This window comes from Fundulus heteroclitus, chromosome 18 (genome assembly GCF_011125445.2).
Source record: "Fundulus heteroclitus isolate FHET01 chromosome 18, MU-UCD_Fhet_4.1, whole genome shotgun sequence".
Lineage (NCBI taxonomy): Eukaryota > Metazoa > Chordata > Actinopteri > Cyprinodontiformes > Fundulidae > Fundulus > Fundulus heteroclitus.
In genome coordinates this window covers 32315757-32386774 of record NC_046378.1, presented here as the reverse complement: position 1 = coordinate 32386774, position 71018 = coordinate 32315757, and the positions used below count along the sequence as shown (strand labels likewise).

The 71018-nt window shown below is 40.0% G+C and overlaps 4 protein-coding genes across 6 annotated transcripts in view; 2 read left to right on the top strand and 2 right to left on the bottom strand.

Annotated features, from left to right (window-relative positions):
- Window positions 1-10365: 10365 nt before the first annotated feature.
- On the bottom strand, window positions 10366-15834 carry rwdd2b (RWD domain containing 2B). Its single transcript, XM_012879567.3, has 4 exons — window positions 15479-15834; window positions 15199-15266; window positions 11095-11463; window positions 10366-11004 (listed from the first exon to the last, which is right to left on the bottom strand). Exons 1-4 carry the CDS (start codon window positions 15689-15691, stop codon window positions 10752-10754), a joined length of 903 nt encoding a protein of 300 aa, XP_012735021.2. The 5' UTR covers window positions 15692-15834; the 3' UTR covers window positions 10366-10751.
- A 661-nt stretch (window positions 15835-16495) lies between these two features.
- Window positions 16496-25273, top strand: usp16 (ubiquitin specific peptidase 16). 2 transcript variants are annotated; one of them, XM_012879598.3, is made up of 18 exons: window positions 16497-16763; window positions 16905-16972; window positions 17053-17249; window positions 17337-17440; window positions 17541-17653; window positions 20098-20330; window positions 20406-20501; window positions 20601-20731; window positions 20830-20917; window positions 21330-21411; window positions 21520-21611; window positions 22737-22790; window positions 22889-23053; window positions 23164-23830; window positions 23918-24012; window positions 24111-24197; window positions 24280-24421; window positions 24891-25273. In XM_012879598.3, the coding sequence occupies exons 2-18, from the start codon at window positions 16912-16914 to the stop codon at window positions 25010-25012; spliced, it is 2529 nt and encodes an 842-aa protein (XP_012735052.2). In that variant the 5' UTR covers window positions 16497-16763; window positions 16905-16911; the 3' UTR covers window positions 25013-25273. The 2 variants fall into 2 exon arrangements, with proteins under 2 accessions (XP_021180717.2, XP_012735052.2); XM_021325042.2 differs by lacking the exon at window positions 22737-22790 and having other exon boundaries at window positions 16496-16763.
- A 114-nt stretch (window positions 25274-25387) lies between these two features.
- LOC105938006 (transcription regulator protein BACH1) lies at window positions 25388-35298 on the top strand. The gene is made up of 5 exons (XM_012879601.3): window positions 25388-25492; window positions 29610-29867; window positions 30834-31973; window positions 32070-32276; window positions 34137-35298. Exons 2-5 carry the CDS (start codon window positions 29628-29630, stop codon window positions 34497-34499), a joined length of 1950 nt encoding a protein of 649 aa, XP_012735055.2. The 5' UTR covers window positions 25388-25492; window positions 29610-29627; the 3' UTR covers window positions 34500-35298.
- Window positions 35299-46307: 11009 nt separating this feature from the next.
- Window positions 46308-71018, bottom strand: part of LOC105937996 (glutamate receptor ionotropic, kainate 1) — a 33596-nt gene continuing 8885 nt past the window's right edge. Inside the window, exons 2-16 of one of the 2 annotated variants that reach the window (XM_012879587.3) lie at window positions 69497-69664; window positions 69146-69403; window positions 61027-61208; window positions 60604-60657; window positions 59877-60050; window positions 55768-55911; window positions 53672-53779; window positions 52183-52221; window positions 51047-51160; window positions 50743-50946; window positions 50430-50653; window positions 50108-50226; window positions 48750-48967; window positions 48362-48587; window positions 46308-47247 (exon numbers count right to left, since the gene is read on the bottom strand). In XM_012879587.3, the coding sequence (XP_012735041.1) occupies window positions 46958-47247; window positions 48362-48587; window positions 48750-48967; window positions 50108-50226; window positions 50430-50653; window positions 50743-50946; window positions 51047-51160; window positions 52183-52221; window positions 53672-53779; window positions 55768-55911; window positions 59877-60050; window positions 60604-60657; window positions 61027-61208; window positions 69146-69403; window positions 69497-69664 (2522 nt within the window). In that variant the 3' untranslated portion in view covers window positions 46308-46957. The remainder of the gene's footprint in view (window positions 47248-48361; window positions 48588-48749; window positions 48968-50107; window positions 50227-50429; window positions 50654-50742; window positions 50947-51046; window positions 51161-52182; window positions 52222-53671; window positions 53780-55767; window positions 55912-59876; window positions 60051-60603; window positions 60658-61026; window positions 61209-69145; window positions 69404-69496; window positions 69665-71018) is intronic. The other variant, XM_012879588.3, reaches the window with a different exon arrangement.

Sequence of the window (71018 nt, the reverse complement as noted above, 5' to 3'; positions counted from 1 at the left end):
AAAGGGACTTGAGGGATAATGAACAATATCTGCAGCCATTTTCAGCTGTTTTTTTTCTCTTCGTTGCCTAGGTCATTTTTAATAAGAATCAAAATTATTATAATTAATTGATGCTAAAGTGGTTATATTAGAGAAATTAAATGGTGTAGAGTGAAGTAGGGTGAAGAACACAAATTGCTCTTACCAGCAGAGTAAGATTTGGATTTAGCTTCTACATTCAGTCTGGACCGCTGTTACAGTCCCGAGCTTTCCCATACCATGTGGCTTTGATGGAAGAGAAAACTAAAACTAAACATGACCCTTTTTTTCTTTTTATACTATTACAATCTGTCTCGATAAAATTAAGGCTTCAAATTTAGATTCTAAATGACAGCTTACTGCATGAAACATGAAATGGAAATTCTCTCTGCATTTAGTATAAATCCAGAGCAGTTGATCCCAGTGGCTGAAGTTTATAGCTAGTCAGAGAGGGGCCAAAACCAAAGCAAATGCCATTAACTTCAACTAATTTTACTTGTACTGTCTACAAATCCAGTTTCAAATTTTTTTTGCAGTTTACGGGGTGTTATTTTATGATAAACCATCATCACGTTTGAATTTGGGGTTAGTAACACAGCAGCTGATGATTATATTCATGGGAAATGGATGTACTGTATAAGGTAATACCTTACCAATGGTCTTACTATGTGAAACCTACTGAGAATAGAATATGTAAAGCGTTCCTTTGGAGGGTGACCATGTGATATAAAAGTAGAGGTGTAAAAGGCAAACTTTGTAATGCTTTAGGGAAACACGATCTTTGGTTTGTTTTTATCAGGACTTTCTAGCTACTGTGATTGTTCTCTTTTACACGAGAAGATCCTTGGTGTGGCACTGCTTCCGATTTATTCCATTTTTAAGCAACCATTCAATTCAAATGAGAATGCCGTTAACAAGTGATTTAAAAATAGCATTCACGTAATCCACTATATCATTGTTAAGATTTCCAGTTGCTCAGGCTGGTAGGACTCCAGTGCGATCTGGCCCCTTTCTGATTAAAGCTGTTAGCTTCAACCCCCGGATTCAGATAATCTGGATCTGCTGCAGGGAAGATATGAACTGTTCACAATCTTTTATAAGAACCGTTCCATTAAAGACGAGAACATTCCACAGATAATGTTGGGTGGTATCGGTCTCAATACTAACTGATGCAATATGTTTTAGTGCTTGATTCATATCAAGTAAAGCTAAAAACATAGCTAACAATCAACTTGTGCTTTCTATTCACAATCCAGCTCCTGTTTCATATCAAAATATTAACATGTCATAGAACAATGGAATACAGTGCAGTGAATAAGGGGAGGGGAAATAAATGGCAAGCTTGCCCCAACTTTCACCTCCTGCACAGTCTCACTGCAGTTATGTGATAATGATGCTGAAGTCACGGAGGCCCATGAGAATGGAAAAAATGGCCCATAAATTTCCACATCTGCAGAGTCTTGATCTACTGAGCCATCTCATTGACATGGAGCCTAAATTCACAGTGTGTGTGTGATGCAGTATTGTGATCACTTGTTATCAAAGAAGGCTAACTGATACTTTAACTCACGGTAGACGACAGCAGCACAGTTATATATTTACATGCCAATTTCTGAGCATGGAGAAATGTAATTGAGGGTCCTTTGGGCTGCTCCTTATTCAGTGGTTGCCACAACAACAGTACAAATTGCAGACGCTTTCGATGGAGTTTCCCACAGGATTCCCTTCCTGACAACCAGGATTCGAACCCGGGACCCCCCAATAAACACGACGCAGAGTTTACCCGCTATACCATCAAAGAGGAACTAGTAATGACAGATCTAATTATGTGTTTTCGCTAAATAAAATAATATTATTCTTATTAGCAAGGGACATAATTTCAAATGAGCTCTGAAATAAAAAGCCCTAGAAAATATTCACCGACTTAAAATGTGTGCATCAGTTTAACTTAACTGAAGATATCCCCCCAGAGCGACAGTCCGTCCGTCCGTCTTCTTCCGCTTATCCGGGGTCGGGTCGCGGGGGTAGCAGCTTCAGTAGGGAGGCCCAGACGTCCCTCTCCCCAGCCACTTGGGCCAGCTCCTCAGGAGGAATCCCAAGGCGTTCCCAGGCCAGCCGGGAGACATAGTCCCTCCAGCGTGTCCTGGGTCTTCCCCTGGGTCTCCTCCCGGTGGGACGTGCCCGGAACACCTCTCCAGGGAGGCGTCCAGGAGGCATCCTGACCAGATGCCCGAGCCACCTCAACTGGCTCCTCTCGACGTGGAGGAGCAGCGGCTCTACTCTGAGTCCTCCCCGGATGACTGAGCTCCTCACCCTATCTCTAAGGGAGAGCCCAGACACACTACGGAGAAAACTCATTTCAGCCGCTTGTATCCGGGATCTCGTTCTTTCGGTCACGACCCAAAGCTCGTGACCATAGATGAGGGTAGGAACGTAGATCGACCGGTAAATCGAGAGCTTCGCCTTTTGGCTCAGCTCTCTCTTCACCACAACGGATCGGTACAGCGCCCGCTTCACAGCAGACGCTGCACCAATCCGCCTGTCGATCTCCCGCTCCATCTTCCCCTCATTCGTGAACAAGACCCCAAGATACTTGAACTCCTCCACTAGGGGCAGGACATCCTCCCCAACCCGGAGAAGGCACTCTACCCTTTTCCGGTTCAAGACCATGGTCTCGGATTTGGAGGCACTGATCTTCATCCCGGCCGCTTCGCACTCGGCTGCGAACCGCTCCAGTGAGAGCTGTAGATCACGCCCTGATGAAGCCAATAGGACCACGTCATCCGCGAATAGCAGAGACGCAATCCTAAGGCCACCAAAGCGGATCCCCTCAACACCTTGGCTGCGCCTAGAAATTCTGTCCATAAAAGTAATGAACAGAATCGGTGACAAAGGGCAGCCTTGGCGGAGTCCAACTCTCACCGGAAACGAGTCCGACTTACTGCCGGCAATGCGGACCAGACTCTGACACCGGTCGTACAGAGACCTGACAGCCCTTATTAAAGGGTCCGGTACTCCATACTCCCGGAGTACCCCCCACAGGATCCCCCGGGGGACACGGTCGAATGCCTTCTCCAGATCCACAAAGCACATGTAGACTGGTTGGGCAAACTCCCATGCCCCCTCAAGAATCCTGCTGAGGGTGTAGAGCTGGTCCAGTGTTCCACGGCCAGGACGAAAACCACACTGCTCTTCCTGAATCCGAGATTCGACTATCCGACGGACCCTCCTTTCCAGAACCCCTGAATAGACCTTACCAGGGAGGCTTAAGAGTGTGATTCCTCTGTAGTTGGAACACACCCTCCGGTCCCCCTTTTTAAATAGGGGGACCACCACCCCAGTCTGCCAATCCAGGGGAACTGCCCCCGATGTCCACGCAATGTTGCAGAGCCGCGTTAACCAACACAGCCCCACAACATCCAGAGCCTTAAGGTACTCAGGGCGAATCTCATCCACCCCCGGAGCCTTGCCACCGAGGAGCTTTTTAACAACCTCGGCAACCTCAGCACCAGAGATGGGAGAACCCGACCCAGAGTCCTCAGGCTCTGCTTCCTCAATGGAAGACGTGTTGGTGGGATTAAGGAGGTCTTCGAAGTATTCCGCCCACCGACGCACAACGTCCCGAGTCGAGGTCAGCAGCACACCACCCCCACTGTAAACAGTGTTGGTACTGCACTGCTTCCCCCTCCTGAGACGCCGGATGGTGGACCAGAATCGCTTCGAAGCCGTACGGAAGTCTTTCTCCATGGCCTCTCCGAACTCTTCCCACGCCCGAGTTTTTGCCTCAGAGCGACAGTTCTGTTGAATATATAGAACAGATAATGTTACCTTCTATGTTGTGAAGGTTTAGCTTCAATGTGAAAGACATCTGCTTGGAGTAATCTACTGATGTCTAAATGTGGTCAAAAGGTCAAGGTTGGAATTGCTCTACAGAACAAACCAAGCCTGAGTTTTAGTCTTTGTTGGGTGAAACACTGGATGTGGCCTGTGGACTAAAAAAAAAAAGAAAAAGTTAAGGGTTTGCTGTATTTTTCTGGACCAAAGACAGACAAGGACTGGCCAATCTTAATAAATCACAAAAAAAAAATGTCCATAGATGCCCAGTGCTTTGAAGGGTAATGTTTACTTAGTGAAAACTGTTATCTAAAATTGAGTGAGGAAATTAAAGAACATACAATGGGTAGTGAAGGGTTTGGTATCTGGTGGAGGGACCCTCTAATAAATGCTGCTCAAACTAGCAGCTGTACTTATGCTGCAACACCATCTAGTCCTCACAATTACAAATATATGCCTCTGACTGGAGCGAAGGGTTGAGAGCTTTATCAGGAAAAAAACGTTTGGACACAACAGCGTTAGGTTTAATATCATATTATTTAGAATAGTTTATTTTTATTTTTTACCGGTGTTCATAATCTAACAAGTTGATTGATTACTTTTTACATAAGGCCAGCTTGAACTAGATGGTATTTGTTTTTTAATAAAAATTAAAAATTTAGGTATGCTCTGGTCATCTTTGTTTAATATTAACATTTGTTGCATGATCTGAATAATTTAAGCGTGACCAATAAACAGAAATAGCCGAAATCTGTCTCTGTTATATCCACAGAGCCTAAGGTTTCATGGCAAAAAAAAAAAAAATCAGTTTAGGGGGAAAGCACTTCTTCACAGGACCTGTGTAATCTGACCAGCAGGTTCTCGGTCTGCCCTGGGGTCTGGACCCAGTCGGGCAGGCCTCTAAAACCTTGAGAGGGAGGTACACATCCTGATGAGAAGCCTTAATCGCCTCAACTGACTCCTTTCTCTGCTGAGAAACAGTCGCTCTACTTGAGCTCATCATTAGAAAGTGAGGGCTAATCCAAAGCTGAGTCCAATACAGCAAGCTTGTATTCAGGACCTCATTCTTTCCTTCATGAGCCAAATCCCATAATCACAGGTGCAGGTTTGATTATACAGATGGGCCGGTAAATCAAGAACTTCGGTTTTTGATGCTAGGAACAACTTCGAATTGATGCCAAGAATGCAGACTGAGTAAGACCAGACAGCCCTTAGTAACACCCCCAAAAAATACCAGGCAGCAGTCTAAGCATTCCTTGAAGTCTGTAAAGACCTGTGCCCATATTTATAAGCTCTTAGTGATGTCATTTTAGGAAAAATCTTAGAATCTCCTTAGAATTTTACTTTGGTAAGATAAATGTTATTCACAAAGCATCTGAGGCCTTAAGTGAGCTCCCAAAGTGAAAATGTTTTTAGGAATAGTGAGGCGCACCGTAAGCGAGCCTAAGAGTGTCTTAAGCAGGGAAGAGGGTGGAAACAGAGGCTCATCTGGCTCATCCAACACCTAAACAGTGACGGAAAGGAGCACAAAAAACGTCTGTAACAATCATGCAATTATCAATATGTAGATAAGATAAACTTTATCATCCCCATAGAGGGAATTGATTGGTTTCAGTGGCCCGACAGGTTAAAGGCGCGGCTCTAGTAACGTCATTTTATCGAGGATAAATTATAGAAGAAAATACTGAATAATCATGAAAACAAACGGGAGAAATGCACAAAGACGATATATTTTTTGTACATTATTTACAGAAATGCTCTCAATCACAAACATTTTAAAAGAAATGGAAAAAGTCGCAGAAAATTACATACAAAAATACACTCTAGACAAGATGAAAGAGGTGAGAAAGTATTCTCTGTATGTTACATGTCAGTAGCCTAAATCAGAGGTCTTCAACCCTGGTCCTCAGGACCCACCGTCCTGCATGTTTTAAATGTCTCTGCTCCACCACACCTGAATCAAATGACTGCATGGCCTTCTGATCAGCCAGCAAGGGCTACAGAGGTCTGTTAATCACCTTTATTTAAGTCAGGTGTATGGAGGCAGGGAAACACCCAAAACATGCAGAATAGTGGATATTGAGGACCAGGGTTGAAGATCTCTGGACTAAATGGTCATCATGTTACACATTTCTTAATCCAGTCTAATTGGTTAGTTTCTCTCTTTTGATCAATAGGAGCGCTATGTGTGTGTGTGTTTTTCTTGTACTATCAACCAAACCGCTCTTAAAAGACAGTGTCACACCTAACAACAAGGTCAACCACACCTCCTCATTGAGATAAAAGTTTGTGTTGTCTCCTTAGATTCGTTATCTGAATTGCTCTTAAGCTAAGACTCCTAGGCAGGAATTTTTATACTAAGATAGGAGCTCTCTGAGAATCTTTGTGAATATGGACACTGGATCACTATTCCATGACCAGGATGGAAGCCAAACTGCTCTTCCTCAATCGAAGATTCAACAATCAGATGGAGAACCCTTTCCCCCCTTACTTTCCTTAAGAGGCTGAGAAGAGCGATCATTCTGTAGTTGGAAGACAGCTATTATTGTCCCGTTCCCTATAATGTTGGTATATTTCTTGTGTAAATACTCAAGAAATTAATACAAATGGATTGCCAAGATGATTCTGCAACCAGGTTTGGAAATTCTAATTGGGAAACTCAGTTTTGGTGTGATCCACCCTTGCAGATGACACGGTATTATCCATCAGGTGAAAGAATAAGCGAAGAAACCAAAGCAGCTTCTGGTTAGTCACAATAGCAAACCCATTTCTCCCCATTGCTGTGAAATGATTAACACCTGAACTGCGGTGGCGTTATTGACTCTTTGAGACCAGAGGTTGTCTCAATAACGGCTGCAGCACAACTATAACGCATCTCTGCCAACTCTGATCTATACTGAAAACAATGAAGGTAAAGCATTTCAAAGAAAATGTTTACAATAATTACTTCTGGCAGGTATACATCAGCAATTAACCTTTATTCTGGAAAGCCAGAGGTTAGGAATGCTCTGTGCCACTTGGCTCCTCACAGTAATAGCTGATGGCAACACAATTTATCTTTGGCAATATCGCTAATATATAGTGAACATGCCGTCACCTTTCAGATATTCACAGTCTGCCGTTGTAAAGAAATAACACTAAATTCGCTCAAAGCTGTGTAAAAGTCAGGCATTCAATATAATTATTACTTTTGTGATTCTAAGTCTGTCTTTAGGACACGTAGTAATGCGTTAGGGAACTTTATAACACAATATACTTTAACTGCTACCCTTATAAAAGGAGCGATAATATTGAACAAATGAAGACTTTTGAAAGTCATCTGTGTAGGAAAACAATCGGAAGTTAAGAGCAAAAAAAATTTAACAAAAACAAACTCTACAAGACACAGATCAGGAAGGTTATCCCGATCTGTGTCTTGTAGAGTTTGGTTAAGCCTTACTATATTATTTCTATAGTTTTTTTTTGTTTGTTTGTTTTAAGTTGCAGCCATGACCTGATGTACATTCATGTGGCTCAAATCAGTTTGACTTTGTTCAGATTAGCAGGATTTAGGCATAACGAAGAAAAGCCTGTCCAAATTGGCAAAACTGAAGGGGCTATTAGAACAAACTCGTTGAATAAAATATTGGCGCTGATCCCCTATTTTGTCACGGCCACACAAGAACTTTGGACGCACGTGCAAAGCATCACATTAAACAAACAGGACATTTCGATTATTTCTTAAATCAGCAGAGCTTTTATAACACCCCTTAGAAGTCTGTCTGAGAAAGACTGCACACCCCAAATGTTTCAGAAAAAAAATATTATATGTAATCATGTGCTGGTGAAATATAAGAATGAATTTCTTGACAATTAATTTGACATATGATCTTCACTTGTGTTAATATCAAACTAGAATTTTACCGACCACATATTTAACTCCAGGCCTCGGTGTCCTGCAACTTCTAGGCGCTTCTCTGCTTCAGCACACCTGACTCCAATATGAGCTCATTAGCAGAGCTCTGCAGAGCTTGAGTGCATTTGATTCAGGTGTGTAGGCCAAGGGACACATCTAACACCTGCAGGACACCGGCCCTGGAGCATTTGAGGTTTAGACCACTTATAATCACAGTTTACACCTGAGAAGGGAACGTTTGCTCATTTTGATTACCTAATGGTGCCATCTGCTGGACATTTTAGTTTGAAAAGAAATTCAAATCTCAATTTGCATTGACATTGTAAATTTACTATATTATTATTGTTATTACACCCATTGATTAATTGGTTTTGTAGACATTTTTGTATACTCAAGCAATAGTTTGGGTCATGAATCCATTCTGGTACCATTTTGTTGAAAGGTTGAACCTCTGATCTAGCATATTAGTAGTCCCTTTGAATAATAAGTGTTAAAGTACATTTGCAGTGAGCTTGTAAAGATCGTAATAATGATGCATATGCGCAGTCCACTGACACTCCATCGAGGAGATAATTCTGTGCATAATTATTTAAAATCTCTGTAATGTCAATTGGATTTGACAAGCTGTGTAGGAAATTGGCAAATTTCCTACACATGAAAAGACATTTCATACAGAGGTACAACGTGAAATGATTATAGGAAGAACAGTTTGTATATAAAAAGAAGGAAATCGTGGATATGAATGACAAAAGATAGGGGAGATTTATGTTGAAGAACATGCTGGGGATTCGCCAAAGCAGAGAAATCCATTGTTTTTCTTTAGCTTCATATGCTCACAAAAGTGAGTACACCCCTTACAGTTTTGTAAATACAACAATGAAGATAAGAAAACTTTCACATAATGTAATCAGTGTACAGCTTGTGTAACAATGTAAATTTGTTTTCCGTCAAAATAACTCAACACATAGCGATTAACGTCTAAATGCTGGCAACAGAAATGACTTCAGCCCTAAGTGAAAATTCCAAATTGTGCCCAAAGTGTCAATATTTTGTGTGTCCAGCATTGTTCCCCAGCACTGCCTTGAGTCTCTCTGACATTAAGTTCACTAGAGCTTCACAGGTTCTCACAGGAATCCTCTTCCACTCCTCCATGATGAAATCACTGAGCTGCTGGATGCTAGAGACATTGCACTTCTCAGCCTTCTGTCTGAGGATGCCCCAGATGCTCAGCAGGCTTTAGGTCTGCAGATGTGCGGGGCTGGTCCAGCACCTTTACCCTCGGTTTCTTTAGCCAGGCAGGGGTTAGTTGTCTTGGAGGTGTATTTGGGATTGCTATCATGTTGTGGTTCTGCCCTGTGGCGCAGTTTCTGAAGAGAGGGGATCGTGCTCTGCTTTAGGATGTCAGAGTACGTGTTGGCATTAATGGTTCCCTAAATAAACTGTAGTCCCTCCACAGCCGGCAGCCCTCAAGCAGAACCGAAGACATGGCATACCCAACACCGTGCTTGATTGTAGGCAAGACACAACTATCTTTCGTCCTCTGCAGCAATGCTGGCAGCACTCATTGGTGCATTTTCAAAAGACAACCTCTGGATATGACGCTGAGCTGGAGCACTCGACCTCTCTGGTTAACAATGGCGAGGAGGCCTGTTCTGAGTGGAACCTGTCCTGTTCAGCCGCTGTAAGGTCTTGGCCACCGTGCTGCAGCTGCTTCAGGGTGTTGGCGATCTTCCTATAGCCTCAGCCGTTTTTATGTAGAGCAACAATTATAGATCCCAAACCTCAGTGTTCTTTGCCATGAGGCATCATGTTGCTCTTCCAGTGATCGGCTGGTATCCCTAGAAGTGAAGATTTTTTTATCCATATATCGCTCATTCTTTCTTAATTGTGTTCTATATTTCTTAACTATTTTACATAAGCTGATGTAATGGATTAATAAAGTCCTCTCTTGTCTTGTCTTATGTAGCAAGAGGGTACTTTGGTGATTCTTGTTGTTTACTTATAAATGAAATGTATTCTTTGACTAAATACACAAAGCTCAAGTGTACCTCAAGTATTTCCAGTGCATGTCAAGAAATTAGATCAAAGTTATTTTGAGTAATTGGATTTAATATAAATCAATATTTCAAGTTTATTTCTGTTGATTTTGATTCTAATGAAAAACAAGAAAATCAAATATTACATGAGTACAACAAAATGTGATTTTTAAGACAGAATACCTTGAATACAGACATTTCATGGCACGTATGGCGCAGTATGGGCTATGCTCCTGACAGTTGCTGAGAAGCCCAGATTTCTTTAGTGACGACCTTCAGATTGTTTCTATTGTTCAGTCTGGTGTCTCTTATTTTAACAAAGCTCTATAGATTCTGGCTTTTTGTTGAATGGTTGTTTTCATTGTGTTTAATATTGTCCCTTTTATCATTACTTTAATAGTTATTTTATTGGTTTTCTGTACAGCGCTTTGTGATGGTGTTGTCTGTGAAAAAGCACGTAAAAAAAAAGTTTACTTACTTAGAGATTCTCCATGGCTTTTAGGGCAGACCAGTTTGCTGGCCAATCAAGCACACCTTGGAACGGTACAGTTTAATCCAAGAAGCAATCAATGAAAGAAGAAGAACGGCTGCTGTAATTTTAATTCTTTGTGAAGAAAAGCGATTCCAAAGAACACAGACGTCCCATAAACAGTTCTTGATTATTTTGTATTACAATTAAAAACTCCATAATAGAAACACTTATGCCTTTTGAAGACAAAAGCACATAGGGCAAAGTGTGACTTGAAGAAGTGAAATAAAAAAATAAAATAAAACTCACCAAACCTTAGAGGAAACATCATCCTAAAGTTTCTTTTAGGGAGAGAACTAAATTATTATAAAATAAGTACACAACCTTTATAATTTAAGAATGATTCCTTGTGTATTTTTATCATTGAAGATTCTTTAAGAAACAAAAATCTGGTCAATTTATACGACTTTAATCACAAGCTGTGCTCTGACATTGACTGCTACCTGCCTTCAATGCCAAAATAAATCTGAAAGACATCACAGCAGCCTTTCTCGTTTAAGAACTGGTAGAGCTGTCCAAGGTCCATGTGATTGCCTCTGTTCCCATGAGGGTCAAACATTGCCTCTTCAAAGCCTGTGAATTTGCGCAGGGAGTCCATACTCTCAACTCTCTCGCCGTCCTCGCCTGGGCGATTAAGGGTAACATCCTCTCTGTGTCGAATCATGATCTTCTTCCATGTCAGAACCTTCACTCTGAAATGAGAAATGAGATAAACAAAATAATCTTTGCTCTATTACAGAGTTGGCAAACATAGCAACGGAAAAAAATAAAGAAAAAGCTACCTGGACCAAAACTCCTCACAGGCTGATTGAGGACCTTCAACACACACAATGCCAGGCTTGCCGGGCATGCTGAATCCTGAGAGGCCCAACTCCTTTGACCACTCCAGAATGTTCTTCCTCTTTGACTTGTTGTAGATGTGGTGACTGTAGATCCACAGTCGGCTAAACACCTCTTGTGAGGCTGGAGAAGCAGACTCCACCTTGGGAGCCGGTGCCGCTAATGAGCTCTTCTTAATGAAATGCTCCAGGTTTTCTTTCACCCAGTCCACGGCAGCGAGCACGCACAGTTCTCCCAGGCAGTGTCCCATGAGGTATTTATTAAGATCTGTCTGGATCTCTGTTTGCTGGGCCCTGCTAAGGGCTGAACACCTAGATCATCAAGAAAGCATTTTATCAATTAAGAAATAAACATACTGGAAAACAAAACCAAATAAAAAGAATACAATATGGCCTAGAGGGGTACAAACCTTTTGCTATATAGGCCAAGATCATCAAGTCGAACGTGCCCGAGGGTCATCAATTGTTTTTGTTTTTTTAATGACAAACTAAACATTTTTAGATAAATTTTTTTAACCTTCTCAACAACAAACTGGGCATGCAATATGTTATTTTTTTGTTTTATGAAAAAAATAGATATGTTTATGGTAAAGTGATCTGCAATCATAGATCCAAACATAAAAAAGACTTTTGTAGGTTTGCCTTAATGAGTAAAGAAAAAATGGTCAGTTTATTGGAGCTTTATGAGACAGACTAACACAAAGTAGGGTGTAATCATGAGAGGAAGGAATATAATGCATGTTTTTTTAAATGCTTTTACAAACAGAAATCCTAAAAGTGTGGTGTGAAGCCCCCCCAGTCAATACTTGAATCTAAGGTTGCTGCAAAGTTTTTTTTGTTTTTTTTTCTTCATATAAGGTACACCTGGTCTGGCGTTGTTAGCTGCGACATCATCCAGGGAAGACAGTTCACCCGCTATTACCATCTAATATAGAACAAATTACATGATCAATGTGTGCTTCTGTGCTTTTTTGTCTCTCTTGTTGTGTCTCTGCTCTGTCTTCTGTAACCCCCAGTCGGTCGAGGCAGATGACAGTTCATACCGAGTCTGGTTCTGCTGGAGGTTTTGCCTTCCTGTTAATAGGCAGTTTTTCTTTCCACTGTCGCTTCATGCTTGCTCAGTATGAGGGATTGCAGCAAAGCCATGTACAATGCAGATGACTCTCCCTGTGGCTCTACGCTTCTCCAGGAGTGAATGCTGCTTGTCAAGACTTTAATGCAATCAACTGGGTTCCCTTATATAGGAAATGTTTGACCAATCTGTATAATCTGACCCAATCTGTATAATCTGATTGAATTTGACTTTGGAAAGTGCCTTGAGATGGCATGTTTCATGAATTGGCGCTATATAAATAACATTGAATTGAATTGAAAATGCAGCTGCAAACCTTTTAGAGTGAGTCTCTGCTAACTTTGCACACCTAAGGACTGATATTTCCTATGCTTCTTTGCAAAAAAGCTTAAATACAGTCAGAGCAGATTGATACTGGGAGAGGGCAATCAATACAGCTTCTCTTTACTATGAAGTCAATTATTGCTAGTAAATGTGTTATTTATTGAAAATGCTAAGCTCTGATCAAAGATGTTTGCCAATCCCCAAAACTGACAGTTAGATATGTTACTTTTGATATTTTTAAGGCGACTGCTTTTTAATGCCTTCCTTTTCGCATCAAAATCATTGAGCTGTGGTCGATATCCAGTGGAACTGGGGTCCGTTCTTCGTACGTCGCTAACTCAGTTAGCCGGATTTGATTGTTGACGATTTGGCATGATCTTGGATCGTTTGGTTCTTCGAAAGACTTCCTGCACTTGTTGTCATAGTAACATGTGCGCAAGCTTAAACCTGCTCGCGAGCAGGCTTATTTAATGTAAACAGGATTAGATCGCAGCTTTATAAGCGGAGGAGATGGGAAGTCTGTCGTATCCATGTCCATTTTTACGACAGCAACCTGTTGCGGAAGGTGCAAGAATAATTTGCAGAGTTTTTCGAATTAATCGCGTATTGCACAATAAACAGGATCCTTTAGCGCAGCGCGACAGTGTAATTGTAGAAAGATTTTTCTTGGTGGCTGTTATAAACAGACAAACACATCATTTAACAGTGGCTTTTAAAGAGGAAAAAGTGGTGTTAGAGCCATAAATAAAAAATGTTTACGTCATTTGTATGATGGTTTGCTTTTTATTTTTATCATATTCAGTAAGAAAATTTGTTCGTGCCATTTTATTGTGAAGTTTAGTTTTACTTTGAAAGGCTTGCTTCCTGTCGAGGAAAAAACTATGGATGGATTATCTAGATACGGAACAATACAGTTTTTGACCGTGCAAGCTGTGCATGACTTGGAAAAAGAAGAACTTTTTTATAGATAAATAATTTTTTGTTAAAAATCCCAGTTTGCACGTGTTCTTTACTTTCAGTGCCTAAGAAATGACACCGAAATTTGGATCTCTTAACATAACAAATGGCTTTTTAAAATACAGTTTAATAATTAAAGGCTACCATTTTGTAGAATATTCTTGTATTTCACTTTTACTTGTCCCCATGTTCTAGTGGCTCCCGTGGAGGCTCTGATATAAAAGAACAAAGTAAATATGAAATTATTAAAATGCAAAAATTCATACTGTAGAAAGTGATAGAAACATCTAACATGGACAGTATTTAAGCATTAATTTGTCTGCTACTTTTTGCCAGCCTTCTCTCCTGGCTTTAACATATTTTGAGGTGTTTTAATTAATGACTCAAATTCGGCATAACCTTCCATTAAAAGCTCTTGTTCTGCTTGAGAGAAAAATTGTGGGCATTCTTTGGCCATGCTGAACAGCCAATAGCAGCGCTGCTGATCATTGTTTCTACTATCGATACATTTCCCTTTTCAACAAACGCAGGAACGCGCAGTTGTCTCAGATAACTCAATCCAGCTACACTAATCATAAACAACAGGTGTGTTGGAAGAACCCAGTTAGCCGGATCAGGATTAGCCGGATGAAATCATCTTGGATGTCTCATTTGATCTTGGATGTTTTAAGCAACGTACGAAGAACGAACCCCTGGTCTGAATTCCTCGTTCCTGTTGCCCCACAGGCCCTCTTTTACAACTGTTCTGAGGTTCATCTGAAAGCAACTTGTTTTGGTCTCTTTAAATACAAAGGAGGCACTTTGCTACACGCTTCCTTTTCTAAGTCGCTGAATGTTCCACTCCACCCAGTTTGGCCATTTGTGTAGTATGCTGGGGGGTGGTCGAATGAATTGTGTAAGTTAATACACCCAAAAACCCAACATTTTCACTTATCCACTTGTAGCTTCAGCATCCTTCAGCTTAGACAACAGAAATCACTGTGAAAAACACCAAAAATGGGGGATTTACAAAATTAGTAAATGCCCCATATTAGTAAATGTTCCACAGCACATACTGTAACTTAATTGTTCATAAAACGTAATAGAGAATAGAAAAAACTAAATGGCTTGAAAAATATGAGCCAAACAGAATATAAAGATGTCTACGTAGCACCTAGACTGACTGCATTCAGATTGTCTGCATTCCAAGAGACCTTGTGTACACAACAAAATGCATATAATGGCTAATAAAAGTGAATATAGCAAGATATGCCCCCTTTAAACATTTCCATGAGAACCAATGAATTGATCAAGTAGAGTATTATTATCAATATATTTGAAAAACGCAAATTTTGGATGCAATTTAGTGGTACAAATCCACTACTTATGGGTATGTTTTGTTCTTAGAGCAGTATTTGGACTTCTGACTGTCAGTATCCAAAGCTTTTTTGTACCCTACTTTAAGCTTTTCCGCTCAGCTTTTACCGTGATCTTTTTGAAGTGTTTAAGTCTGTTTGCTCAGACGTTTTTTTTACCACCTTCATAGAACAGCTGCATCTGTAGTGGCATTAAACAACACGGTCACATAGTTCACGGTGAAATACGGTCAGGTTTGCGGTTGTGAAGGCAGAATGAAGGTATTGCACATCAAATATGTTGTCACAAATCTGCGTGCTTTGTAATTACACGTTTAAACAAAAACAAGATAGGCTTACCTTATTGTTACATCAGGTAACATGCTGGGGTATTCAGACGGATAGGCGCAGGACAGAATAAACTCTGTCTAAGAAAAAGATGAAATAGAAGACTAAATAATTGTCAAATTAACAGCCTTTTTATACATGACTTTTTATACATCACTAACTGCAGATAGTGAGTATCTGAATGAGGTGACAGAATGTTCACTGTACACTAGAGACATATTACCAAAGATACATTGTGCGCCATTATCAGATATTACTGTTAAAAGCCAAGTGGCAAAGAGGAGCTTGTTACCCCATTCATGCCTGATGAGTCCAGCCTCTGTTTGATGAAAAACTGGGGCCTGGAGGGAGGAGGCTTGTCACCAGATACCGACTTTTCCACGTAGCTCCTGAGGTCAGCCAGAGCCAGCTGGTCGGTGAGCTCCAGCTCGTCCGGACCGGGAAACATGCTGGTTAGCAGCTCTACCTCAGCGAGCTGCGACTCAGCCCACTCTATGTACGACATGCTCTAAGGGTTAATTTAATTTTAACGTCGACATACAGTTGAATAAACCCGACGTCGAATCGTCAAAACACTTTCTAGTTAACTTGCGGAGCTTCTGAAGTCGGACTCTTCCAAAGGGTGCACACCGGAAGTAGCCGAACTGACTTCGTTGCTCATTGAAAACGAGCCGTCAGGTCAGCGCTGCCGCCATGCTGTGAGTGGCAGGAAAGACCAATGCAGGTTGGCCTGTATCTGGAAAAGAGGTTCTCCAAATTAAACACAGAAGTTATTGTTCTTCTAATAATAAAAAACTTTGATAAAGAAAGCAATACTTTAATTTAGTAGTAGTCTTAGTAGTACTGGTGAGATACAATCTAACAATATTTCCAAATCAAAATTAAATAATACAACCTGTATGAACAGTTGACCTCTAAAAGTCACCGCCAACCCTGACTAAAAGTCAGGTTTAATATTTTCAAAGATGTATAATAATAATAATAATAATAATAATAATAATAATAATAATAATAATAATAATTATTATTATTATTATTATTATTATTAGTAGTAGTAGTAGTAGTAGTAGTAGTAGTATTGTTGTTGTTGCCTGTAAGTGCCTGATTATCCATTCTTCTTTTCGCATATAGAACATATTTCAGATATCAAGACTCTTTTTTTAATGATATCAGGTCAGTTTCAAAAACCAGTGTGACTTTTCCTGTGTGTCGATTAAAAAAAAAAAAAAAAAAAAAAAAAAAAGGGTAATAATGCCACTCGCAATATGTTCGTACATTCACGTACGATCCAGGACGTTCATGTGGTGGTTCATGCGCCTTCCATTCTTCTATCAAAAGCGTCACTTTTCTGTTCCCCTCCTGGCCGCATGTGTGTGATCCGGACGTTTTTTGAGCCAAATCAGCCCGTGCGGCGGCCAGATTTGTACAAACTGCAAACGGTTACATGGATTTTGATCGGCGTAATCTCTCCTGGCTCTGTTCGTGAATGGAAGTTAATGATGTCCGGATTTAGGAGCTCATCTGAACCAAGTAAACGAAACTGAAAACGGCTAAGGTTTTAGACTCCGTCTGTCACAGTAAGTTAACTTTAAGGAGTTTTACCGTCACATACTTTTTTTTTTCCTGAATGGACTTCACAGCGTGTCGTGATTAACAGTTAAGACTTGCCTGATCTTTATGAAAACGTGTCTTTGACATGCATCACTAAATTGGCTCAGGTAAAGAATGGGAAAGAAGAGGGGGAAAGACAGGAGCTTCCGAGAGGATGAGGACATTGAGCTCACGGGTAAATATATCTCACATTCATATACATTTTAGGTTATTTATCAACCTGGCGAAAACTATTTATTTTTAATTATTTTATAGGTCCATCCTGCCGGCATATTAGGAAAGGCACTGACCAAACTCAGATAAAGAAACTGTCTGCAGTTTCTGATTGGCTGAATTGTCAAGACTGTAAACCTGAGGAGAATAAAGAAAACATCAGCTCAACTGAGCAAGAGGAATCCAAAGAGGAAAATGAAACGGTCGCAATATGGATGTGCTTGAAATGTGGGCATAGGGTGAGTTTGTAGGAACCCATTATTGCGTTGATTTTTGACTGTATTTTCCATATTTTTGATTTGACCCATTCCTGCGTTTTCCAAAAGGGATGTGGCAGGCATTCTGAGAACCAGCATGCCATTAAGCATTATGAGATTCCTCGGTCAGATCCCCATTGCCTGGTGGTCAGTTTGGACAACTGGAGTGTGTGGTGAGCATGTTGTTTTGTGTGCGATTAAACACAGAGGCAGAAATAATGTCTTTAATATCATCAAAACTGTCTATTTGTTTTGCCTTGTCTTTTCTTTAAGGTGCTACATATGCGATGATGAGGTCCAGTACTCGAGCACAGGGAAACTGGCACAGCTGGTGAACAATCTGAAAAAGCAAATTTCCACAGAGCCCATGAAGAGACCACAGAAAAGTAAGCTGTAGTTGGGTGTATTGTAGAAATATATATTCCTTTTTGTCTGATTTTATCGTTTGCACATCCAGGATTACGTCATCTAAGAATTGGGGGTACAGTTGCTGGTATAGTGGCTTAAAAAGTCAGTTTAAAAACCTCCCAAAAAAAATTGGTTCATAGCATTCCTACATGTTCCTTCCAATCAGGTGACAGGAAATAACACTGTGGTGGAAATAATACATTCAGTGGTATGAAGCATGAGCACAGTGCTGACCCTCCCACATCCCTTGCTGCACACTAACAGTCAGTCAGCTGGCTGAAACTAATGCAGTCACACTCTTTCATCGCTTACATTAAAGAGAAGTTTGGCTGTTTGAAAATTTGGCTCCTTGCGAAAACACAAAGGGTACTTGTGCATAAACCTAAAGGAGCGCCAATCATCGCTCTAATCATGGTAACTGTTTTAAAATTATAGCCGGCAAATTACAGTCAGGTGTCTGTAAAGCACCCGACTGCAAGCCAGCTACCCAAACAGATGGACCAGCCGAGCAGAAAGAAAATAAATAAATATTTGCTTTTAGAGTCCCATAGAAGGGAAATGTATATCTGAGTTTTACCTTAGGGAACAGTGTGCCAACAACAGGTTGCGTGTGGGGAGCAATCTGTGGTCGAGGATCTTGCTCAGGACAGAGTGACAGACTGGGTTTCGAACCACTGACCTTCGGGGCCTCTCCAAGACACAAATGCCCAGCTCTATAACTACTAGGCCATAACACTTGCGTATATATTCTTCGCAATAGTCCTTTGAAAAGTTGGGCGAAATATATTGGGTGTTTTATTTTTATATTTATATATTATCATACTAATTTTTTTATTTATCTGTTTATTTATCTATCTAATATATACGTATATATACGTGTATATATATATATATATATATATGTATATATATGTGTGTGTGTATATGTATATATATATATATATATATATATATATGTATATATATGTGTGTGTGTATATGTATGTATGTATATATATATATATATATATATATATATATATATATATATATATATGTATATATATGTGTGTGTATATGTATATATATATATATATATGTATGTATATATATGTATATGTATATATATGTATGTATATATATATATGTATATGTATATATATATATATATATATATATATATATATATATATATATATATATATATAAGGAACAGTATATTAGTAGCAGGAAATAATAAGGTTTACTGTTTACAAACACAATTGTTTGTTTATTCAGAGTTTTGTGCAAATACTGTGATGCAATAAAATTGTGGTAATTGTTCATTAGTTCGAACACCATGAGAATCTCATTCCAGCCCAAGTATTTTTTTTCATCACCTGGTCGTTAGAGGAGATAATGAGGGAAATTAGATGGCTTCAAAATTCCTAGTTTGAAGGTGTAAGTGAATGATAAATTACACAGCTGCATTGTTGTTTTTAGCAGTTATTTATTACATTAGTCGGTTTAGGGGACTTATAAACTACATTCTCTCTAACAGGGTCACAAGAGCTAGGGGTTTGTCTTGTATGCAGTGGGTTGCTGGTTCAAACCCCAGCTCCGACCGTTTTAGTCGTTGTGTCCTTGGGCAAGACACGTCACCCACTTTGCCTGCTGCCGGTGGTCAGAAGGCTCGGCGGCCCAGATTGTAGGGCAGCCTCGCCTCGGTCAGTCTGACCCAGGGCAGCTGTTGCTACAGCGTAGCTCACCACCGTCAGGGTGTGAATGTGTGAGCAAATGGGCGAATGTAGAGAGAAGTGCTTCAGGGTCCTCAGGACTAGATAAAGCGCTATGCAAGCACAGGTCATTTACCATTTAACCGAAATGATAAATTCAGGATTTAAGCCACCACCAAACCAAAAATCGTTTCTGAATCATATTGGTAACCAAAGAGTCATGTCAAACAACACAAACATTGCAGAATACAGGTAAAGAGCAGAGACTTGTTACTACACCACCTAAAATTGTCTTTAAAGGAAAGAGCTGTAAAGCCAAGGGCCAGAGTGGTTCTACAGTAATTATCCTCTTATATTCTGAACATGGCATAGAGCTGTCGTTCCATTTGAATCCGTTCATGGTTGTGCAAAAGCAGTTCTTAATGTTCCCTTTGAAAGTTTTTTTTATTTACAAGTGATGTTTTTTTTTTTTTAAATTTAATGTTTGATTAACATATCGTACGGGGTAGATGTCAGAATGCTGCAAAGTCTACATCTTTGCTTACGCGTCTTTCCATAAGCCCATGTGTCTTTTTTACCTATTACGTTAAGGGAGGCTTCAAAAAAAATTGTTGAGGCAATTCTGTTGTTCACTGAGAGAATGACAGAGAAGATAAGACATTTTGTAGCCAAATAGAATTAATGAGATGCACTTTTTATTACCAGTGTTTGGTTGTGTTTTTATTTAGGAGTGAAAGAAGACGTGGATCCGTTGGAAGTCAAGCAGGAGACCAAAACTGTAAACACAGAAGAAAATGAGGGCAAGGAGAACAACGATGGCAGGAACAAGCAAAAGAAAAACGTCAAGAAGGAGAACGTTGGAAAATCCCCAAATCACAACCCAGCTGAGGAAAGTTGCAGCGTTCCAGTGAAGGGGCTGAGCAACCTCGGAAACACGTGTTTCTTCAACGCAGTCCTGCAGGTGAGGTCGGGCCCTTAGCTGATCCCAGTCTGGACCGAGCTCGGCGTTAATCATCTTTGTCACTGTCCTTCGCAGAATCTCTCTCAAACTCAGCTCCTGAGACAAACTCTCAACAAAGTAGCACAAGAGAAAATGAATCTCGACATTAAACCCGACGCATCTTTGGAGTTGGTGTGTTTTTACCATGCTTATCCACTTTATACATCACATAGCCCTCTCCCCATTTGGACACCGTCTTTAATAAAATGTATTTATTTATTCTGAGTGCAGGAACCTATAATAGTGCAGCTAGACCAGCCTGGATCTCTTACATTGGCTATGTGTAAGCTACTCAATGAGATCCAGGACTGCAACAGGAGTGTGGTGACGCCCCGTGAGTTGTTCGCACAAGTTTGTAAAAAGTACGTGCAGTTTCTGTTTCAGTTGGAAGTGCTGTGCTTTTCTTGTATTGCTGTCCTTGGGTGCATTAGAAGTTGTCCATTTCCTGTAATCTCTGCAGGGCTGCCAGGTTTAAAGGATTTCAACAGCAGGACAGCCAGGAGCTGCTGCGATACCTGCTGGATGGGATGAGGGCTGAGGAACTCAAAGTATGCATTCAGTTTTCAGCAAATTTCTCTTTGTACGGGACACCAGAAGCAACATTTCCACTGAAAACCGTGTTACATCAGACACAGTAGTTATGAAATTACTAAAAGTCCATTAAATTTGGGCTACCAGTGATGCTCAAGATTTCTATAAAAATGCTGGCAAACATTTAGTACAAGTATAGAAAATAATTGTACTTAATATGCAAAAAGATATGCATAAGTATGTTTTCTCAGTTAAAGAGATTAAAGAATGTGCAGCTTGAAAGTCCTGTTAATCTTCATAGAGTAAAGTTTTTGTACCATCTGTGTGGTACAAAAGAGATACCAAGTCAGACCATAAGGCTCACATCTACATTGTGTTCTCTTTATGATTTATTTTTTTCATGATTCGCAATCAAAACATGTTCTGCAGAGAGTAAGCACTGGAATAATGGAGACTTTAAAACAATCAAGTAAAGACACAGATGAAGACAAGCTGAAAGCTGTAGTCAAAGGTAAGTCGATTAAACCTTGTGCGGTCTGTCTCATATGCATCAAAAAGAGTGTTTTCACCGGTCGTCGGCATTTTTAGGAAACTCTTGACAGTGATGTTCTATTTTCAGAGTACGAGAAAAACGGAGTTCCTAAAAACTTTGTGGACCAGGTTTTTGGTGGCGAGTTGACCAGCACCATAATGTGCCAGCAGTGCAAAACAGTGCGTACCGTCGCGCAGACCTCGTCCACATTTCTTCCACACTCTGTCACAGTACGATTGCAAGCCTGCATGTGTTTTATTTGGATTTCATATGATTTAGCTAACACAAAGTAAATTGGAAGTCACAGGAATATTATACATGGTTTTCGATGTTTTTATGAATCAAAATATGAGTCAATGGATCCTAGAACCCCCCTTTTACTGCAGCTACGGCTACAAGTCTTTTCTATGTCTCCGTCAGCTTTGCACATCCCATTATAAGAAGAGTATCTCTGAACACTAGTTCTCAAATCTGGCCTAAATGTAGCTCCACCCATCTTCTAATCAACTCCGACTAGCTTCCCTCCAGCTGCATAAGAAAAGTATCCTCACAGCTAACCTCTGCCACCACCATGTTTTAGAGTGGGGACAGCATCTTTGGGATAATCTACTGTCCACATTCCCTGCCAGACATGTTTTGGCAGAATAGGCCAAGAAGTTGAATTGTGGTCTCATTTGACTTTTCTCAATCTGATCTTCTTTAACATGATTGCTCTTATTTCCTACATGGCTTTTGACAATCTCGTAGCAGAACTTCTTAAAATTTTTGATTAACAATAGCTCTTTTTTGCCCTTTTTCTGTAGAGATGTGGAGTGCATAAATCTTCCTTGTCCTGTCAACAGATTCTCCCGTATAAACTGTGTTACCACAGCTTCTCCAGAGCTGTCGTTAGATCTTGGCTGCTTGTCTGACTAACGCTCTCCTTGTCTGCCTTTGTTCACTTTAGATGAACAGCCATTTCTTAGTAGGCTTGAAGTTGTGCCATACTCTTCCCATTTTTTTGGATGGTGGATAAAACATTGGTCCTTGAGGAGTTCATAGCTTGAGATTTGGTTTTATAGCTTCAGACCTCTCCACAACGTTACCCCTGACTTTTCTGGCATGTTCCTTAGTCTTAATGACGCTGCTAGTATGGCTATGTTCTCCAACAAACCCGTTTTCACACATAAGGAATATTCATTAATTATATAATGTCTGAAGTCAAAATCTGAAGAAAGCAGACTCAAGCTTGTGATTGTAATGTGACAAAATATACTTTTCCATGTACTTGTACACAGTAACAGCCACCGCTCTCGTTTCTTTAGGTGTCCGTTGTCACAGAGGTGTTTCTGGATCTTTCTCTTCCTGTCTCTGACGAGGTGAAGCAGGTGTTCTCTTTTGACTGTGTGCTGATAGTTATCTTGGTAAAGGTTTCCGTTGAAACACGCTTCGGCCTCTTTGTGGCATCCTCTTACAGGCGTACAGAAAGAAAATTCCCAAAAAAGGAGTTCCTAAGACCAGTGAATCAAGCCAGGACGGCAGAAACAGCCCTGGTCTGACCAGCGGGAACGATGACACCCCGACTGGGGCCAGCAAGTACCAGCAGAAAAAGGCTAAAAAGCAGGCAAAGAAGCAAGCAAAGGTATGTCATTGAGTACAAATGTGGATTTCTTTCTTATTTTTTGGGATATTGAATCTTTCTGGTGTGTGAAGACTAAGCTGAAATATCTTATTGTGTTTCTTGTCTCTTAGTATCAGAAGCGGCAGCAGAAGCTTGAAACTAGACCGACTTTAGAGAGTTTGACATCTCCAAGCGACGTAAACGGTGACCAAACCGATGTTACCGAAGATGCAAAAGGCACGGGGGACGCTGACAGCGTGCCGCCCGAGGACGCCTCATCGCACGAGCAGGATCCCGAACCGCTCTGTGGGTCTGAACAGGATCAGAATGGCGAGCAGGGGAAAGAGGAGGACAAAGATTCAGCGACTGACAACGATTCGTTGGCCGACTCGTCAGCCAGCAACCGTTTCACCGTCTTGTCAGAGGAGCAGTACTCGCATGGCAGCACTTCGTGTAACGAAATGTCCAGCGCGGATCTGGAGGGAGAACTGGAGCCACAGTTGGTCAATAAACTGGAACAAGTGACGCTGGATGATGCATTCGTAGATTCTCCGGATGACATGGAGCAAGCCTCGGGGACCGAAGACGAAGCTCTGGAGGACAAGGAATATACAGTGATAAGCCAAGACCCAGAGCTGGCCTTCGACACCCTCTCCACCAGGGCAACCCCAGAGAAACAGGAGTGTTCAGTGCAGTCATGTCTGTTTCAGTTCACAGAAGTCGAAACACTCACACTGAACAACAGCTTGCTGTGTGTCACTTGCACCAAGCGACACAGGAAGAACGACAAAGCAGGCGGTACAAAGCAGCACATTAATAATTAATGATTTTAAATTGACCAAATTGTGTATATCCAAAAATGATTGTTGTTTTCGATGGGTACAGGATCCAAAAAGAACATCTACACTGATGCTTTGAAGCAAATGTTGATCTCCTCCCCACCATCTGTACTTACTCTTCATTTGAAAAGATTTCAGCAGGTATGGCAGCTTAAAATGTTTGTTTAAGCTTTCATTTTGTGTGTGTGTGTGTTTTTTTAAGGCAATTAATAACAGCTTTTGTCTTTTTTTCCCTCTAGAATGGGTACAGTATTTGTAAAGTGAACAGGCATGTTCAATTTCCTCTGATTCTGGATCTTGCTCCTTATAGTGCAGCCAAATGCAAGGTTAGTGTGGGAAATATTTCATTGTTTATGCTGTAGAAACAAGCAGCCTTTAAATGACTAACAAACGTGTTCTTCCGCACAGAATATCTCCGAAGGAGACACTCAGATTTTGTACAGCCTGTATGGTATCGTAGAGCACAGTGGAACTATGAGGTCAGGTCATTACACAGCCTATGTAAAAGTCCGACCCGACTCTTCAAAATATTCATCGAATGATAAACAAGGTAGGTGCAGTTGAATGTGGTAATCAATACAACAATAATATAGTTTTGTGATAATATCACAGCACCTTGTAACAGTTTTCATTCAGTGTTTGGGTTTTATTTGATGGAACGAAACAAAACGGGGTGCTGTTGTGAAGTGGAAGGAAATAATTATTTTGATACCCCTAAATAAAATCCAGAACTTCCAGTTTCATTCAGAAACTGACAAAAGAAGACAAGCCCACACACCTTTTAACAGACACAGCAACTGTGTGATTCTAGAAAGGATTGACTCAACACTGGGGCCTAAATACAAATGCCTCCCACACTTTTCAGATTTTTATTTATAAAATATCCTTAAACCATGTATCGTTCCCTTTCCACTTCACAATGATGCGCTACTTTGTGTTGGTCATGCACATAAAATCCCTATAAAATCCATACTTTTGTAAGCAGTTTTACATTTGGTAACAAGCGATTTCCCTTTTAGGAGATGCTGAGCGTCCTAGAGGATCCTGGTTCCATATCAGTGATACGAGCGTTCAGCCTGTCAGCGAAAGTAAAGTTCAGAGCTGCCAAGCCTACCTCCTCTTCTACGAAAGAATCCTCTAACTTAAATGTGCTTATGTACTCAGGAAAGACCAACCAACACGCTGCTCCAACTCCAGTGCACAGGAGATTTTATCCAGGACTTTGAAATGATATCGATTTTTGCATAAAGGATATTTGACATCATATACTTTTTCATTTGACTAACTCAATATTTTAGGTATTCTGCTGAATATGTGAGCAGTTCTGCTCATGATTCACTAAACCAACAGGGGATGAAAAATCTGTAAATGTCGGCGTTTATTTTTATGATTTTTTTTTTTTTTTTTTTTTTTTTTCATGTAATTAAAAGCATTAAAACCTGAGAAGATGTTCTGTGTGGGGTCTTTGCTGTGTGTTTTTTTGCCGAGCATGCGCAGTGAGCGCCGTTGGGTTTTTCTTCCTGGTTCCGATGTCACATGACAGGAGAAAAGTCTAGCTTCGGTCGGCCACAATCTCCATCCTAAATGTCCTTATGTCAGTGTCAGTCATCTAACATGGCAGGTCAGTGAATGTTTAACCCTTTTGCTAATAAACCGAACTTGCGGGAAGTTAGCGACGAAAGGCCATTTTTTTGATCCAGTAACTAAAGGGAAGATGTGTTTACTCAACTCAGCAGTTAAAGCTAACGGTCTGGCGTGTCGTAGGGAAAAAATAAACTGTCCGTTTCGTTAACATTTATGACACTATACAATCCCGAGGAGTGTTTTTTTTTCATCTGAAGTACGAAAGAGTTAGACGAATATGTAGATATTCGGCGATTTCCGCTGCTTACCCAACTTGGCGAAACATGAGTCAGCACTTTTTTTCAGCGTCGACCTTGTTTTAAGACGAAGCGCTGAACTTTAATCTGTCAGCAGGCGGCTCCGCGTTGTTTATAACGCCGCAAGTAATGTCACACTGGCGTGTTCCCAAAGGCTGGCTGGCATGTGCAGATATTAGCGGCTGTGTTGCGCAAAAACGACGATACAACTTTCGCTTAGTTCAATCTGAACAGCTGTGCGTGTTGTTGTCTTGATCCCTCAAAGAGAGCGTCAGCTGTGCGCCACCATATTACCGCGACGTGCTTTCGGTTATTATTACGATCCGGAAAGCTGTCCCAGCGTCGTTCAGAACCGGACCTTTTGACTCGATTGTTACGTAATACGCATGTCATAATAAAAACAAACGATAAACACATACACATGGAAACCTTAAAATGATTGTTCAAATTATAGAAATGTTTGAAATATTGTTTTAACCGCTTAGTAATGTTATTCTAAACACAGGGTTTTTTTAGGCCTGGGAATGACCGGTTTCTCTGCATACACACTTACTCACACGTGTTGTTATATACTAAGGAAGGATGCAGCAGAAAGTATCAAAATGTTAAAATTAATAATGCTGTGCATGTAAACACATACATATACGCCAGTCTATGCGTTTTGACCGTGTGTTGGGCTGTTATATTGTTTTAAATTCTGCAAAGCACTTTGTGTTGTATTTTAAATAGATTTAGAGACCTTTTAAAAAAAGCTAAAACTACAACTACACCTATGAAGTGAATACTTACATACATATTTGATTTGAAAGGGGACAATGCAGTTTAATAAAAACACATGACATGACAACTCGTGATTTAAAAACAAAAGCCAGAATTAGCAAAAGGCTATTTTTCATATGTAGTCCACTGGCCATGATGTTAAAAAAAGCAATAAAGTACAGGAATAAGGAATATATAAGTACAACACCGACACACAGTAAGGAGATGAGATTGAAGTAGACTGATCCTGACACGAAGACAACAAAACTGCAGCTGCGTGTTATGTTACCGGTGTCTTACCTGTGCTGTGACAACAGTGTTGGTGCATCTTTCTGGTTGAAATGAATATAAATCCTGCACCCAACCATTTGTAAAAAATAAATAAATAAAATAAAAATGAAGTGCATGAATCGCCAAGGATTCATTGCCATGAAATTCTTCAAATGTAGAGGCACTGAAACCATTAACAGGATAGCAAATTACGTCCATATTTGTTGTTGGTGGAAATAATGCGGGGTCGGTTGTCCATGCCTTAGCTCAGGGGTCACCTACCTTTTTGAAACTGAGAGCTAGTTTATCGGTACTGTGTCACACGAAGGGCTACCAGTACTGACCTTTTGAAATAGAAGAGTCAGCGCTCACCAAAAAAAAATTTTTTTTTAGATATTGTCATGTTTAAATCCATATAAATGCAAGTGTGATTACAAAAGTAGAGTGACATACTAAAATAACATTTGAGGGCTGTGCTAGCTTTAGAACAGGCTTGAGGGCGCCACATGTGGTCCTTGGGGGCTACCATGTTGGTGAGCCCTGCCTTAGCTGCTGATTGATCTACGTTGCTAATTGAGATCAGCTTTGCCAAATACCGGTCTCCAGCGTCCTTGTTGAGTTTCTCTCTATAAGGCTTCTTCTCGTTTTTATTCTGGATGTCCATCTTGTTTGTATAGGATAATAACCACACGGTCATCGCTGAGTGGTTGCCAGGTTCGCCTGCTACCTGGTCTTAAGAGGTTATACATATTTTTGGATAACACTTTTCATAACTATTTAAAATATAAAAACCTTCTTTCATCCATCCATTCATCCTATTTATACCTTGTAGGGGTGTGGGGCTTATCTAAAGCCTCTGCCGGTAACAGAATCCAATATTTGCAGGTCAGTAAATATCACCGTCTTTTTATTCCGCTATTGTTTTCTGCGATAAAAAGAGAATTGTTATGCAGCAAAATAAATTTACGAAATTATAATTAAAAAGATACACGTCATCTCCCAGGTAAGTGCTCTTGCCCAATAAAACCCAGTTCATAAAGCTCGGTGGAAACGGTGATGAGTAAGCAGTGGGTAGAAAATGTCATAGACATATACAAAGGCAGATCATTTAAAAAAAAAAAAAACACTGCAAAAAAGACTCTTCATAATCCTTTTTTCTCACTGTGTAACATTAAATCCGACTAAACAACGTTAACCGTGTTGGCCACCAAAAATCATTTATTTCTGCTCAATGCCAAAATAAAATTCTTTCAAAATTCACAAGTTTGCATGCACCAAGAATGCAAAAGCTTCAAAAGCCTGGATGAAGATGTCATAGTTTGCAAACCTGTGGAGAAATCATGCTGTTCAAGGAGAGGGGTTCTGTGCCCCAGAGATGAACCTGCATAAAGGCTGAAAAGCCCTTTTTAATAATATGTCCGTGGTCTCGTTAAACTCAAATGTGACTGTTTGGCCATGATGGCCATTGTTGCATTGGAAAGAAAAAGGAGGAAGCCTGAGAAAAAACGTCTGAACTGTGAACCATGAGGCGGCAACATCATCTTTTATGGGCGTTTTGCTGCAGAAGGGAATGGTGCACTTCACAAAATACATGGCTTCATGATGCCATGATTAGGGATGTGCATAAAAATCGATACAAAGATTGATATCGATGTTTTTAAAAACGATTTAATATAGATATTCTGGCTTTCAATAGCGATATACCTCCCAACCCCTAGAGGGCGTTATTACAGCGCACCATTACTGTTCACAGCGAGGAAGTGCAAGTGAGACGAATTCGCGGAATGGCCGACAGGATTCTAGAAGCGCCTTCATCCCTAAAATCAGATGTTTGGTCACATTTTTGGTTTCTGTGATACGTTAAACGCATTGAACCAAATTTTATTTTCCTGTCAATAGTGTTCAATAAATTGAACATTAATGTAATATTTGGCTGGTTTTGGTGATTGAATGACTTTGAACATTAATTTGAGAGTAATAAATATCAATATTAGATTCAAATCAAATCAAGCTGAGCTATATCGAGAATCGTATCGAGTCGGCTCATCCTAGATGATACCCAGCCTTAGCCATAATGAACGGCATGTGGAAATATTATAGCAACACCTCAGGCCATTACCCAGGAAGTTAAACCTTGGGCAAAGGTACGTCTTCTAAATAGAAAATAGGCCTAAAAACGTTTGCGAAAAAGTGGCTTTTGGACGACAAGGTGAACGTTCTGGAGCGACCGCCCCACAGCGCTAATCTCAGTCCCCTGTTGTAGGCCAGACATTGTAGGCCAGCTGATGAGGTGTGTGCGAGCAAGGCAGCCTACAAACCTGACAGTTCCACTATTTCTATCAAAGGAAGGACGTTTTTTAAAAACAAAAACAAAAAAGTTTATCTCTCCTTATCCTGGAATTTAAAAAGATCAATTTGGTCATTTTAACTAAACTGAAACAAGAACGATTGCCATTGATTTAAGGCTGGGACGGTGAGAAATAAAAGGTGGGGTTGTGTCTTTTTATACGTGGTTTTTATAAAAGTTTGTGAGCACACGGCTTAGACTGTAGCTAATATGATCATCTCTCTGCTTTCTCTGCAAATTCTCGACAAGTCCTGCATGATCTGATACGTCATGTCGCCCACGTCTAATATTGAATAACGACATTTTGCGCACAGACAGCCTGTTGTTTTCTTGTGGTGCTGCTCTAAAGAGCAGCTAACAGAATTTGTGGTCCATTTCATCATGTATGAGTTACCAGATAAGACACTGAGCAAGTTTTTAACGAACATTGTAGCATGACTGGAAAGCTTCTTCTTCTTCTTCTTTTTTTTTTTACTCCCTAGGCTGAGCTTCGGACAACCATGACTCTACAAGCTCCTCGCACGTCAGTGTTCACCTTTCAGTCGGCGCTGCACAGCGCCCATGTTCTCCAGTGCCTGAATGAGCAGCGGCTGCAGGACATCTTGTGCGATGTGACGCTGGTGGTGGAGGGCAGGAGCTTTCGGGCCCATTACTCGGTGCTGGCCTCGTGCAGCGAGTACTTTCACAGTAGGGTCACTGGTGTCACCAGACAGAATCCCATTATCGCCTTACCTGAGGAGGTTAGTGCCCCAGCATTCACCTAAAGGATTTTTTTTTTTTTTATAAAACTGCAAATGATGTTCTATAGGTGATGTTACAGCATCTTGTAAAAGAATTCACACACCTTGAACTTTTTCTCAATTTACCCTGTCACAACGATAAAGTTCTGTGGCTTAAAAAAACAAAATCCTAAATCTTAAGCTTCTTATGGCAGACTATTCGGTATTTTATTTGAAAATGGAAAGATTATGGTGCGACTGCAAACTACCAAGACGTTGAAGTGTCCACCTAAACTGACTCGCTGAGGAATGAGTGCATTTATTGGAGAAGCAGCCATCTCTGGGGGAGCTAACAGACTAAACATTTTAGGGCTGTGCTAGCTTAACGGGCTTGAGGGCGTCACATTGGGGGCTACCATGTTGGTGAGCCCTGCCTTAAAAAAAACAAAATCCTAAATTTTGAGCTTCCTTTGGCAGACTATTCGGTATTTTATTTGAAAATGGAAAGATTATGGTGCGACTGCAAACTACCAAGACGTTGAAGTGTCCACCTAAACTGACTCGCTGAGGAATGAGTGCATCTATTGGAGAAGCAGCCATCTCTGGGGGAGCTGCAAGGATGTGGGAGAATCTGTTGACTGGACAAATATTAGTAGTTTGCTCATAAAATCCCAGTGAAAGGCATGAAGGTTTGTTATTTGTAACGTGAGAAAATGGATAAAAGTTCAAGGGGTATGAATGCTTTTCCGAGGAACTGTACTGTCAAACAAAGTGTGCTGTTGGAAGTTTCTTTTTAAATGATCACATTTAAAGCATCCATTTAAAAACATGCTGCGTTTAAGTTGATAAAAAGGGAATACAACCGCTTCATGTAAGACCCCTGCTGACACTGAAAAGCTTCGCGTCTTCCCGAGCTCAGCCAAGTTTCATTTCAGCTTTTTTTACGGCGGCGTTAGCCCCGGTTTAACAAACGTCCGTTCTCCACAGGTGACCGCGGAGGGGTTCGAGCCCTTGCTGCAATTCGCCTACACATCAAAGCTGCTTTTCACCAAAGAAAACATCCACGCCGTTCACACCAGCGCTGAGATTTTGGGATTTCACAACTTGGAGGCGGCTTGCTTTGATTTCCTCATCCCCAAGTTTTCGCAGAGTCGGAAAAACTCACAGGAGGTCAGGAGTAAGAGCTGCTGTCAAAGCTCGGAGCCCGGCGCCAGTTTGGACGCCGGCGCGGAAAGTAGCCACGCGGAATCGCTGGAGCCCAACGGCTCAGCGCCTCCAGGAGGAGATGAGCAAAGCGACTTCCCGTCGCTGTGCCCTCAGAGCGCACGGGGTCAGACAAACAGTGGGGAGGAGCACTTCTGTTTTGAAAACTGTGGGCCGCAGATTCCTCCCTTACCTCTGGAGCTGGCGACCGGCGTGTGCCCCCTGCTGTCTCCGCCACGCCCGGGCTCTGACGAAGCGGACCGCTCCGCTCGTTTTTGCCAAAGAGATGTTTTGCAGACGGGAGACGGGGGGGATGGCGGCGAGCTGAGCGCGGCAGCGTGTGACACAGCGCCGCGGGGCGAGACCCCCACAGAAATCACCGAGCCAACGAGCGCAGATAACGAGCCAACTGTTGAGACGCTCGGTGCCGAAAGCAGCTGCACCCCTGGTCCGTGTCCGCTGAAGGATTGTACTTCACTATTACAGCAGAGTGAAGTGTGTCCGGAACAGGCAGCTGCTGGAGAAGTATCGGAACCCGCCTTAATTCCCCAGAGCTTCGAGGCGGGCGGCGGAGAGCGGAGCCGCGTGGAGAGGGAAGTGGCCGAACATTTAGCCAAAGGGTTTTGGCCTGATCTGTGCGCAGGTCAGGCGCCGTCGCCGTCGCCGTCCCTTGATCCAGTGAGCCAAAACAATTTGGCAAAGGCCTCGGACTTTCACTGGCTCAAGCACCTGGATCTGACGTCCAGCGTGGGCGATTGTCCGTTCCTACGGGACCTCGACGCAGACGACGAGCCGGTTACGCACGCCGACGGCTTTTCCCAAGCAGAGGAGAGTCCCTGCGTGTCGTCCTCACTCAATTCTGGGGAGGAAACGGAACTGGAAACAGACGGGGACACCGAGGCCAATCACAAAAGAGCTGCCGAGGTCATCGTCGTAGATTTATTCTCCTATCTATTTTTCAACTTGATGGATAAAATTGGCTGTGTAACACCTAAACTTGTTTTTTTTTATTATTTATAGATTCATCTGCCGTTCCCGGTGGAGCGGATCTCTGAAGTGAGCAGAAGCGCCTTCCAGCAGCTCGTCAGAGACCACAGCCTGACAAAAGAACAGCTTGAGTTCGTCCATGACGTCCGCCGGCGAAGCAAAAACCGCGTGGCGGCGCAGCGCTGTCGAAAGAGGAAGCTCGACAGCATACACCAGCTGGAATGTGAAATAAAAAAATTAGTAAGTTCACCTGATCTGGTCAGAATTCTTAACATGTCAACTTTAATATACATCAGTGTCTTTAGTTTGTTGGTACTTTACAGGACCCACCGTTATTCCCTTAAAGAGATAGATTCAGGCTCTTTTAGGTGAATTTCTGTTAAAGTCTTATAAGCAGTTATATTACCTGTGGTTGATAATCCTCTGGGAATCTTCTTTTGGTGTAAATCTAAAACCAAAGCAGACTTCTGCCATCCAAAAAAAAAACTAAAATTTTAAAACCATCATAGTGATTTATGCAAATGCTATTTTATTAACCTTTTAAACCATTACCCTTCATTGAGTTATTTACACAGCACTTGTGATTACTTCATAAATGAAGGTGGGAGGCTGAGCACCAGCAGTGCTCTTCTTGTCTAAAACACCTACTAGGACCTGAGCATATAAAACAAGTCCACCCCTGGTAATCCTCTGATGTGCTAAAGCGCTGTGGGGATGCTTTTCTTCACCAAAGACAGGGGGAAACCCCAGAGTTGATAGGAAGATGGATGCAGCTAAATACGGGCCAATCCTGCAAGTAAACCAAGCACAGGCTGCAGAAAGAGTTGACATCGTGTTGGAGGTTCCCCTTCTAACGGCTTCACGACCCTAAACATGAAACCAGAGCCGCACTGATTCCAGATCAACGCCTTCGCAGGTGATAGATTGGTGCTGTCCAGGCCTGAAGTCGATCGAGAATCTGCGGCATTGTGTGAAAAATCGGCGTTCACAGAAGATCTGCATCCGGTCTGAGCATGAGCAATTTTAAAAGGGGAATCGTCAAATAGTGTTGAGGTTAGGGCTGCATCACATTAGAAAAAAAAACATTAAACTGGGGTATATATTATAATGAACCGCCATTGTCCTGATACTTTTCATTATTTACCATTAAGCATTGTCTCCACTACTCTCCATGAGTCTTAGCATCTCAACCACTGACAATATACTAAAGATCAGGTGTGGACATTAAGGCCACAATTAGTCCCTCCACCTGGCCAAATATATAATTAATATGTAAGATGACCTGAAATATAGGATTCTACCAAATATTGTGGCAAAGCAGTCTTTTGCTATTGCAGTTAAGTTTTACATGTTTGGTTCTCAGTATCCTTCCCAAAGGAAGATCATTGGAGGTGCATCATTTTCTGCCTCAACATCCAGTGTGAATAATCACCGGCATCTGTGTAAATAAAACAACCTCCCAGTGCAAACAATAGAATGGTTTAAAGAAATGAAAACAGTTTGCATGAACTTTGCCGTTTTTGAAAACAGACAGTGGGAGATCCTGGACCCCATTGGACTAGCCATTAGCGTCAGCCTCTAAAAACAACTAATCTGGAGTTTCTCTTTAAGTGCGGGCTATAACAGTTTTAAGTTTTAGTATCTCAAGAAAATCTTCCGTCCAATCTGTTGTCTCCACCCGCTCATCCGTGCAGGGCGAAGGTGATGCTGTCGCCAGCTGTCATTGGCCAAGAGGCAGTGTTTGTGGAGTTTGCTATTGCATCACAGAGCTTTACAGGTCAAACAACCATGCAGACGCTCACCCACGGGTGATTTGGAGACCAATTAAGCTACGTAACTGTGGGAGGAAGCCAGAGTACCTCTGCATGCAAGATCCATGCAGAAAGATGCCAGGCTGGGATTTGAACCCAGAACCTTCTTGTTGCGAGGCCATGGTGATACCAACAGCACCTCATTGGAACAAGAAATAAACAAACTCCCAGAATAATCGCGAGCGATAAGGCCAGGTCATGATTGGACATTTTAGCTATAGTCAAATAAAATTAAAAAAAAGATACGATGTTTAAAAAGTGTCTGATTTTACTGTTGGTCTCTTCACAGAAAAACGAGAAAGAGCAGCTGCTTCAGGAGCAAAAAGATCTGAAGAAAAACCTCGCAGAGATCAAGCGGAACGTGTGTGGCCTCTGTAAGAGCATCAACATCGAGCCCAACTCAGATCAAGACCACTCGCAGCTCCTTGCTAGCCTCTCTTCGCCCGACTTTTCCATCTCATCACCCGGCGTTGTAGGAAGCAACGAGGAGTCGCAGCCTCCCGTAGAAACGGCGAGTTCCTCGTTAGAGTGCGTCCAGGCTGGGCCTCCTTTACTTCAAACCGCGGGGCCGCAGTCCTGCACAGAGGACACAGGCTGTCCTGTCTCCGCTCCTTTGCCTGGTGTCTGTTTGGACGTGACCGACGGCTTGTAACTTGGGCCGCAGCCTCAGGGTTATTCTAAAATCTGCAGGACTAAAGAGCAAACGGTTAACCGTCGTTTTAGATCGCAGTCCTCCTTTTTTCCCCAGACGTCCTTTTTGTTGCATTGGCTGATGTCCTGTTTAAAAGAGGGGAGGGAATTCAAAGACAAACAACTATCATTTCATTTGCTCCAAAGGTAAACACGGATTTCAGGATTTCTGCTTTTTTAATGTGCAAGTCATATTTCTGGCAGGTCCAAAAACGTCCTGTTCCCAGATTAGGACTTTAGGATGCTTCCTCAGCTGATGTTGAGTTCTCTCAGGGAAGATAATAACCTGACTGAGTTTTAAATCCCTCTGCATAGCCACATTCCACACACAATGATTCTTCATTGTTTACAATGATGCACACGTTGAACTTTGTTATTTTTTATTATTGAATGTGCACAAAATCAACTGTTCCGTAGCTTCTATGAGCATTTTACAGCTAATCTAACTCCTCAGCAGCATTATGTGATTCCACACGTTTGCCATTGCGTAATCTGAGAAACGGTTCTATATTTTGTTACGTAACATAACAGGTTATGTTATTTGAATTGAAATGTGCCTTATACTTTAGTATGCTATTAACTCAATGATGATGTTGTTTAATGAAACAAAAATTGTTTATTGTCTTAAGCACTGTCGCACATTAACCCAATGCTAACATTGATGGCATTACCCTTAAAATGTTAGTCCCTCTGCTTTTTGACTATTGTTTTTATAAAATGGTTTTAATAATTACAAATTTAAATAAACATTTTGTTAACAATCCGTTCTTTTATTCCAACTCCCAAAGGTTGAAGCTTTTTTTTTTCTGTTCATTTTCGGTACATTTGCAAACCTTGGCCTGTAGATGGCAGTGTAGCTCTGCCTGGAAAGCTTGACTTCTTTTCCACTGATTGAATACGAAAATATGTTCTTCACATTTAACATTTTTCGAGGTATTCTTCATGCAAATTAGCATTAGTGGTCTTTTCTTCCAGGCAATCAAAAACATTTTGGTTATAAAAAAAATATATTTAGAAGATTTCAAACAACAATTATTATTGTTATCCTACCAGTAATTACCCAGAAGTACCGATTGAGGTTTAAAATCTCATTTGCAAGGGTAACCTGGACAAAAATGTCATGAAAGGATATGATTACAGTGATTACTGTGCCTTGCTAAAGTGTTCAAGGCTTTTTGCCTTTTTTGATACATTCCAACCTGGAACTTACATGTTTTTTTAATCTTATTTTATGTAATGAGTCTGCACAAAATAGTCTGAGTTGGTGAAAAGACCGGTACAACCAATTACCTTCAAAGGTAACATAATTAATGAAATGAAGTCCTCCTGTGTAATCTAAGTGTCACATCATGATTGGTCGGCATAAAGACACTTTTTCTGAAACGCCCCAGAGGATGCAACGCCACTAAGCACGAAGCATCACCCCATAAAGATCAAGGAGCTCTCCAAACAAGTCAGGGACAAAGTTGTTAAGAAGTACAAGTCAGGGTGAGGTTATAAAAAGTATCAAGATCTTCGATGTTCTCCCAGAGCACCATCAAATCCATCATCTTTAGATGGAAAGCACATGGTACCACAACAAACCTGCCAAGAGAGTCCCACCCACCAGAGCCCACAGACTGAGCCAGGAGGGAAACAGAGAGGCAACACGGAGACCAAAGGTAACCCTGAAGGAGTACAGAGCTCCACAGCAGAGACTGGAGGATCTGCCCAGAGGACCACAATAAGCCCTCCACTACATGGAGCTGAGGTTTATGGGAGTGGGGCCAGAAAAAAGTCATAACTTGGTTTTAAAAATAAGAAGGCACATTTTCAAATTGTCAACAGGCATGTGGGCGACTACCCAAATGTATGGAGGAAGGCGCTGTGGTCAGATGAGACTAAAATGTGACATTTCGGATGCCAATTAAAACCCTATGTCTGATGGAAACCCATCACATCCCATCACCCCAAGAACACCACCCCTACAGTCAAAGGTGGTGGCAGTGTCATGCTCTGGTGACTATTTCTCAGCATCAGGGACTGGGAAACGTGTCTGAGTCAAGGGAAAGATGGGTGGTGCTAAGTGCAGGGATATTCTTGAGCAGAACCTGTGTCAGTCTGCCTGCGAATGGAGCCTGGGACGAAGGATCACCTCCAGCAGGACGATGACCCGAAGTATAAAGCTAAAGCAACACTCGAGTGATTTAAGGAAGAAGCGTTCATACGGGCTGGAATGGCCTAGTCAAAGTCCAGACCTCACAGACCAATTGAGAATATGTGGTGCAACTTGAAGATCGCTGTTCATAAACGAAAACCTTCCAACAAGCAGGAGCTGAAGCAGTTTTGTCCTGAGGAATGGACTAAAATCCCAGTGGTAAGATGTGCTGAACTTATAGAGACTGATCCAAAGCCACCTACAGCGAGAACTGCTAAAGAAAAAACAAGGTACAAAGTACTGATGCTGAACATTTCAGTTATATTTTTCCTGTTTGTTTTTTTTTTTATTTCTCAAAAATAAAAATAAATCTTACAAGTTGCAAACATGTTCTGTAAATTAAATGGTGCAAACTCTCAAACAGTCATTTTTAAATTCAGGCTGAACATGAAAAATGCCAAGGGGGATGAATACGTTAGCAAACCGCTGAGGGTTTGACTGTAGAACCAACATATCATGAGCTAACAAGCTTGACCAAATGAGCATCATATGACCTTGATTCAAAACTATTTGTTAAATCAAAAGGTAACTGATAAGTTTCTTGTTTGGTGGATTACCGAGGCATTAGGCATTAGAGAAGAATAAATCAAATTTGAATTAAACAAAGATTAAAGAAGCTATAACTGAATTAATTTTTGTCTGGTTATGAAAATGTGTTTTTACGCAATGTATTATGAGTTAAAAGACGTAATTTGATAATAAAAAAAAAACAATTTACTAGCTGATTGCGTGATCAAGCAATTCCGGGCCTTTTTTAGTAGAAAGAAGCGGCGAAATGGGTACAACCTGGGACGACTTTTCTCTGCCAATGGCGCCACGATGGGCAGAGCTGTTGCTAGGAAGCAGCTCTTCCATCATGTGCACAACAGGGTAAGTAAAGAGAACAGCTTGGTACACTATTATTCACATAAGAAAATATAATTTACTTGAGACATAGATGTTTATGTCAAACAACACGGAAAAAAAAGTCCCTTGATAAAGCCTTGTTCCCTCATGAGGATTGTGTTTAGTCTCTGCATGTTGACTGGGAGGAGACCGGGAGGGAGAGAAGGAGGGTTTCTCATGGGGAAAAAATTGTTGCCGGCTTACAGTTCAAACTACACTGTTCCCCTCACTCATGGTTGAAATTTTTGCAGGATCGGGGATATTTCCTTTAAGATGAACCTATCAAATGATCATAGATATTGAAATTACTGGGATAACTTGTGCAACATATCCAACAACACCAGCTCTGTTACCTTGTAGTTTATTCACAGTAGTTCTTAGTGCTTTCTTTTTACTTCTTGGACATGTGGCTTCTTTTTGTAACTCAAATAAAAGCGGAAAAGTAGACCACTGTTACTGAAATATACAGGCACTGGCACTAAACTCTTCTGTCATCGGTAGATAGCAAAATAAACTCTCTGCAGTGATGCTATTTGGGTGTTTTACAACCCTTAGAATGGGATTCAATCTTCAGGTTTTAACATGGCTTATAGGCTCTTGGAAGACGAATGTGTTGGTTAGACAGGCAGTAGCTTACTTTAAAGGGGACATATCATGCTTTTTAATGCCTTTTCCCATTTAAATCATTCAGTTATGGTCTAAATCAACTGGAACTGCAATGCTTTGGTCTGAATTCCTTTTTTTTGCCCCTCTTTTTTTTTTACCTCTTTTCTGGAGTTCGTCTGAGAGCAATTCCTTTTGGTGTGGTCTCTTTAAATACAAAGGAAGCACTTCCCACCACGCCCTCGTCCGGGTCGCAGAGCATTGCACTCCACCCCAATCAGACATTTTTGTAGTGGGCTGGGGGACGGCGTAATCAATTGTGTGGGTTTATACACCCAACAACCAAACAGTTTCACTTATACACTTGCAGCTTTGGCATCTTTGAGCTTGGATTACAAAATTGTGGTGAAAAAAAATGGGATTCATGAAATTGGTTAGCTGGTCGCCTATGACCTTGTTCAGCAGTTCTGCAGCAAATACTGTGATGTAATTGTTCAAAAAACTTGATAGATAATAGAGAAAACTGAGCGGTCTGAATAATATGACCTAGACAGCAAATAAAGATATCTATGCATCACCAGGACAGAGTAAATTCAAATTTTCTGCCCTCTTAGAGACTTCAAGTACGCAGCAAAATGTGGATTATGCACGATATGTCCCCCTTAATGAAAAATCCTCAGATACAATCAGCAAAACCTTTTCATGGTCACACAGTACTACCAAATGCTTTTGCTCTTTTTATCATTATCATTTATCATTCATGGAGTGTTTTTGCATATTAGTCAATGTGAAAGTAATTTCAAATTAAAGACAGGAGTCTTTTAAACAAGAACCAGATCTCCACACAGATGTATGCCTCGAATCTAGTTGCTGTTTTCAAGTTAAACAGGGTCACATGGTTTGAGCTGAGGCATTAAATTAAGACATAATTTTTCAGTTGTGGCCATAAGTGTGTGTGTGTGTGTGTGTGTGTGGGGGGGGGGGGGGGGGGGGGGGTTCTGCCATGTTGATTTTTTTTTATTTATTTATTTATTTTTTGTGGTTCAGAAGGACATTTAAAGGACTATTGTAACCAACTTACTTCAAGATGCTCGTGAGACATCATGTTCTCAAGATTGAACTATGTAGACACCTGACCGTGAAAAATAAAAATCTGGCAATTTCTTTTCTAGTATAGTTTCAATATATATCACATACATCGAATCACATTATACAATAAATATTGCCATATCACAATTGCAGGGGATGACATGGATATAAGCTTGGATACAATATCAGGCTGTATTGCATTGTCCCTGTACTGAATTGTGCTATATAAATAAATTTGCCTTTGCCTTGCCTTTCAAGTGCCTTCAGGCTCTGCTTGCAATTGCTACATATCTGGTCTGTAGGGTGAACTTTTCCTGCCCTTGATGCAACCACCTGATCTCCAATGTAGTTACACAGATCCTACAACTGTGTTTGAGATATCCAGCTGATAGAAAATAAAGAGAGGAGGAGGACATGTGAGTCAATCAGTACTGATATAGTCAGCATTGCCATTAAACACGTGTAAAAAACATTCCTTATGAGACTTTTCGCCCATACGGGCATGGCAGCATCACACGGTTGCGGAAGATTTGTCAGCTGCACACCTATGATTTGAATCTCCTGGAGACTCGAATCATGGGCGATCGCCTCAGTTGGAGATCAGTTGAGCTGTGTGACATCAGAAGATGGCAACAACGCAGGTAGGCTGCAGTATTTAAACAATCCTCAATCCATGCTGAATGCGTTAAGATCCTCCTGTGCGATTGGTGGATTCCCAATCGATGGGCCTCCGATTCAGTAGGTGTATCTTATACTCTTTTGCTAATCATCTGATATGATTGGCTTGAAATGCAAAAAAATAAAATAAAAACCAGCATTGACCGTGCCATACTTTCACCTCCTGTGCAGAGAGGCATTATTTTTTCAACACATTGAATGTAAAATCTGTAACAGTGACTTGCTGTCTGCTTTATGGCTGTGGTTGTAACTCTTAGTGTGTTTCCACACAGTTTTGTTAAAGTAGCATTCTTCAGACTCCACAAAGCGATGAACTGATACAAGGCGGAGCTCCGAGCCATTGCAAATTTTTCAATGTCTTTTTTTCTGCTGATATAATTTGATATTTGAAATCAATGGAAATGTATCGGCAATGATTTTGGGATACCAAAATGTCTTTAAAAAGTTTTTTTGTGTGTTATTACCAAGTCTCTAAAGTGAATATTGCATTTAGAACCAGAGAGAAAAACTATTTCCCATTAGAAAATTTTGATCTCCACCTTCAAAAGCAGAGCTTTACGGATTTGATGTATTTTCAAAATTTCCTTCACATACAAAAAAAGGAGTTGCAATGCCCAGTGTTTGTGTGTTTTATATACTGTTTAGATCTGGAAGCATTGTAGTGCAAAAGTAAGATTATCCTGTTTTTCAAGCTAAACGGGACGAGAGACTTGATTCTAGGCGGAAGCAGCTGCGCGGCATGGCAAGGTCAGAGGCCCATAATCCGCGGCCTCATTCATGCAAGATTAAAAACCTGCTCTGAGTTCTGATTAAGAACGCAGGGTTAGAAGATTAAAGACCAGCAAACAAAATGAAAGCAGTTAAAGCCCAATCCTGGAATTCATCAGAATACCAGAACCTTAAACAGTCATATCGTGAGATTAATGCAAAGCCTGCTGTGTCTGTCTTGATGAATCTTCTGTGTCAAAGCCTATAAATTTCAATTTTACCCTAAAATCCAAAAGATCTATCTCTCTGTTGGCATTGTTTGCTGTTTTTTTTCTTTCCTCACACCACTTTCAGTTGCAGTATTCACACATTATGATAATTTGAACAATTTATCACTGGAGTACTGTTTTACATATATTCTTTGTTTAACATTTATGAAGTTCTTATTACTTAGTTATTTCTGTAATTTAAGAAAGTCTAGACCTTAAGCTCTGTAAGAATTCAAACAGGGGTTGGAAGTGATGTGATTGAAAACATCTCGAAGATAGTTTCAATGAAATATTCTTAAAGGTTATAACAATAATAATTGGATACCTTTCAATGTTTCACTGTTCAATTGGTCTGTCAAGAAGATTTTCTGATGCCACCAATAGAAATATTATCTGAAACATCTTAAACTGTGACAATGTCACTCAAAGATTTCAGCTCAAAGATATTATTTTGGTTCTATGCCGAGTTTCACTTTTAGGCAAAGATAAAATGACAGGGGTAAAAAATGCAAAGAAAACTTTAAATACAAAAACACAATGCATTGACAGTAGATCAACATGGTGATGTAGGAAAATACTGGAAACAGCAGGTTAGTCACAAGCATTATTATCGTTTTCTACACATTTTTCCTTTCTAGTTTTTGTTTTTGTTGTTTGTTTCTCTTCCTTTGGTTGATAAAGCCTTTGGACTAAACATGGGCTAGTCACCATTATCAAGATATATCAGGTTTTTAAAAAGTAAAGTTTTCAAAACCACTCAAATTCTCCTTCGCACCATTTCTACCTTATAAAGTCCTGAAGATGCTATAGTGACTAAAAGTTTAATCAAGGAAATGTAAGAGTAGCATGTCATTGCCCCACCCTTACCTCTTTCTGCACACTGCTGGTCAGCCAGTAAAAATAAGGCTGACACACTTTTCCTTTATTCACAATAAGGACACATTTGGCTCTGACGCACCAGAATGGAGTCTTAAGTGTCCTTTGTGTTGTCAGAGAACCACACTTGATGTCAAACTGCAATCAAAGATATCTTTTCAAATGCGCAGGTGCCACAAGTGCATGCAGTGCAAAAACAGATGCTTGGGTTGCCATGTCTGAATTAACACTATTTAAACAACGCTGGGTTTTTTATTCTGCAAAATCATAGATAGATTATAACAGATTCAGTTTGGTTATAAAATGTTTCACTCATTAAAAGTTGGTGTGTTCATTTTCTCAGTCTATTGTCAATACAATCAAGGCTGGGGGATAATTCACAAAGCTGTGCAATCTGTCATTTTTTTTTTTTGTTTTTGTTGCAACTTTTGGATCATTATACTCTATTTTTGCACAGGATTCACAAAGCAGATTCTATTCAATACAGCTGAAACCAGATGTTAAATACACTTTATAAAAATACCTTTTTATGCTCACTAAGTTGTGGTGTGAAATGTGTGTTTACATCTAAATATAAAGCAATAGACTCTGTGAAGATGCTGGTCAAAGCTGTTAAGCGAGTATTATTATCCACAGTCCTGTACATACATTAGCTTAAAGGCCACTCAGATAGAAAAAAGCCATTACTCCAAAGACTTGGAAATGTGCTCAGGGACAAAGACCCTATTGGAAACATGTCCTCTGGCTGTTGGGAAATGCTTCTGGTCCCAATAATTACAGACAGTCGGGGTGTGTAAACACAAGAAGAGTCACCCATCAGGTTTAAAGACGAAGTTGGCAAGAGCTAAGCAGCTGACTATCCGAGCAAATAGCCCAACTAATATCCGGCTAAAATCAGCTTATACTTGCAGTAATATCTTTTTAGCCACTCAAAATAGTGCCTATAACATTATTACAACTGTTATAATGCAAATGTGAGAGTATACATGCAGCAGGAGGAATAATTGTTGCTGTTCTGTTTTAAATGAAAGCATCATTATTTTTCTGGACCCATGATGACAAAACATTTACCTTGAAAAATTATTTTGCGTTACCTGCATGTTCCTCAAATCATGAAACAAGACTGAAGTTAGCTTTTGATCTGGCGCAGTGGTAGAGGACCATTTCTCTGCTATCTAGGCACCCGGACCAAGTTGGGTCAGCTCTTTTTCAAACTCGTTATTTGGCTGATCGACTCGGGACCGGACTGTCCAGAACAAAATATAAGTCCAGTAAAAAATTCTGTCCATCGCGTTTTAATATTTGTAACAACTGGAAAAAGTTGTTGTTGTATTGTTTCAGCATTTACTCAAATGCCGATGAAGAACCACTTGTCTAATTTAAAACTTATAAAATTATTAGAGAATTGAAATAAAGAATGCATTCCAAAAACTCAAATATTTTTTGCTTAATAAGTAATTGTCTTTTTTTCCTTTTATTTATCCTGTCCTACAAAAAACAAACAAACAAAAAAACACTAAGCTAATTCTGCATTTTCTCAGACTTTTCAAGACTGCATAGGAACCCATCAATTTATGTTGACTTAAATAATGAATATTACATAAACAGGAATGGAAGCGCAGAATTCTTGCTAATCCTCACAATAGAAGAATTAAAGATTGGGTTTTGCATATTTATAATGTGGACGTATCTCCAGCATGGGTCAAAATACTAGGGAATGACACAATACCTCAATCAATCCTGGTTTAAGATCCATGACCTCCTCACAAAGTCTTAAGCTGCTGAACTACCGCATGCTCACTGATTACATACCGAAGTGACTGCTGTGAACTTAAATTTGAGGGTAGCGCTGTGCCCCATTGACAAGATTATATAAATGAGGTCCATAATACTGTAATCTCCAAGAGAAATGAGAGAAAGCAGGGGACATGCTGACCCTAGTTAGCTGAAACCCTGATATGCAACAGATTAACAGCTGCTTCAACAGTGACAAATTACACGCACACACACACGCACACACACACTTGTTGGTGTTAAGGCTCGACAATCAACCCCGTGTTGCCCTGCAGCCACAGATGAACAAGTTAAAGGGAACATATAGATGAAAAGTTTCATGGAAGTCTTTGTAGGAGTTAAGATTGTTCAACAAGACAAATTAAATTTGTCAATTTCGGAAGCTTTTGGCAAAATCTGTTGATGAACAAAAAGTTTGTTTTCATTTTTTTTTTAACTGTTATTCAATTCAATTCAATTCAATTCAATTTTACTTATATACCACCAATTCACAAAACATGTCATTTCAAAGTGCTTTAAAAAGTCAAATTCAGTCAAATCTCACAGTTTGGTCAAAAAAGTTTCCTCTCTAAGGAAGCCCAGCAGGTTACATTGAATCTTGACAAGCAGCATTCACTCCTCCTGAAAGAGTGTAGAGCCACAGTGGATAGTCGTCTGCATTGACCATGGCTTTGCAGCAATCCCTCATGCTGTGCATGCATGAGATTATGAGATTCAGGATTTAGACATTGTTGTTTCATGTTACCACAGAAGAAGAAAAATCCACCACATATAAAAGGTCTTCTTTCCCAGAGTCAAGGTGTTTGCTGTCGATTCTTGTCATTGAACTATTTGTAGAGTTCAATCATCAGGGAAAGTTTAATCTGTGCCACGTTGCAAAAGCAAAGAAAAGCTTGGACACACTGGTTGGTCACCATTAATATTTCAGGTATTATGAATTCATTTAATTTCTGCTAGCCTTTTGGATGAGGTTTCACTGCTCTTTACGCCCACACCTTATCTTAATAATCCTGGCAGTCTGAGGGAGTAGCAGGGACATTGTGATGATGGAAATGAAAGAGAGGAGTGAGGAAACACCAGGTTAATCACAATCAATGATCATCTCTTTGTGAGCTCAACAGCTGAGCAAGACAGATATTCCAAAGTGGGCCTGAACAAAATCGAGTGATGCCGACAGATCTTCTTTAAGGAGGAAAGTTACTAGAGCTCTGTTGATGAACCTGCATGTGAAGCATCTGTTAAAATAAAGATCCCCAGGTCTGTCTTCTGTAGTTTTAAAAGTGGCATCATTCTGTTAAACACAATTTAGGCACGTTGTTTGAGTAGAGAAATTATTTGCATAGATCTCCAGCAAACTTTACTGGAAAACAGGGTTCATTTCTTTTTTTCTCTGATAACCCCAAGGTTTGCTTTTTTGCCCTTTTTCTTCTCCTAATCGGCACTAACTTTCAGCTGTCTGTAAGACCAAGCAATGTATCTATATTTGTGGATATTTGATGAATATACATAACATTTTTGGCAGATTTATCCATTAATGCATGGACAATATCTCAAACGATACAATTCTACTCATTAACTCTATACTGGGAGCAGATCTGTCTATGCATCTTGTCTCTAAATTAGGACCTGCAGACTCGGACCTGCTCACATTTAGCTCTTGTAAATGCCTTTGTGACTGTTAATCTCAGTTGTTCCTGTAAAATAATCTTATTCTGTTTGCAGATTTTTCTGATCTGCCTACATGATCTCCTAATTCACTACCTTATGAGGGTGTAAGACTAAGCCTGTATGTGGTCACTGCAGGCTGATTCAGGTTGAGAGCAAAGACAAAAGATGGGTTTAAGATATAAGAAGCTATCAAATTAAACAGCAATGCAAGCAACGTGTAAAAATAAGGCGCTGGCTAAATATATCGTTACCCATGGTAAAGAAGTGTAAAGATCCTTCTTTTTTTTTTGCTTTTTTTTAATCATACTTTTAGACAAAAATTTTAATTTGAATGTTTCAGAGCATGAATACAATGGGGAGACAATCCTTTTAAAATAAATGTAACTGAAGTATATTTCCATTTTTGTACTTTTTAAGTTGATCAGCGTTTTTCTAGGCTTCTAATTAGTATTCCATAACTTCTTATTTACTCATAAGGTAAAAATATGGTAACATAAAAGCACATTTCTTTTAGTCACTCTCCACTAGGCTGGATAAGGACCTAATTGTATCTCACTCCTGCACATTTAGCTGGATTGTAACGAGGGAACAAGTCTATATGCAAACTGGTTGTTTGGGAGTGATGCCAGCCAAAAAGACATTTTTTGACCTACCATCACAAACGTATACACATGAAATTTATTAAGATCTCTTATGAGTTTTACTGAAACCCTGATCTTTGTTCAGAAGAAACAAAGATTACCCTTTCCTGAAGCAAAATCTGATGTTTTTGGCTTGAAACAAAGATGAGACGTGTGAGGAAGGACCTGTTAAGTGCAGTGGAAGGTTTCTTTTCCAAAGACCTTGGGAACCTCTTTTAGATACAAGGACATTTTGAACATAAATGTCGTAGATTATGCCAGTATTCTGAAAAATTGGAGTTCTATATTAATATCCCTTATCCATGAAACAGTAAGAGGCTGAGCTAAAAGAGCTGGAACAAAAAAAGCCAAAGGTTAAAAGGTCCAATGTTCTCACAACTTTAGTCATTCCAACACAATTTCAACAGAACAAATCTTAAACAAACATATTCTTAAACTTCTTATTAGACAAAAAGAAAAAGAAACACGCAAGCCAACTTCATGAACAAGATTTTCGACGAACAGTCATTTATAAACAGTTTGCGAACGACAGTCAGCGAGTGAGTCAAAGTTTCTGTGCGACGCTCCGCTGAAATGGAAAACCTCCCAAAATCACCGATTTTTCTAACTGCTATGGCAAAGATGTCTGAAAGGATATCACTCCTCTCCATTTACCCAAAATGTAACACTATACCGATAATGCTTCTGACATGCAAAACAGCGAGACATTGCTTTCCAGAAAAATATAGCAAGGCCCAGATAGTCAAGTGTCGCAATTCAGATCATTTATTATCAGAAAATTGGGATTCTAATGTAATCTTTCAATCATCTTTGTGTTCTCTACATTAAACACTACTGAAACACAAAACCTTGTGTTAAAAAAACACTTTTTTTGATTGTAGCAATGCAGCTTTAGTCTCTCTAAGTTTAATCAGACTTATCTTTTTTATTCGCTCTCTGATTACTGGAATCCTGTAAAAGAATATGATAAAGTTATAGTAGGTGCAATAAAGTCTTTGAGTCCCATAATATGTTAATACTTGTTGTGCCATTCACACTGGCCAACACTCACCTCCTCAATGTCCAAGTTTTTTCTGGATTTGTAAATAAATTCTCCGATTGCAACAAAAACTGAGAGGACTAGTCCGGCTGCCAACACTATAAAGATTCCTCCTATGTTCTCTACGCCCAGAGCGCTGGCCTCCTTGCTGTCCTCCTCTGGACACCCATTCCCTCGCCACCATTTCTCCTTCATCATGTGCAACTTTCCTTCTTCCTGGAGCTGCAGGATGGCAATGGTGACCTTGTCTCTGTAAGGGGAGCCTGGGATAGAACAGAGAGGAATAATGCTGATATTATGCTTTTTTTTTTTTACAGAAATGCTATTTGTTGGACAAGGAAGCATTTTATAAGCCTTGAACTTTATCTTATATTGTCCTGTTACAAAACCAACCTTCATTTTATTGAGATTTCATGGGATAAACCAACACAGCACTCTGCAAGTTGTTAGCGCTTGTAACTGAAGTCACATTCCCCTTTTGTGCTCACAATCTTGGCTAAAAAAAGTTTATTCTGACATGAAAATGAGTAATAATCTCTAAGTATCTTTCCAAAAAACAGTGGCTTTGGAAATGTGGCTTGCATCTGTATTCAGCACCCCTAAATCTAAATACTTTTGTAGAGCTTGCCTTTGCTATAATTACATTGCCCCTGTTGAAGAAACAGCCCACTGCATGATGCTGCCACTGCCATGTTTCAACATGCTGATGATGTGTTGCAGCATGCCTGGAAAATGGAGCTGTACCACTGTACTCATACTGACAATAAATTACACACAGGTGGACTCGATTAACTCATCGAGTGACCCCTAAAGGCAGTGGATTTCACAGATTGCATTTAGGGCAATCTAAATACAAGAGTATAGGAGTCTGAAAACATATGCACATCACACGTTTCTGACCTTCATTTAGTAATAATAATAATAATATAGTAATAACCCATCACCCTTGGGGAGCAGTGGGCTGCCATGTGCAGCACCCGGGGAGCAATCTGGGGTAAAGGGTCTTGCTCAGGCCAACACTCCCCATACACTGAGACGCAGCTCGGTAGGCAATTTGGGGTTTAGTGCCTTGCCCAGGGGCACATCGACATGTGGCAAGGGGAAGCTGGAATGGAACCCACAACCTTCTGATTGCCAGACAACTACCCAACCCATCAAGCCACAGTCATCCCATTTGTAAAGCAGTTTTATATTGTATAATGGTCCTTCTACTCCTTCTACATAGTATTGGTCTATCACATTAATTCCAAACAATACACCAAAGATTGTGTTTGTAATCGGGGGAAAAATGTAAATAAAATGACAAGGTTGTGAGTTCTTCATAGCATTGTTATTTTTCATTTTTTTCTTACAAGTGCTTCTACTTTTCCTTCTTACCAATTGGAGTCCCCACACCGTAGCCCTTAGAATCTATCAAGCCTCCGATCTGAGTGAGGTTGCAGTTGCGCTGGCTGATGTACTCGATGCTGGTGGACTCCATAAGAAGAGCGTAGTCTGTGGTGAGGACCCTCTGAATCCCCTCCCGGTTGTTCTTCACCAAAGCTGTGTTCTTGCGGCTGCTCATAAACGCCCACATTTTCTCATAGGTGGAGATCTTAGATTTCTGTTAAAGCAAAATCACAATCCGTGTGCAAGTGAGCAGACATTTCGCCTTCATTTGTCATGTTTAGCTAAACTGCTGAACTTTGCTCACGACAATGCATTAACTCAATGTATGAAGGCGTATCTATCACAATGAGTTTTAACACAAGTAAAACAGGATTACCTTGAAAAAGGTCATGGTCGACCCATCTCTCACTGCACCATACTCTATCTTGGTTTGCTTGGCCAAGTCGTCTGCAGAGTCGATCGGGGAGTCCATTCTCTCCACAGTGAGGAAAGCCGCCAAATTTGCAGTGTATGAGGAGATTATGATCAGTGTAAAGAACCACCAGATTCCTCCTACTATCCTCGTTGAAAGGGCCTTAGGCATCAGTTCGGACCCTGCAGGGTATTAAGGCATATTAGATCATCTGCCCCAAATTAAAATAATAATTAAACTCAGAATTTAGCAGTATTAAGAGTGTGCCTATGCTATAAAAAAAATTGATAAAAACATTATACAGTGCTCTCCAAACTCATTGGCGCATGTAGTAAAGATCAGTTAAAGGCCTTGTAAAATTATCTTTTAAAGCAGAATTGCAGTCTGACAGAAAATGTTAAAAAGTTGAGGGAAAAAATCCAATGGGATTTTATTTTTTTATCATTTGTAAATTTGTTTTGGATTTTAATCTGAACGAATTATTGAATTAATGTGCCCTCTTCACGTACACCATCACCTAACCTCTAACGTACTAAACACTGGGCATTGGGGGCTTTTCCACATGAGGATTGTTTGTTTCATATCAGACCTACATAAAGTGTTTGCTGCCAAAAAATCTCTGTTTCACTCTCCTCTGACCAAAGCACATGGGTATAGCTAAAGTGTCCATAGCATTTAGCAGACGTCAGAGATGAGGCCCATCCTTGCTTCATGTTTAAGGTTAGGATAGGAGAGAATTATCCTGAAATGCCTCCCACTCAACCGATTGCCATGTAGCCATGCCTAATTTGAATTGGTTTCACTGAAGTTTTTAAGAATGCCAATAGTTGTAGCATGAGTGATTTGATTTAAAAAAAACAACAACAATTATTTCTTGACATAGCATTTTTTCCCCCTCACTGAGTGAATGTACTCCAATTGAAAAGTTGTATGTACCCCACGCTCCATCCATCCATTCATCCATCCATGCGAGTGGGAGGGGGTCAACAGTCCATCACAGGGCAACACAGAAACAAACTGCACCGAGAACCATGCATGCACACGCACATTCACTCCTGAGGGCATGTTAGACAGAACAAATAAGCTAACGTGCATTTTTTGTACCCAGTACCCAGAGAGAACCCCCGGGGAGACCATACAAACTCTACAGAGAAAGCACGCAGGCTGGGATGTGATCCCAAAACCTTCTAGAAACAACAGATCAGTGCGATCGCGTGCTTCCCTGTGCAGCTCACTACTGCCCTAAAAGAGTGCATTATTTCAAAGCTTACAACACAACTTTACAAAGGGGTGCTGTATGTTTGAAGTAGTAATTAGCATACCTTGCTGCATAAGTGCTCCAACTCCAAACCAGACACTGTTTATTAGCGTGAAGTTGTTTTCAACCACATCTGAGTCTGGATTGCAGGGGTGAGGGTTGTACCATTCATACGGCGTGAACCTGAAGGTTATGAATTAAGACCGAATGAAAGACAACACAACATGGAATTTGCCCGCATCCTCAAGATTGTATCTCTAAACAACGCCTGACAATAAAAAACTGTGCTTCTGTGTCTTTTAATGCTTCACTGTGTGACAAAACAATTTTGAATTTGTAAAAAAAAAATAAAAAGGTGTTTTATTTTGGGTCCTGTGTGAGATTACCTGGCGATGACAAACAGCACACAGCTGACTCCAAGGCAGGCCAGCAACACGTACATCCAGATGTCAGGAGAGAGCGGGTTGAGAAAGGAGAAGACTCCTGGATTGGTGCCGTTAGGTTTGTGGTACAGGATGCTGATTCCTAGTGTCATGAAGGGCTTGGAGAAGTCTATCACCTTTTCTCTGACGTATGTGATGGTGAGAGGGGCCACAGCGAGGTCGGCCACCTGGGACCAAACAAAAACCCAGCGTTCAGGTCCTGTTTGACTTCTGTTTCTTCATTCCTCCCCTTAAAAGGAATAACAGCAGTACTCACGTGATCGATGAGTTCTCGCACCATGCCGTTCCACTCCCCCTTGTCATTCTGTGCTCCGTATTTTCCATCTGACACCAGTTTTACCTCATAGGAGAAGCCCAAGATGTTGGAGAGCTCTTTGAGCAGGTCCAGGCAGTAACCCTCAAAGCGGTCATTCCCATATAGCGGCTTATCTGATTTTTTATACATGACATAAGGGTTTTCCTGGTAGAGGACACATAAGGTGGACTAATTTAGTTTGAAAGGCACATTAAGGTAGGCCTAATCAAATGCTTGCTGCTGATCAACGATTTTCTGTTCCTACCAGAATAGTAGTGACAATGAGGGTCCTATTGGCCATTGAGTCAGTGACATTTGTGGAAGAGTCCCTGCTGGTTTCTGTTAAATTAAGGCCTGTCTGGGAGTTCCAGATACCAATCTGTAAGGAAGAAGAAAACATCTAAATAACTACACCCAAAGGAGACTGAAAAATCTTTATCTAAATCAACCTACGCACAACCAGGGGGGCCAAAAATGCGGGAGGGAAAAGAAACAGGAACAGTTCCAGTCAGAACATCAAACACATTTTCAGCATGAATTCCATTATTTTAATGATTTATTTTACCTACTGTTTTTTTCTAGGGTGGAATTATTAAACAACATACAAATTTAATGGTTTTGAAAACAATAACCAAGTGCCAATGCTTCCTCGCTAACGTGGATTGCCTTTAAGCCATGTACAGTAGAAATAATAGCCATAAACAGGGTCCTTTGCAGCATACTCAGAGATATTTAAACAAATAGAGGATGTATGCATTTGACTCTGGAACAAAAAAAAAAAAAAAAAGCTACGTAAACCTTTGAGAAGGTCCTGACTTCTACCCTGTTGGAAATCTGTGAACTATGCTTAAAAGCTAGATCAATGGCAGAAAACCAAAGCCAGAATTGTGTCAAAAGCGTTTCCATTTTCTACAAACGGAAATGTTTGAGGTTCCACTAACAAAGAGACAATTTGTCAAATATTAATTGGGGTTTATGTATTTGAGCCTGTTTGTATAATTTTTTACCCCAAAAAATACGCAATAAATCCAAACTTCTGCACTCAATATCTATTTTTTTTTATCCTTACAGCTGTTTGTTGTATAATTATTCCACCCTGGAAAAAGCACAGTTCAAATGCATCACTAAATGATGAATGATTTTATGTTTCTGACCAGAACAGGAGTTGGTAGCAAAACAACTATCACAATAGAAGGACATTTTTGAGATTGATTAACACATTGAAAATTACAGGTGAAGAGAGAGAACACAGCAATTGGAAAAGATGCAACCAGTGCAGAAATGTTAAACATTTCTTCCTAAACCAGCTCATGAAAAAAAGAGGAAAGCTCACAGAAAGCATTGGGGAAATTGCTAAGTACTATTTATATTTTAGCCTGCCAGGGCAGCTAAAATACACACCTTTTTCCACACTTTATTCAGGCGGCTGCCCGTGATTGACTTGCAAAAACAATAAAGAGAAAGAAATTTAATGACAGAGCCCCTAGCGTAGATCTAAATACAAGAATGGGTGTTAATTTTAACTAAAAGCTTAATGTGGAAACTATCTCCCTCTGGTTAATTTTCATTTTGTTCTAATGTCATTTTTACTTTAAACTTTTTTGAACTTGCCTAAAAGTGTTTAGGTTTGACAACTGATAATAAACCTCTTACAGCATCGTTAAAATCCAGTGCAGTAAGAGGTTACATTTCTTCCTTTTAATTTATGATCTAAACAACATCTAATAAGGATGTTCTTCTCTAATATATTGCAGAGCAAAAATTATAGTATAAGGAACCCCTAAATGGATTTTGAGGGAGGTGGGGGGGGGGGGGGGGGGGGCGGAGAGGGACGTTCTTGAGCGCGCTATTGTAAAAATTAACTATCCATAGGCCCTAGCAGAAGCCCTGTTGGAAATCTAATAATAATCAGAGAGACAGGCTTTTTTGTCATAGTGAGCTTTAGTTTAAAAAAATTTAATTTGAGCACAAGTTAATATCAGACAAGAAATCACTTGAGTACACAATTTTCCAATGATGACATGACTTATTTAGAGGAAAAAGCTTGGCGAATCAAGATAGCCCTATGTGAAAAGCAATTGCCCCCCCAGATGAACCTTAAATTAATTGTGATAAACCAAATATTTGACATTTTCTAATCACTAAAAGGAGAATTAAGAAGTCCGTTAAACAGAATGTGTGTGACAGCATTAACTAGAGTAAAGGCCTAAATTCACAGAAACTGACTTTAAAGCCTCAAAAACTGACATAAAGATTTTATGTCAGTTTTTGCACCAATGGTGTCACAACCAGTTACTAGTTTTAGAAGCACTTGTTTTGTTTGGCTATTCTATCCACTGCGAGTAACTTCATGAATAAAGAACTGACTTGTTTTAACCAAAAATGGACCAGAGAGACAAAAACCTGGAGTTTATGTTAAAGTGAGACTTCTTATTTGTACACAAGCTTTGTTATTTTAATGTTATTTTCTATCTGCTGAGGTCAAATGAACATACAGTAAACAGTAGATATTGTCCTTGGAAGTACTTTGCACTGTTCCAACATACTGTATAACTGCTGTAAGTATTGTTTTCAAGGTTAATGTTGAAACAATGATTTAGAAAAGTGTTTATTTTGTCTTTAAAATACCAGAACATGTGCACATAACCTTGTGTTTTTGTCTGTGTGAATACATGATTTTTAAATATTACCTCATCAGATGTTATGATTAGTTACTTAGTACTTGAGTAACCTTCTTACTGAATACTTTTTGAATAATTCCTTGGCTGACAACTTTTTACTTTTACTTGAGGGAAAATATGTTGAAGTAGTGCTACCCTTACTTGAGTACAGTTTTTGGCTACTCTACCCACCTCTGGCCTGCACTAACAGTATAAGTCAGAGAGTTCACCTTCTCCAAACCATCTTCCTTTAGGCTGATCACATCTAAATCAAATTCTTTGCGCAGGCCGTCTGTCTTGTTAATGGCTATTTGTCCCGTCAAACCGTCCCACTGTGTCTGTGGCAAAAGAGAGGACAGAAAACGCAAACACTTAATCATTTTTTGTTATTTTTATCAATGAATGCAATTTCTAGAAAACAAATAATTGATCGGATCTTCGTTAAGAAAAAAAAAATCAGCAACAACAATTGTTGTATTTTAGTAGATATTTTGCAGTGGCTGGATTCTCAGTTCAAATATTCAAATGTCTGAGTCTGTGCCAATGTGATGGTGATGTAAATGAGCAGACAGATGTGGCCTGAGTTTAACTACTCAACAGGACGTAGGCAGCATTGCTCAGAGATATTTAAATCAGCTGATGATTAAGTGATCTCATCGGAAAAAAACAAGAAAGTTAAATTTCTGGATGAAGAGGGAATTAGGTACATTTTCATTTATCCACATATAAATTACTGCATATTAACAAAACATGTAGAGAACAGTAAGAGGTCAACTAGGTCAAATGTACCATTCTAACTTATTTCTGGAGGCCTTCTATTGACACCTTATTGTGTGTTTTTGGATGTGGGTACGAAGCAAATCAGATGCTGTTGGGCAGAAATGCAAAAGCTGCTCATATTCATACACTTTTAGGCAAAAGCTGTAACATACAGTGATTCATTCTTATTTGATTACTCAATTTTTTTTGACTGGACTGCACAATGAGATGGATATTAGGAGCTTTTTCCCTTTGGGGAAGAGCTTATTCAAAATGATGCATCTTTGTTCCTAATTCAGTTTGAGTTCAATATATTTAGCACTTTTCAAATATATTTTATGCAGGTGCTTAATTTTCTTTTAGACATCCCGCTAGTCTAAAAGAAACCTTCTACCTCCTGTTGTGAAGTCTTATATTTGATCCTGAGCAATCAGAACTCTGCTGGGTGCATGTGTTGTCATCATTACTGTTAAAGCTGAGCTGAGTGAGACTTACACACATCACCAAAACAGAACCAAACGTGGAGACACAGCATTTAGTTTCTATGCCATTCAGCTCTCGAACCAACCTGTGATTTGCCCAAACTGATAACGATTTTCCTGTTTTTTGAGGTTTTACAATAAAGGCCTGAGCTAATTTTACAAAAAATTAAAAAAAAATTCAGCCTATCTAATTTGCGACTGCATACCATTTTTTTATTGTTGTTACAAATAATTGGTGAATAAAAAAAAGATTAATTCTGCTTTGAGAGCTGATAAATGAGCTTCCATTGCAGGGGGAAAAAACTGAGACAGGGTTCTTCCTCCAACTCTGTAGATAAATATTAAATATATTGCATAGCACTTGCCAGTTTTTTCTCCGTATTATTTACACTCCGATATTACTGGCATGTTTGATATAGTACACCATATGGTATTCATTTGTCAAAGATGTAGAAATCACAGCCATATTTTATTTTGTTGATAAGCAAATGAATTAGTATTAACACAACTTGGTATTTATGCAGATTGGGGTATTCCAGCTAATGTCCCTCTACACCCTACTTGAGTGTCCTCTATAAGACTTCTTTAAAAGAAATCACTTCAATCCAAACAACGTTTGATGATATCTGGGATTAGATTATATTCAAGCTCAAAACTGAAGTCAGCTGTGAAGTACTAAGTTTATACCTTAAAAACAGCATATGTGAAGCTCAAAGTGCTAAAAGGCTGCTTTGGTTTGCTTGTGTCTGTCAATTTGCTATCTCCACTTGCAAAGGAGAAGCTTATTCATTAAAGAAACCTCAGTTATATATAAGACAAGTCATGTTTCATTTTTTAAGCATTGTTGATGTAAAGAAAGTTTCATACAATAAGAAAAAGATGTATTCAATTTAAAACGGTGTGCTTGAAACTAATCACTGAATGTTCTTCAGATAGAGTTGCTATCAGCTTCAGCTTGACATCCTACTATTGTAAATGATGGATGGATGGATGGATGGATGGATGGATGGATGGATGGATAAATGGATGGATGGATGGATGGATGGATGGATGGATGGATGGATGGATGGATGGAGTTAACTCACGTCTTTGAGCAGGTTCATGAAGCGCGACCCGAAGCGCCAGGGTTTGTGTCTGTGGCACTGCAGGGAGCTGACGGTGAGCTGCGCGGTGCGTTGTGAGGCAGCAGCCACCATGTAAACAGCATCATACATCAGAGCCGCCTCGGTCTAGAAGAGAGACGCGGCCGTCGTTATAATCCCTCAGTGGCATCACGAATCGCATGTCGCGCACTTATCACATCAAGACCGTTGATGTATCTGCGCAGCCTCATGAGGTTCTTCAAATCAGATGCAATCACACACGAAACCACAATCACTCACAGGGAGCGCAGTCTGGTGTGCGATTTATAGACCGTACACACAATCAGGGACCTCCATGTACAACTGCTGCATCCACTGCATCAAATGTATGAAATCAAGTTAATCCAAATAAATGCCCTTTTGCTTCTCTCCAAAACATGATTTATTTTATTTACCGATAGATTGCTTTGCAATTGCAAGAACTGATATTGTTTCAATTGGAAATAGTTTTAAACAGTATGGCAAGCAAGGATATTGAGCAAAACGCAATGTCAGTGCGCCTCCTGGACTTTCTTCATCTTTTCTTTCTTTCTTTTTACCCAAATCAAGTGCTGAAAGCCCCAGGGTGCTTCAGACTGACTAGAGTGTGAAGCCATCCTTATCCTATACTGCTGTTAACATAGCTCAGAAGTTTACATGCAGTCATTTAGAACTTGATTAGCAACATTTTGGGCTGTTAGTGATTTAATTTATTTATTCTTGCTTTTACAGCTCTAATGAGCAAGAAATGGAGTAAATGTTTACGTTCTATATACGTTCTCTAATCCAGACATCCTGAAAACCATATATCAAATCAAAGTTTATTTATATAGTACTTTACAACATTCCAACTGGCGCTCAACGTGTTTTACATATTAGGGATTCTTAGACAAGAAAAAAATAAAAGCGAGGAAGAGATGATAAAACGTTACAATATCAGTTACAAGGAAAAGAGACATAAAATATGTCATGAAAAAATACAGAAAGCCTCAAAAGGGGAGCTATTGTCTGAAAGGACACATCTAAATAATAACTACATGTCAAATGCTCTTCCAAACGTGTTTTTAAAGGAACTTTACCTGATCCTGCACAAATTTGAACCGTGAGTAAGGAGAATAATTTAGTTTGAGCCGTAAGCCCCGCCCCTAACAGTTTTTTTTCCCTATGAGAAACCCTTCGACTAAGCAAGCTTAAAGGTAATCCTGTTCAGAAACACTTTTTGTCATACTGGGTGAAATAGCCATTCCATCCTGAGAGTAGTCAATACATTATCTATTCAGAAATAGGGGGTCAAAAAAAATGTATCTCTGTGAGAGCTGCAGATCTGTAAAAACTCTAACCAATCCTGTCATTGGGACCAAATGGCAGGGATTGGTCCGAGCTTTGGTCCTGTTCTCACCCCCCTCTGTCCCTCAAGTTACAGGGGTATCACCTTTTCTATTAGTTGTCCCACATGCCCACCATTCTGACACCAATGCACACATGTTCCTTGTTAGTTTATGCTTGCTGGCTACGCAGACACTCTTCTAGTGTTTATGTATCAGGTTGGCTTCAGTATTAGCTGTTCATTATAGCTCTACTGCTCACTGTATACTTTGAACATGACTGAGAGTTCCATGAAGAAAACCGCGTACTAGTTCATGAGAAGAAGAGGAAGGATTCGGTAGAAAGAAATAAGAACAGGGTGGATTTGGGAGATTTGTTTCCATGCTCTCCCCCTGAGGAGCAGAAGAGCAGGTAAGACGGTCTTGTGCATGAGAAGTTATTTGAAAAGAGACACGGGGAAACTTCTGAAAAATTGCTGAATACCTTTAAGGAGGAACCAAGGCTTCAACGAGGGACTTTTCTTTGTTTTCGTTGACATATGGCTACTTCTTGGGTAAATTCTATTTTCTAATGTGAATGGTCAACACTTACATGCATTCCACGCTGTTCTGTTTTCAAACCCTGTTAACTCATAATACACTGCGTAAAAAGCTTTTCTTAACCAGACAAAAACAAATTCAAGTATGGCTCCTTTAACCAAGATTTAAAACTGCCAGCTCTGTTTAAAATGTATTCAAAACAAGGCTCTAATATGTAGATCAATTTCCTTTGAAAAGCTACATTTTGATACACTTTTGTCAGTCATCACTGAGCTTTCTGCATAATCCTGGCTGGATATCTGACCACTCTTTTTAGCAGGACTGGTAGAGTGCCTTTAAACTGGTTGCTTTCCTGGCACAGGTCTGGCATTTGAGCATAATCCACAAGGTTTCAATAGGGTTCAGGTCAGAGCTTTGGGAAGGTCATTCTGAAAGCCTCCTTCATCCATCCCACAATTAGTTTTTATTTGTGTCAAGGATCAATGTCATGTTGGGACACAATGGGTCCAAGTTTGATCCCTTTGGGATTAATAAAGTAAAATACAAAGTCATGTCACACAGGTTTCTTCAAAGATCTGTTGTAGGTACTGATGTGTGTGGGCAGGAAGGATCTCCTGTAGTGGTCAGTGTTACAGCAGATCTAAAGAAGCCTCTGACTGAAAACACTCTGTTGTTGTATGACAGTCTGAGAAAGAGGATTCATAGGGTTGATCCTCATTTAAGACTCCTAATTTCCACCATCATCTTCAGAGATTTTAGAGGAGTCCCCAGAACAGATCATGCCTTCTGGATCAGCTTGCTGGGCTTTTTAGGTCACTGGTTCCGATGCTGCTACTCCAGAAGATGATGCAGAAGAGATTCTGCTCTCCCCAGCAAAGTTATAGAAGATCTGCAAGAAGATCTGAAAACCGAAGGGAGCGTCAGCTTTGTCTCTTCTTGTGGACTGCTTTACTATTGTGTCTCCAGTTCAGTTTGTTGTCCAGGTGAACAGCCAGGTTTTTATATTCCCCCACCTCCTCAACTTCTTCTTCAGTGAATCTTGATTAATAAGCTTCAAGAATTCATCATGAAAACCTGCCAGGCCAACTCCCCTTAAAATTAGACAGAAAAGCCTGCTCATTAAAAATACTTAAAGTCTATTTTGAGTAGAATTTGTGGTTTAGTTTTGGGGAGTTTGGAATTTCTGACTGTTGCAATCGCACAAGAGTCTCTCAGATTGGTCCTTAAAAAAACAGCATCAGTACACTTATGGGAGACATTTGCTCTTATTAGATCAAGGAGCGATGATCTAGAAGGATGTTTAATGTTAGGCCAATTCGGGCTGCTTAATAAAAAACTTAGATTCGGTGAGTCTCAGACAAATTTTAGGCTGTCTGAGGCTAATAACAAGCTTTCACAGTTTAGGTTCAACGTTTAGCCTGGGTTAGGCTACACATTGCCAGAGAGCAAAATAAAAGGAAGCAGAAGACATTTTGGTTTTAAATAAAAAATTGACTCCTCGTCTTCACTATTTTTATAATTACCAGATCAATGATTGAATGTTCTGGTTGCAACAAACTGCCCTGCATGACAGAAATGCAGCTCAAAGGAAGAAGAGTTACACAGATTAATCAATCCTTGCTGAACACAGGAAAGCGGTGGCTGTAGGGCAAATCTATCAACAACCAGGATCCAGGTCCCTGACCTGGACGGACCCAAACCTAGATGGGGTACATGTCCATGTACCCCACTACAACAGTTCAACCGTACTGATCCTCATGGAGTGAATGAGAAAACAAGAAGTAGTATAGAGTTGCCACATGCTGCCAACTTGAGCGATGCAATTTTAGAATTACTTCTACATTGAATGTTAAAACTCATTATTAGCAGAACTGTCATTTTTGCTGAGGGTGGTAAAACAACTAGCCTGGATCTTGCTGATTGGGGTTTCCCTGACTGAGGACTGTTTAACAAAAATTGGTGGAGGTCTAAGCATGTGTTTGACTCAGTATGTAGAATTTTGACCTTGGTTGGATGACAGAATCCATAGTTAATTCTAACGTATCCATCCAGTTCTTGAAAAATGACTGAAACTTTATGTGTCATTATCATTCCACAATGGAAAATAAACAGTTGAAATAAATCAGGCCAATAATAATTATGGACATTCCTGTCTATGACGAGTATGTGTAAACAACTGCCCAGATCTGTATGTCCGATTAAACTTACTGTCATCATTCCCTCCATCATTCCCGTCTCGACCTTGGAGGAAGCCTGCAGTCGCTCCATGGCCCACCTCTCCAGAACTAAAGCCACTTTAGGATTGTCCACATTGAGCAGCCTAAATCCCGTCATGTTGACCCCGCTGTAGCGGTAGGGCTCCAGGTCAAGGGCAAATAAGTCCTGCAAAGTTCAACGACAGGTACAAAGATACAAAAATATAATAAAATGTGTTTGTTTTTTTGATTAGTTTTTTTTTAAATAAACAATTGAATGAACCATTGAGCTTTAAGTGGCAGCGTGGAATTGTGCCAAGAAAACTGAGTCATTTAGCAATTCCCAAATCCTTTCACTACTTCTATGTGATAATTATGTGTGATTTTGACATATACAATTTTATGTTTGTTTTATTATGTTATATATATATATATATATATATATATATATATATATATATAATAAAACAAACGTAAAATCGTTTTATATATATATATATATATATATATATATATATATATATATATATATATATATATATATATATATATATATATATAATAAAACAACCATAAAATTGTATAAGTTAAAATCCCACATAATTATCACATAGATATAGTGAAACAACCAAAATGTAATAAGATGTTTCAGAAGTTTCTCAGTCCTACTGAAAGGATAACCTCATAAGACAAAGCTCCTTCATGTTCCATAAATCATCTTTTTGTGAATTGTTTCTTACCAATGTGGTGAAGAAGTAGTGATAATATTCCGTCATCATTCCCATGGACAGGATCTAAACAGAAATAAAGAAGGTGGATGCAATGAGAATAAAAAAAAAAAAAATTTCACCCAAACTAGTTTTTCCAATACATTAATTTACTTTGATTGGCTAATTTTGTGCTATTTGCATAGTTTGCATTAACATGGGTCTGAGTGAATAAATGTCACAATTTATTCCTGTCTCTCATTAATCTGTGCAACATCTCTTCCTGGATTGGAAAAAGGAAATAGGATTCCTTCAGGGAGTAGAATTGGACTAATTTTGTATTAAACCCAAAGCACAGCAGAAAACCACCTCAGCACATTCCCCCTGTATTTAAACATTTTAAACAAAACTTCTACAAATATGTGGCCAATGTGCCCATCCATGTAATTTGGTTACCTGCTTTAAGACGTCAGCTGATGTTTGGTAAGAGCAGTCAAAGATGACAAAGAACTCCTTCCCCTTCTTCATCTCTTTCAGCAGCGGACGGGCATCCTTGCTTCCTGATGGAAGCTGCCGGATCTTGATTTTGATGGTGTATCTGGATGGAGCTTTGATCAACTCTTGCAAACGAATCAGGCCTTTAATTTAAACAGCAGACATTATCGTAAAACACTTTGCTCAGTTCAGTGGCACTAAAGCAAGCAGTAAAAATTATTGACCTACCCGCTTGTAAATAGTACTGTCCACCACAAACTATAATGTATCTTATTGGGATTTTATATGTTAAACGAATGGTCGCACATAATTGTAAGGAGAAGAGCAAAGGATACGCATTTTTTGTCATTTTCTTTACAAATAAAAATTTAATAAATTAGGTTGGCATATGTATTTATAGCTGTAAATCTTTTTGGGTATATCTCTGCAAGACTTAAATGGTTTTGTCCATTTCTTCTCTTATCCAAAACAGCTCAATGTTGGTCAGACTGGATGGAGAGCACATGTGAACATTTTATGAAGTCTTGCCAGAGATTCTCTCTTGGATTTATATCTAGACTATGACTGGGCCATTCCAACATATAAATATGTTCTAATCTAAAATATTGCTTGACGCTCTGGCTGCATGTTTAGAAATGTCCTGTTGAAAGGAGAACCTCCACTTCAGTTCAGGAATAGAGTCTACTCAGCATGATTTCACCAAAACCATGGTTTACAATAAAGTTGGTATGTTCAAGGCTGGGCCGGATCAATCATATGGGCTACTGGGCAATCGCCCAGGGGCCCAAAGTCTCTAAAGGGCACCAGGACAGTAAGGGCATAAGCAAAATATCTGGTTATCTCCTGCTTCTTGTTAAGCTGTCTGCCGGAGCGCTGCACACATGGCACTGAGAGACGTTGAGAGACGCTGCTGTTTCATTTTGTTTACATTTTCCTACATTTTATTCCAACTGTTTTTTACTTGCTTTTATTCTGTTTTTATTTTCCAACGTTTTAATCATGTAAAAAACTTTGCATTGTCCTTGTACTGAAATGTGCTACACAAATAAATGTGCCTTGCCTAGATGGTTGCACACTATCCAGCAGAACGTAAACGCAACGTGTGCCATTCAAGTATTTTGATTGGACGATCCGAGCTTCGGATCGTAGTACTTGTGCCCCACGGCTGTCTACTGAGAGCATGTTGGGCATGCACACTGGGATTTCAGATTTTCATTATTTAAACAAATGTTGGTGGGCCGCTTTATGAAAATGTTGTTGCAGTTCAGTTGCGGGGGCATCAAGAGGGCAGTAACTAATCTGTTTAAGTCCACTTAGAAAGGAAGCCGCTTTAAAGATATTATTGTAATGTTTGCCAACTTTGCTTTGAAACCCTTACCTTAAAAAACATGAAGTTTGTCAATATAAAATGAAAAAAAGTAACAAATTATTTAGGTTTAAAGGTTCTTGTTTAATATTGAATTGTTCATCGTGAAATCCATTTGCCTCCTTCTTGTGCCCACTATGATGTTAGGGAAAAACAAAATCAACAAAATCAAGCTAATAAGGCTGGTTCAAACTTGCACTAATTTCCCGCAAAGGATTTCAAAACAAAATACCCAACAAGGTTAAAGGGGAGTAGCTTTGCTGAGGTAATGCTTAGACATCTCATTTATAGAGGTAATTTAATACAATTAGACATTATTAGCATCACCACCAAGGGTTTAACCTTGAGGTCTTCACAGTCAATAGATAGATAACAGATAAATAACTTCATCAATTTCATTAGCACATAACATTAGCTTTTGTTAAACTAAGATGTGAATGCAAAATAGTAGAAATAAAACAACTATCATGAGAACACTGCAACCGAGTCGCTAACGTATAGAAATTGTATTTCAAAATGTAAATGATTTTATTTGTGTAATGATTCTGGCTGTCTGCTCCTTCACTCTCCTGCTGCATCTCCTACTTATTATGATCTGCTTCACCTGTGATTCTCTGGCAGCATCTCATTAAGTTTATTGCCTGCACCTGTTCACCTGCCTTTATAAACTGGGCTCCCACAGTCTCAGGATGCCAGACTACTGAAAACACACAGCGAGTAAATGTCTAGCATTTATCTGTGTATGTACGCCAAGTTTCTGACCTGGGTTTTGTACTGGATTTCCCTGTTTTTGTCTTGTCCTTGTCAGATTTTTCAGTTGGCTTCTGATTACTCTAGACATTTGACCTGGACGCACCTTGACCACGAACCTTGCCAAGCCATTTTTTAACTTGTCTGCTAAAACGCCACACATCTTGCCCCATGACCACGACTGAGGGCCTGCAAGCTGAATTCTTGCAGTATTTGTGCATTCATAAACACCCGAGAATACATCTTGTCCCACACCTGCCGTAACCGTTTCAGAACCAACCCAAAATGGGTCAGCCATTGACGCTGCAGTATCATGGTTTAAGGTGGGACATACCAGCTGTGATGAAAACAAGAGCTGCTGAGCCCGCAGTCGAACCAAAATGAACATGGCAGCGCAGCAAGATGGATGCGTAGCTACTGCTACCACATCTGTTTTGTCAGAATCCACGATTTCTTCTTTGAAAGAAGAACAGCAAAAAGAGCCTTGACCACCGTAATTTGTTGCAGTTTATTGTGGCGCCTGCCGCTTACATTTTCATTTGATACCGTGATTGGCTAAAACCAAACTTTGGTAGGCAGGCACAAGGTGTCACTTCACCCAATCAGCTTGGAAGGTTCTGCTGAATGTCCCTCCTTTTCTTCAAATGGATTCCATAGGTGCAGGCCCAGATTGATAATGTGTAGAACTAAAATGAGAGTGCTACACACATCAATCTGGCTTGACATGTTAGCGGTAAAAAGCATCTGCCTAGATTCACATGTGATAGCCTGCTTTGAGTCGTCAGTGACTTGCCAGCTACCCTTTTATATGCAAACACTGTGTCCGGCTTGAAAATCGGGTTCCCTGCCTTGTCAGCGCATTAGTTTGTCTACTAAGGCATTGAAATAATGTCTCTCTTTCAAAAATATTTACCTGAGGTTTTTGATACTGGTTCTGGTGTTGCTACATTGAGTTACTTTCATTAAATTTCCTGTAAATAGCTTTTCTTTTGCTAACAAAAGAAAAAAACTTGACAAACAACTAATTTGTTAGTGTTTTGCTTTGCCTCAGAAAAAATAATATATCTTACACAGATCTTATATGTTTTATTTGGTGATGAAGATGTGTTTGATGTGATGAAGATGCATTGTTTAGTTCTAGCTATAACCCTATAATGGACCCCGTCAGAGGTCAAGGAACAAGAGGCAGGACCATGAGCTAAGAGCTATTATTAACGGTATTCGAATGGAGCCTTTGCAGTCTGATGTTTCAGTAGCTGTGCTAAGTTAACTTTAGAATGGGTAATTTTTTTTTTCAAAAGTTTGTTTGTGCAAAATTAAAGCCATAAAGGTTTGATCTTTATGGCTTTATTTGATCTCAACAATATATCATTTGATGGTAAGTCAAATGAAAATTTTGGAAGAAAACTATTTTCATCAACTAAATGTGTGCGTATATTTACTCATATGGAAACCGACAAATATGCTACAGCTGGCATCATTATGCATAAACATACATACTTTTTAAAATGATTTAAAATGTTACGCTTATCTCAGAATAATCATTTTGTCTCCCTCAGTTGGTCACAGAGGGAAACTACAAAACCTGCATTTTCACATTCAGTTTAATTACGCTGTTGGTCAAGCTTAGCAAAAAATACTAAGGTATGTAGATTTTGTCTGTGAAAGTGGTTCAGAAAGAGCCCAGAAGTTTTCACAGACATTTAGGAATCCTGCAAAAAATGTGCCCATTTTGAAATTAAAGGACACGCACCTTATATATTCAGAAAATATTTCTTGTTATAAATTTCAGAAACAGACTTTGCTCTAAATGATCCATCTGAGCCTTATTGCACACTGTTCCCTGACAAGGTGGGGAACTGCATTTGAAAAAGAAGCTCTTAATTTCAGAGCAGTAGTGTCCGAAGTCTGCCTTCAATGGCATGTGTACTGCATGTTTTAGGCATTGTCCTGGTTCAGCATGGCTGAACCTAATGAGTAGGCCTCTGCAGACATTGATGACAGACTGAGAAGGTAATTTTTGCATTTGTGTTGGACTAGTGACAGACCTAAAACACTGAGCTGGACATCCCTGTTTTAGAGGTAGGAAACCTTCTCTTTTCTTAAATAAGATACACTTGATTCTGAAATTTTTTTTTATTAGCGGATGTGTTTTTTTCAAGGATTTTTTATGTGGACTTTGGATTATTAAATGTACACAATTTCAATTGTTTATTATTATTATTATTTCTGTAGTTCGGTTGTGGTTTCTTTTTTAGAGTTTATAAGTGGATAGTTTAATTTTTTCAAATATTGAATCCTTGCTGTATGCTAATTCCTCCACTGTTTATGTTAATTTCTGACTTAAGTTACCTCCCACAGTCGTAACTGACACGTAGCTTGGTAGTTTTTGATGTGTTCTGCTATTTCTCAGATGATATATAATGCAGTACCATTAACTGAGGACCTGCTTTTATATATATATATATATATATATATATATATATATATATATATATATATATATATATATATATATATATATATATATATATAGCTTTGTAATAAAGTTTGAAACATTATTGTATAAATAAACAGGCAACCTACTACCTTAAAAATGCTGGCTCTATTGTAATAACTTGTTATGAACCAATAATTTAGTTTGCAAATTTTCATATAGCTGCAAACATGCAAGATGTTTTTGTTTCATTTACCTAGTGCCTTGCAAACATTTTGTCCTTGAACAGTTTTGCATCTTGTTGCAGTAAACCTCCAATTTCCATGCATTTTACTGATATTTTATGCTATAGACAAATACAGAGTAGTACATAAATGTAAACTGGAAGGAAAACAATCCATAAACTTAAAATTTATTTATGGCGCCACAAAGAATAGCCGCCTCTGGATTATGCTCTGTAGTGTTTCCTATGTTTTGTTTCTTTTACCGTTTTCTGCCATCCTCTCTAGTAACTTATACCAAAGAAGAGCTGTTAAACATCAGATTTTAATTTGCTCATATTATTCCACCATCCTTACTGAACCTATAACTTTCTCAGAGTTATTAGTCGGAGGAGCAGAAGCCTGTATGGAATCTACCAGAGCCACCGATGCTGCGGGGGAAATCGTACAGGCGTGCCAGTTAAAATGAGACGACGAGGTTTTCACGCTACATTCCCTTCTATCCACCTGGAGAATGTCCACTCTCTGGCCAATAAAACTGACAAATGGCTTCTCCTCAACAGATCTAACTTGGACTTCAGCAGATCTGCCCCTCTCTATTGTACCTAGTCCCGGCTCATCGAGCACATCATGGACAGCACACTTCACCTACAGGGATTTAATCTTTTTTCAGGTTGACCAGTTAATGGAGTTCATTGGGAGAACACAGGGAGGTGGACTCTGTCTCTACATAGACAAAGGCTTGTGTGCAGATGTCACAAATGCAAGAAATCATGCAGCCCTTACTCAGAAACATTACTCAAAACATATTATTCACTGGGGGAGTTTTCCTCTTTGTCCTGGTTGCTGTGTACATCCCACCCCAGGTTAGAAAGGCAGTATTGCACCTGGCCAACCTGATAACCAACATGGAGGAAAAACATCCAGATTCCCTGATCATTGTTCTTGGGAACTTCAACCAAGCTAACTTCAGCTATGAACGTCCTTAGTACAGACAGCATATTAAGTGTCCTACCAGAGACATTAACTTCCTGGACACCTACCGCTCTGTCCAATGTGCAGCTATGGGACTCTGACCACTGTCTGGTTCATCTTAACCCCACATGCAAACAGAAACTGAAATCTGCTAAACCTGTTGTAAACAGTGTGTAAAGATGTAAAGATGAACCATCCAAGCTGGAGTTACAGGCCTGCTTTGATTGTACCAACTGGTTGTACTGATTGTACTGATTTTGAGACTGCAGCTACTGACTTGAACGAATTAACTTATGCTGTGACGTCTTACATCAGTTTTTGTGATGACCTGTGTGTGCAGACCTAAACCTCCTGCACATACAGAACAACAACCAAAAGCCTTGGTTCACGGCGAAACCCAGGCAGCTTTGTCACATCAAAGAGAAGGCCTTCAGAAGTGGGAACAGAGTTCTGCTGAATGAGACCAGCCCAGGAACACACTGACTAAAGCGAGCAAAACAGCAAAGAGGCGCTAAAAAGCTAGAAAAATCAGCCAGCAATCCTGCATCGGTGTAAAGAGGCCTGTGGTCATGAAATTAACTACAGGAGATCACCCCCCAACTCTACTGGTACCCAACGAATGGGTACCATTTGCGAATCCTCACAAATCTTCAATAGATCTCTGGAGCTGTGTGTAGTTCCCTCCAGTTTCAAATGCTCTACAGCCATCCCCGTTCCCAAAATACACTCAATCTTTGGATAAAATGACTATAGACCTGTTGCCCTGACATCTGTGGTGATGAAGCGCTTTGAAAGTCTGGTGTTGCCCCACTTGAAGGACATCACAAAACCCTTGTTGTAGCCCCTGCACTTGGCCTACACAGCTAACAGGTCAGTGGATGACGACTCATCTAAATCCACCAATACCTTGATGGTCCTGGGACATATGCAAGTACCCTGCTTGTGGGCTTCAGCTCGGTGTTCAACACCATCATCCCGGACATCCTCAGCACCAAACTCACCCAGCTCACTGTGCCAGCCTCCACATGTCAGTGGATCACTAACTCTCTGACTAACAGGAGTCAGCAGGATAGAATGGGGAACTTCATCTTCAGCACACAGACTATCAGCATAGGCGTCCCCCAGGAGTGTGTGTGCTTTCCAAGCTGCTGTTCTCCCTCTACACCAATGACTGCACCTCAGGAGACCCATCGGTCAAACTCCTGAAGTTTGCTGACAACACAACAGTCATAGGTCTCATCCAGAATGCCGATGTGTCGTCCTACATACAGGAGGTTGATAACCTGGCTCTCCTGTGAAGTTAGGACAACATGGAGCTTAAAAATGTAGAGATGATTGTGGACTTCAATCATATCCGAGGCCCAGACTGCAACAGACAGTCAGGACTGCAGAAAGGATCCTCACCAAAGTCAGGGAATGGGCAAAAAAACACATTGCAGCAGATCCATCTCACCCCAGTCCCAGCATGTCCCAACTTCTCCCCTCTGGTAGGCGCTACAGAGCACAGCACGCCAAAGCCAACAGACCCGGGAGCAGTTTCGTCCCACAAACCACCACTCTAATGAACAGCTGACTCTGACTCAGTGTCCAAAAACTCTATAAAACTGCCTCTATTCAGCCACCTTTTTACTGGCTACCACTTACCGGTTATTTATCCATCATTCTTTGTTTCATCGGTGTTCACATATCGTCATTGTATATAATGTATACCAAATCCACCTACCTCATGTGCATAACAATGCATACAATACCTATTTTTTGCAGCCTTCTCCACATTCATCACACTGTGTGTATGTGCGCCTGAGCACCACTTTCAACTCTGACGTACATCATAATAACAATGGAAATAATTTTTACTGCTGCATCCTCTGCACACTGCTCATTGCAGCATAGCATTATTGCCACGATCTGCTCGCTTGTTTATAGCGTGTTATGTGTCCTCTATACAGTACTGTTTAATTTTTATTACTGCATTATGGTGTCACTGTATTATTGTACAAGTATGCATTGTACAGCCCAGAGACAAATTCCTTGTATGAGTACACATACCTGGCAAATGAAACTGATTCTGATTCAATTCTTTGCCTGGCCGACCCATTTAAGTGGACATCCATGTGTTGATAGCCACTTCATGTCTCAATTAATTAAATACTTTGAAGTTTGTGGTTGTAATGGACTGACATTTGAAATAGTGCTTAGGGGTATGAGCAAAAAAAACATTCCTTCAGATCTCACTGTATACATTTACAGATTTGCACTTTTAGATGCGTTATCTAAATCTGCAACTAATCGTGTGTGCATTGTTCTGGTAAAAATCTAGCTTTGACTCACCAGTTGCATCCTCGTAGACAACAGTGACTGCTTTCCACTTGTAGAACTGCACTATGTCTAGCACGGCTCTGCTTATAGAGGCATATTCAGGGTGGAGGTTAATGTAGAAGCTGTCCTTGTTGTCCACCGAGGGGTGTTTCCAGCGAGTCTGGATGTGAGGGACTTCCAATGCGTTGCAAATAGACTGAACGGCGCTGACTGATGAGCTGTGAGATGGACCAAACACAGCACCAACTCCCAGAGCCAACTGGTCGCATGCTGGAGTAACAAACAGAAAAACAAATGGCCTTCTGGGTGATATTCATAGCTCATTTCTATACAATCAACATACTTGAAGTCAACAGTCCTTACCTCTTCTGGAGGCTTCAAAACTGTCAAACAGGTTTATTCTCTGAATGTCATAGGTCAGCGTGGTGTTTGGCATTAAGGTCCGGTTCCTGTTTATGTTGGTTACAGCAAATTTAAAGGCTAGTTCTTCAACGCCAATGGGCTCATTCTCAAGGGTCTCGAAGATGCCCCCTATAAGAAAGAAAGAATTGGTTAAGAACGTGATTAGAAAGACTGCATAGTCTCCTCATTGTTACCAACGCAGTATTTACATTTAGTACCTGGCATTGAACTGAATGGTGACAGTTACATTGGTTCAGTGTGATTTGTTTTTCTGCCATGTAATGCGTGCTGAGAACCTGCCTGAGATGACTGGATTTAGTTTCGTTCGGCACAGAGCTTGACCCTTTCTGGCTTGAGCTTATTTATATAACCTGATTTTCCCAAACCGACACAATAGCTTTTACAAAAGCGTAAGAGGGTTGTATTAGGTCGACAAGCCAAACCTTATTTTCATCCCATATCATAATATGATGGTGTCAGGGATTTTGAATTGGGAATCTTCTGCAGTGTCTCTTACATTGGCCTGGTATTTAAGGGATATCTGCAGATGTTGAATAACAACAAAAACACTTTTATATGGGGTTGCAAAAGAAAACATAATAATAATAATAATAATAATAATAATAATAATAATAATAATACATTTTATTTAACAGTGTATTTCTTGACACTCAAGGTCACTTTACAGACAATAAAAAATTAAAATACAAAAATACAAACACCGGGAACATAAAAACAGTTACAATGGTTGCTTTATACATCCTGATATAGTAAAATTGCTCTGTGTCTTAACTTGAGAACGCCCTAGAGATCAGTCATCTGAAAACATGTCACGTCCCACTGTGCTTCAACGTTATTGTCTCCAAACCTACTGATTTCCTATAAAAAAAATAGTGTTGAGAAGCGCTGAGAAATCAGGAGGCACTGATTTTCACACACCAGTGACCAGCAGGTAAGAAATTATCCCATTTCTAATGTTCCCCAGATGTAAATCACATGTGCCTGTTCACAGAAAGGCAATCGAAGGTACAAGACTACTAAGAGTTTGAACAACAAGACTCTTCTGCGTAGAAGGTGTCACTGAGGGAGGAAGACTTAAATTTGGCTGTCGTCAGCATCATGTGTTTTAAAAAAAAAATCAGAGGAAGCCTAAAAGGTGTAAGCTAATTAAAAAGAAACTGCTTTTTCCATTGAGGCAGGTCGGCTGTTCATTAAGACTCCTACTTTTAAACAGAGACTGAGACTTTGGCGGATAACAGGAAAGCTAAGCAAATAACCGCAATGTTGCTCTGTTTTATCCTTTTAAGCTTAAAACCTCTGCCTGTCATGCCGCATACTGGATTTAGTCATGTTGGCAGCATTGTGGGAATCTCAGACTTATGGCAGGGACTCACGTTCTCCTTTGGGAATACATACACAGACTGCTGTTTATATGCCGCTAATATAAAATGCCAAAGACAGTTTAAAATGTCAACTCTGTAAT

What these genes read in the sequence shown, in the direction of transcription:
- LOC105938006 (XM_012879601.3), top strand. Translation starts at nt 29,628, where the DNA reads ATGACTCTACAAGCTCCTCGCACGTCAGTGTTCACCTTTCAGTCGGCG. An exon ending in TTATCGCCTTACCTGAGGAG is followed by an intron (nt 29,868 to 30,833) that starts GTTAGTGCCCCA and finishes CGTTCTCCACAG; the next exon opens with GTGACCGCGGAGGGGTTCGA. An exon ending in ATCACAAAAGAGCTGCCGAG is followed by an intron (nt 31,974 to 32,069) that starts GTCATCGTCGTA and finishes TATTATTTATAG; the next exon opens with ATTCATCTGCCGTTCCCGGT.
- usp16 (XM_012879598.3), top strand. Translation starts at nt 16,912, where the DNA reads ATGGGAAAGAAGAGGGGGAAAGACAGGAGCTTCCGAGAGGATGAGGAC. An exon ending in TGAGGGCTGAGGAACTCAAA is followed by an intron (nt 20,918 to 21,329) that starts GTATGCATTCAG and finishes CATGTTCTGCAG; the next exon opens with AGAGTAAGCACTGGAATAAT. An exon ending in GAAGAACGACAAAGCAGGCG is followed by an intron (nt 23,831 to 23,917) that starts GTACAAAGCAGC and finishes CGATGGGTACAG; the next exon opens with GATCCAAAAAGAACATCTAC.
- rwdd2b (XM_012879567.3), bottom strand. Translation starts at nt 15,691, where the DNA reads ATGTCGTACATAGAGTGGGCTGAGTCGCAGCTCGCTGAGGTAGAGCTG. An exon ending in ACTCATCAGGCATGAATGGG is followed by an intron (nt 15,267 to 15,478) that starts GTAACAAGCTCC and finishes TCTTTTTCTTAG; the next exon opens with ACAGAGTTTATTCTGTCCTG. An exon ending in TTACCTGATGTAACAATAAG is followed by an intron (nt 11,464 to 15,198) that starts GTAAGCCTATCT and finishes TTGATGATCTAG; the next exon opens with GTGTTCAGCCCTTAGCAGGG.